At 37.7% G+C, this 67,650-nt stretch overlaps 11 protein-coding genes across 15 annotated transcripts in view; 7 read left to right on the top strand and 4 right to left on the bottom strand.

Moving 5' to 3' along the window:
- LOC109707280 (serine/threonine-protein kinase STY46-like) lies at positions 9,691–21,087 on the top strand. 3 transcript variants are annotated; one of them, XR_002215453.1, is made up of 18 exons: positions 9,691–10,264; positions 10,888–11,002; positions 12,046–12,146; positions 12,277–12,396; positions 12,622–12,720; positions 13,688–13,742; positions 13,850–13,960; positions 15,358–15,408; positions 16,180–16,328; positions 16,421–16,528; positions 18,228–18,301; positions 18,431–18,606; positions 19,066–19,161; positions 19,911–19,991; positions 20,096–20,149; positions 20,294–20,370; positions 20,659–20,793; positions 20,863–21,087. XR_002215453.1 is itself a non-coding variant. In XM_020228437.1 (17 exons), exons 1-17 carry the CDS (start codon positions 10,077–10,079, stop codon positions 20,936–20,938), a joined length of 1,782 nt encoding a protein of 593 aa, XP_020084026.1. In that variant the 5' UTR covers positions 9,693–10,076; the 3' UTR covers positions 20,939–21,087. The 3 variants fall into 3 exon arrangements, 2 of the variants coding, with proteins under 2 accessions (XP_020084027.1, XP_020084026.1); XM_020228437.1 differs by lacking the exon at positions 20,294–20,370 and having other exon boundaries at positions 9,693–10,264; positions 20,870–21,087; XM_020228438.1 differs by lacking the exons at positions 16,180–16,328; positions 16,421–16,528; positions 20,294–20,370 and having other exon boundaries at positions 9,692–10,264; positions 18,414–18,606; positions 20,870–21,087.
- On the top strand, positions 23,437–28,450 carry LOC109707279 (mechanosensitive ion channel protein 6-like). 2 transcript variants are annotated; one of them, XM_020228436.1, is made up of 6 exons: positions 23,437–25,534; positions 26,211–26,334; positions 26,458–26,751; positions 26,840–26,883; positions 26,997–27,042; positions 27,594–27,760. In XM_020228436.1, the coding sequence occupies exons 1-6, from the start codon at positions 23,565–23,567 to the stop codon at positions 27,606–27,608; spliced, it is 2,493 nt and encodes an 830-aa protein (XP_020084025.1). In that variant the 5' UTR covers positions 23,437–23,564; the 3' UTR covers positions 27,609–27,760. The 2 variants fall into 2 exon arrangements, with proteins under 2 accessions (XP_020084025.1, XP_020084024.1); XM_020228435.1 differs by having other exon boundaries at positions 26,840–27,042; positions 27,594–28,450.
- On the top strand, positions 30,870–32,307 carry LOC109707196 (glutathione S-transferase F9-like). Its single transcript, XM_020228317.1, has 3 exons — positions 30,870–31,145; positions 31,267–31,315; positions 31,547–32,307. Exons 1-3 carry the CDS (start codon positions 30,996–30,998, stop codon positions 32,053–32,055), a joined length of 708 nt encoding a protein of 235 aa, XP_020083906.1. The 5' UTR covers positions 30,870–30,995; the 3' UTR covers positions 32,056–32,307.
- LOC109708103 (glutathione S-transferase F8, chloroplastic-like) lies at positions 33,428–35,450 on the top strand. The gene is made up of 3 exons (XM_020229700.1): positions 33,428–33,710; positions 33,923–33,971; positions 34,755–35,450. The coding sequence occupies exons 1-3, from the start codon at positions 33,561–33,563 to the stop codon at positions 35,219–35,221; spliced, it is 666 nt and encodes a 221-aa protein (XP_020085289.1). The 5' UTR covers positions 33,428–33,560; the 3' UTR covers positions 35,222–35,450.
- Positions 35,648–37,175, bottom strand: LOC109708308 (protein IQ-DOMAIN 31-like). Its single transcript, XM_020230002.1, has 2 exons — positions 36,725–37,175; positions 35,648–35,966 (listed from the first exon to the last, which is right to left on the bottom strand). Exons 1-2 carry the CDS (start codon positions 37,154–37,156, stop codon positions 35,781–35,783), a joined length of 618 nt encoding a protein of 205 aa, XP_020085591.1. The 5' UTR covers positions 37,157–37,175; the 3' UTR covers positions 35,648–35,780.
- Positions 41,934–43,715, top strand: LOC109708187. The gene is made up of 2 exons (XM_020229821.1): positions 41,934–42,184; positions 42,702–43,715. Exons 1-2 carry the CDS (start codon positions 42,001–42,003, stop codon positions 43,457–43,459), a joined length of 942 nt encoding a protein of 313 aa, XP_020085410.1. The 5' UTR covers positions 41,934–42,000; the 3' UTR covers positions 43,460–43,715.
- On the bottom strand, positions 47,875–50,021 carry LOC109708031. The gene is made up of 2 exons (XM_020229597.1): positions 49,757–50,021; positions 47,875–48,891 (listed from the first exon to the last, which is right to left on the bottom strand). Exons 1-2 carry the CDS (start codon positions 49,935–49,937, stop codon positions 48,134–48,136), a joined length of 939 nt encoding a protein of 312 aa, XP_020085186.1. The 5' UTR covers positions 49,938–50,021; the 3' UTR covers positions 47,875–48,133.
- Positions 52,263–56,120, top strand: LOC109708069 (thiol-disulfide oxidoreductase LTO1). Its single transcript, XM_020229658.1, has 7 exons — positions 52,263–52,418; positions 52,526–52,784; positions 53,303–53,559; positions 53,638–53,750; positions 54,615–54,762; positions 54,966–55,103; positions 55,747–56,120. The coding sequence occupies exons 1-7, from the start codon at positions 52,356–52,358 to the stop codon at positions 55,822–55,824; spliced, it is 1,056 nt and encodes a 351-aa protein (XP_020085247.1). The 5' UTR covers positions 52,263–52,355; the 3' UTR covers positions 55,825–56,120.
- On the bottom strand, positions 57,031–58,370 carry LOC109708070. Its single transcript, XM_020229659.1, has 2 exons — positions 58,028–58,370; positions 57,031–57,892 (listed from the first exon to the last, which is right to left on the bottom strand). Exons 1-2 carry the CDS (start codon positions 58,212–58,214, stop codon positions 57,132–57,134), a joined length of 948 nt encoding a protein of 315 aa, XP_020085248.1. The 5' UTR covers positions 58,215–58,370; the 3' UTR covers positions 57,031–57,131.
- Positions 63,384–64,891, top strand: LOC109707081 (ganglioside-induced differentiation-associated protein 2). Its single transcript, XM_020228155.1, has 3 exons — positions 63,384–63,719; positions 63,876–64,152; positions 64,345–64,891. The coding sequence occupies exons 1-3, from the start codon at positions 63,548–63,550 to the stop codon at positions 64,562–64,564; spliced, it is 669 nt and encodes a 222-aa protein (XP_020083744.1). The 5' UTR covers positions 63,384–63,547; the 3' UTR covers positions 64,565–64,891.
- LOC109707987 (tRNA pseudouridine synthase A, mitochondrial-like) overlaps positions 66,077–67,650 on the bottom strand; it is a 2,844-nt gene continuing 1,270 nt past the window's right edge. The window contains exons 1-3 of one of the 2 annotated variants that reach the window (XR_002215625.1): positions 67,375–67,650; positions 66,809–67,289; positions 66,077–66,706 (exon numbers count right to left, since the gene is read on the bottom strand). The exon at positions 67,375–67,650 is cut by the window's right edge and continues 1,270 nt beyond it. Coding sequence is in view for 1 of the 2 variants with exons in the window: in XM_020229542.1 (XP_020085131.1) it covers positions 66,977–67,289; positions 67,375–67,650 (589 nt within the window). In the remaining variant the exon portion in view is untranslated. Of the gene's footprint in view, positions 67,290–67,374 lie in introns of both variants that reach the window. The other variant, XM_020229542.1, reaches the window with a different exon arrangement.

The following is a 67,650-nucleotide window of genomic DNA, read 5'->3' as shown; positions in this document are numbered from 1 at the left end:
CGGTCCGCTGTAAGTTAAGTCTCTCTCTCTCTCTCTCTATATATATATATAAAGTTGAAGTGGAATAATATCGATAGCAAACGAGTTTTGTTGTCATTCATTTATTTTCGATGATGAAACTTTCAAATCGACAATTGGCACCGTTGAAATTGATTTACGCCACTCAAAAGTATTTAAAAGTCAAATTTTATATTTTTTCGATATTATTTTTTTGTCTATCAAGTGGGCGTAAAAATAAATAACTGAAAATAAATATTCTTTAAAAAGTGATGATAGGAATTTTGTAATTAAGATCGAGAGTATAGATTTTGTTCTAAATAGTTTAAAGAATTTTTTAATCAAAATTTAATTAATTTGGATAGTTTTGTACCATTAAATAAGAAAACGTCTCGTATCTATCATTAAAATTATAATTTTTAAAAATTTTTGATTATCAGGTCAATGATGTCGAAAAGATTTAAAATTTGGTTTATAGATTAGATCATATTCAACCGTATCGATCGTCGATTTGAAAGCTCGGTCATCGAAAACAAATAGATGGCAACGGAGCCTGTTTACTACCGACTGCATTCCAGCTCAACTATGTATGTGTATGTATTAACGCTAATTCTGTGCAATTGGATATGGACAAAAGGACTCTTATCTCTTGTTGGAATAGTTGATTTGTTTACGATGCCTTTTTTTTTTAATGTAAGTTTTGAGAGCGAAAAAAAAATTTACATAACCACCGTGGCTATAAGGATTAGTACTTCGCTTGGTAACCCTTGTACGGAAATGGAAATTATATTGCGCACGAATATAAGTTCATTCACTCACTGGACCGTGGCTCTTGTCGATTTGCACCGGCATGTTTTTGTTTGAGCCATGTCCTTCCACAATTTCCTCCTGTACTATTCTGTGTAACTTACGTAGTTAGAAAGAGAAAATGGCAAAGATATTATGCGAGGGCTACAAAGGTGTGGAAGCTCTAGCCATCTACCGATTGGGCCGTGGTTAATCGTAGCCCATGGGCTGCTAAAGCATGTTCATAGTGGATTCTGGTTCTCAGTTACAGTGTGGTAAATAGCTTTTACATTGCCTTCCCCTCAACAGTGTCCTTTGCAGCTAGAGTCCGTATATTTGTTTCAAATTTGCTCGAGTGTGGGATTTGCATTAGAAACCCCGCCGAAACGGATAACTGGTCAAGATGAAATTCTCAATCAGCTTCATTTATTAGGATAATGAACAAACAAGATTGGCGACAACTTGGTAACCTAATGAAAGCGAAATTAAGCAAAAAGCATTTGGTAGCAATTATTCAGCAAAAAAAAAGTTGATAGCGTACCTTTGTTGATTTTTTTGAGTAAATTCTTTGATTCTGTTTCAAGAATTCCTTGTATATATATATATATATCATCCTTTAACAAAGACGCGGTCGGAGAGTCAATAAATGATTTAATTTATCAACCAAACTGTACGAGAGAGAGAGTGATGATCTAGCATGCAGCCAAAGTTTGTTTTTTCAAGTGTGCTGTGAAGAATTTTCGAGCGTATTTCACCACAAATCGACTGATGAGCCAAGTCAGCGTCAACGTGGCCACGTGTTATTGGTTAGGTGACATCCCACTCGAGTGAGAGAAAAAAGAGGAGAACGAGAGAAGTAATCTAACGGTCCCAGTATAAGAACGTTAGGAATACGAATATGAACGTTATCTGGTTTGCGATGGTCCCTACTCTATAAAATGGCCCCGGCTCTTCAAGGTGTCGAAAAGCCACTTTCTCTTTATCAGGTTATTATGTTAGGGCTTATTAATTTGCCCCCGCTCATCCTCCTACTTTTTGTTTTTCGCCAAGCAAAAGTTAGTAGACTACATGAATGAGATCATGAATTTTGAATACCGTATCTTCAATTTGTTGCTTTTAGTTCTGCCGAAAAATAGCCGATAGGCTCTAGCGTAAATAATATAATAAAAAGTTCGATGATTGGTATTTGAAATTATTTTATATTTACAGCTAAGTTCATTACTACACAGAAAAATGAACAAAATAGTTATATACTACCTTTCTCTTTTAAAAAAATGTTGAAAAATAATTTATTGTTATTCTCACCTCATTACCTGTTCAGTACTTGGTGCAGCATTGATTATTAGAATTTTTATTATAAACTCGCCTTTTCAGCAATTGAATGACACAATCACAAAAGAAAAAAAAATAAACGAAAAATATAAATAAAATAAGATTCATTAATCAAAATAAGATTACACCTGACTCTTTTACTATGCAAAATATAAATAAAATAAGATTCATTAATCAAAATAAGATTACACCTGACTCTTTTACTATGCACTGGAAATAAGATTACATCCGACTCTTCTTATACATAAAGTAGTTTCAACTCAAATCTCTTTCTGAACCTCTTTTATTCTTCTTTTATCTTCTATAAATATAAAAAACTACCCACGTTTTCTCTCTCACATTTCCAACCTAAATAGTTGGCAAAAGAAAGCTAACTGGCATATTAGCATAAGATAAATATTTAATTGTTTGAGTTAAAACTTCGCGGACAGGTCTGAAATCAAGGTCAAACGTTGGGTGGATATTAAATGCAAATTAGGCCGAATTTTAGGGTGAAAAATCGAAGCTCAACAGGTGAGTTAAAGCCAAACTTCAAAACCCAAATTAACCACTTCAGCTTGAAACTATGATAACATATAATCTCTGCCATAATTTTTGTCAATAATTATTTATCACGTTCCGCCTCAATTAAGTGTCAAACTCATCTTTTTTTTGAGAGAGAGAGAAAAAGGTAATATAATATCCGCTTTATTCATTTAGCAAATAAATTTTACTACATGGATTGAGACAACACGGTCTCGAAAACTATTGAAGGCAATCAAACCAAAAGGACAAAACAAAAGGCAAAGAAGAAAAATCGTAGAAAAATTACTAATTCTGCTCCTCACTCAAAACTCATCGTAAGAGAAGTTTTTCTATGAAAACATATATATAGTCTCTGTCATAATCTTCTCTCTAAAAATTTCTACTGTCCCTAGAGTAAGTGGCAAAGGGCCGAGTTTGGTCGTTGGTACCCGAGTTCCTAAGTTCGAATTTTAATTGATTCATATTTCTAACTAAATTTATTTCTAAATAAAATAAATAAAACGGGTAGCGTGCTATCTATCTCTCCAAAAAATAAAATTGCTAAACTCAAGAACTCTAGTAAGAGAAGACCCAATTGNAAAAAAATCGTAGAAAAATTACTAATTCTACTCCTCACTAAAAATCAAGTCCTTAAGAGCTGTAAAATTCAGTCCATTTTCTGCTCACGTTCCAGATTTTTTTAAGGAAGAAAGAAAGAAGGAACAACTAGCCTAAGCATAGATGGAAGGAAAGTGGGATTTCTCATCATTTATGTAACTGGTTGCCATGCATGCATACATGCAAAACTCAAGCTGCTAATCTTAATGAATAATCATGGAAGTGACGCTCCCATTGTCATCATGCAAAAATAATAAGGTAATTTTGAATAACTTGGTCTGATATGTAAAGAATCCCTTACTGTAACATTACCTACATTCCGATGTGCGCGCTCCCGCCATCCATGGATCACTATGTTTTAATATTTCCATATTTTACTATGCATTATGACTTTTAATTTATCAAGCATATCCTTTAAATTTCTCAGCGTTTGTTGGCATATTCTTCATCGTATCCTCCACCATGTTTTCTAAAAAATTAGTAGCCAACTAATATATTCTCCCAACGTTACTTCTATCTACTCCTAGATATAAGAGCTACTGTTTAAATAACCTTATCCATAGTACCACTTTAATATTATTGTAGGAGCTCAAGAGAAGTCGCATATTCTGAGAATATATATATATATATATATATATATATATATATATATATATATATATATAGAGAGAGAGAGAGAGAGAGAGAGAGAGAGAGAGATTACTACACTATCGATAATACCAAATTTTTTGGTATTATCGAGTTTTCTATCATTAGATTTATCCTTTAATCATTTCTATTCGTTAGATTAATTATACTATTCAACCAACCACCCACTTAACTTTAGGGGACCTTTATCATCTTAACCGCACATCTTTTCATTCAACAGTCGGAAACTTGATAACATCAAGCACTTATATATACTATCGATAGTATAATAGTATAATTCTATATAGTCCGACTACTATATTAATTATATATATAGAGAGAGAGTAGGTTTTGTGTGCAATTAGGAGATCGAAAGGCTCTGTGCTGATAAGCCGTTTTCGATGATGGAACTTTTGAATCGGCGATCGGTTTCGTTAGATTTGATCTAGCATATTTGAAGTATCTAGAAAATAAATTTTGCGATTTTCAATATCATTTACCTAACGATCGAAAGGGGTCAAAATCAATAATTTTTAATTATTGATATATATCGTTTGCAAGTTTAACGGTGTAAAAATATTCAAATCAGATGAAATTTTGATAGAAAAATTTTTATACTATTTACTGCAAGATCAATAATTTCGATCGAAAATTTTAATGTTATATCACTACTTTTTATGAGATTTTTATTTTCTTTTTTTTTTGAGAGAAAGGTAGCGTGCTACCCGCTTTATTTATTTCATTTAGAAATAAACTTAGCTGGAAATGTGATAATGTGAATCAATTAGGATTCGAACTTGGGACCACTAAGCCCTTTGCCATTTGCGCTAGGAAGAGTCGGTGAGTTTGAACCTTTTCGATCGCTAGATAAATAATGTTAAAAAATCACAAAATTTATTTTTTAGATACTTCAAATATGATAAATCAAGTTTAATGGAACCAATTATCGATTTGCAAATTTTATCATCGAAAACGATTCAAAACCTCTGTACTCCTAATAGCATACAAGACCTACGTACTCTATATATCTACACACGCGCATGCACAAGCGCACACGCGCGCGCACACACAGACACACGCGCCAACGCGCGCGCGCGCGCAACCTAGCCCAAGTTTGATGTGTAATAGCACGCATATATGGTCATAATAAAACGTTATGGTGGTCTATATGTCATCCTACATGTATATTCGAACACGACATTTTGCATTTAAATGCTACACATATTAAACTTAATCTAGAAAATAATTGTTGAATGTGGACCCTATTTGATTGTGCATGCACTTGTCTCTTCGTTATGAGCTTTTTTTTTTTTTAGAGAGAGAGAGAGAGAAAGGTAGCAAGCTATCTACTTCATTTATTAGGAAAATGAATTAAACTTACAAGGTGGAGTACAGCGAGAACCTCCTAAAGAGAAAAAAGACAAAGGAGAAGAACAACAAGCGAAAACAAAGTGAGTAAAAGTGGAAAAGCGAAACGGAATAAGAACAATTACAAAAGGGGAGGCAACGGCCAAGCGACCGAAAGGCAGAGGTAGAAGTATTAGAAGTATTACAAAATGAGCCATTTTGATAGCGGTTTGGATAACGATTTAATTAGATTTGGCCTTCATTTCTGAAGGATAATCCTACTTCAACATTTACTCATCTAATGACTTTTTTTTTCCTTTTTTTTTTGAGGAGAAATTTAATTACCATGCTTTATTTTTCATCTATTTTTATTACCGGATAGTTGTGATTAAAACTAAGGGTTAAATATTGGCGGGGGTTAGCATGTGCATGCATTACTATCCGTACGTTATAGTGGTAGGCTTTTTGGCATGTTGTATATATGTTAATTAATACATGTCTAGTAGTACTATAAGCTAGCTTTAGCTTTGGATCGACTTCATTAGTCAAAAATATTTACCAAAGTAATCCTCCTTGTTACTTAAAGTAAATAGTTCATGATGCTACTTAATTTCCTTTATATTTCTGCATGTCTTAAATATTAAATGATGAGATATTCAATATTTAGTACATGTTGTTTTGAAAGCTAAAAAAATACATATATAAATAGCAATATAAATATGGCCACACAAAGAGCTGAGGAAAGCTGCTAACTCATTTGACAGCCTAAAACAAATTAACACTGCAATATAAATAGCCTGCAACAAAAGTTATACAACAGATTGGATAATCGAACAACCTGCGTGCATTCGTACGTACACACCACTTTCTGTAATATAACCACACTCTCCTTATGTTGTTATTCAGAAAAGCATATTCCAGGCTATATTAATTAAGTAGATCTAAGCTATGCTACTAAGATTGAAACAGCATATTCTAAAGTAAATGACTTTTGAATAATCCAATGGAATCCTGCTGGATGAAACTAATTAATTGTATGATTCTTAAGCCCCTTTATCAGGATTGAATGATGTTGTAAATTTGGAATATGTACCTGATTTTTTATCCTTGGTTCTCCTTGAGCTAAGATTAAGGCCCCCTTTGGATACCTTTGAAAATATTGTATAGTTAAATTATGCTATACTGGTAGGAAAATTATCCTATAAAGCGTTTGGGAGAAAAAAAAAAAGTAACATAATTTTTGAAATATAGTTAAACTATACTCCATAAAATGAAGTAAAATTATAATCCACTCTAACTAAAGAAAAAGAATTCCGCCATTCTTGGGCTCCATTATTCCAAAAATGCTTCAAGTTTTAACTTTTAAATTTCAACATAGATTTTAAATTTTTAATTTTATAATTTAATTTATATTCAAATTTTTAATTTTTAATTTTAAAATTAGAATTTTAAGTTTTAAATATCAAAAATTTAAATTTTATAATTTCAAAATCTAAATGTCAAATTTTAAATTTCAAATTTTCTAATTTTATAAATTCAAATTTTAAATTTTAGTTTTCAAACAATAAATTTCAATTTTAAATTTTATAATTTATAATTTCAAATTTTAATTCTCAATTTTCAATTTTCAAATTTAACTTTTAAATTTAAAATGTAAAATTTAAAATTTTATTTTAAATTTTAAATTTCAAATTTTAAATTTCAAATCTCAAATCTCATAGTTCAAATTTCAAATTTCAAATTTAGTTTTTAAATTTTAAATTTTAAATTTTAAATTCTAAATTTTAAATTTTAAATTTTAAATTTCAAATTTTAAATTTTAAATTTTAAATTTTAAATTTTATATTTTAAAATTTTAAATTTTAAAATTTAAAAATTAAATTTAGATTTTTATATTTTAAATTTTAAATTTTAAATTTTTTATTTTAAAATTTTAAATTTTAAAATTTAAAATTTAAAATTTAAAATTTAAAATTTCACATATCAAATTTTAAATTTTAAATTTTTATTGAAATTTTAAATTTTAAATTTTAACTTTTATTTTTAAAATTTAAAGAAATCCTGTGAAATTACATAATGCGCGTCCAAACAGTTTGAAAATTGAATCCGTGGAATTTTTTAGAGTTACAGAATTCCCTATTTCATTTAGACCAAAACCACAGTGGTTTATAAATTTCTATAAACTTCGTAGAGATTTTTTACTGTACATCCAAACAGTCCCTCTGATAAGAAACTAGGACATTCCAGATTCTTAAAGCCTAATGAAGTACTATATTGCCTCTTCTTCCCCAAACTATATATTTGGTAATTAAGTGTTTGTATTTTAAGACCTATAATGTAGTGGCTAAAAATACTTATTTTGTATTTTAGATAGTCCAAAAATTTTAAAGCACTTTTAACCTTTCAACATTTTATGCCTTTTCGGTGGTTGTTGTTATTGCAATTTTATAACATCAAAAAAAATAATTTAAAATAATTTAGAATCTTGAACCTTTTAGAATATAAAATAGATATATTTTTATCTATCACGTTATCAAACTAGGTCTAACTCCCCACTATCTCTCAAACATTCCCCACAAAAAACATTACCAAATATATGTTGAAATTTGTTATATATTTAATTATGTTCTTGTATTTTCGCGCATGCCTGATTATCTTTTTTTAAAAAATATAAGAAAAGCATATGGCATCAATACTTGATAGAGCAGCATAGAAGATTTTTTTTGTTTCATGAAAATTATGAATCAAAAAACAAAGGCCTTTGTTTAGATACATAACATCTTATCTTATATATAATTTTAAATTTATTTTAAAAATATATAGTATTTAGTTAATAAGGAGTATGATTAAATGCCTAAAATGGATATCATATTTAACCTTAAAATTAATTTTTTATAATAAGATAAATTATTTTGTATACAAAATATGCTACCCTATTAAATTATAAATGTCAAGACCTTCTTAACAGAAAATTTAAACTTTTAACTTCCAATCACACAAAAAATCTTCAAATCAAATAAGAAATGATTGGGTATTTTATTCAGGCATCCAAAAAAATGTGTAAAGGCATAAATAAATAAAAACAAATAGACCCAGTTTGGATATAGTAATACCTTGTTAGATATATTTTCTTAATTTATTTAAAAATTTTGTACATTTGGTTGATAAAGAGTGAATTAAATATTTAAAATGAAATATCATATTTAGACTTCAAGTTATTTTTTTCCGAATGAAATAAATTACATTGTAGGTGAAATAAACTATTCTACAAAATTATGAATAGCAAGATCTTTAAAGATGGAGAGAATTAAACTTTTTACTTACTATCATACTAAAAAAATTTTTGTTCATATTAAGATAACTTATTCTGACATCCAAATAACCCATGAAATCTCAAGCTCTATTTGAACGTTGGAATAAGCTATCCAAAAATAATTTATATAATAATAAAAAAATTTCTTCTCTGGTTATAATCAAGAATTTAATTTTTGCTCATTGAATTTTTTTTTTTTTTACGGAAAAAGGTAGCATGCTATCTGCTTCATTCAGTGAAAATATGAACTAGGCAACACGGGTGAAGTAATAAACCGTGGTTGAGTCGGAAAAAAAATATTCCCACGGGGATGGGTTTATAGTTTATAGTTATAGAAAACGAAGTAGCTACCGAACTACTTCGTTTCTCAAATGAATTAGAAAATATACTGAATGAGATATTTATACATTTATTCGCTAGCGCAGTCGGTTGCCTGATATATGCTATACTTTGTATTAGGTCTGATTTTTTACATGCAGTTACTGTTATTAGTCAATATATATCGAATCCAAAAAAATAGCACTTGGAGGTCGTGAAGTGAATTTTGCGGTATTTGAAAGAGATATCAAATAAATGTATCCTCTACTCAAAAAATTTCGGTTATGGTAAAGTGAAGGAATTTGTAGATTCCGACTATACTGGTGATTTGGACAAAAGTATAGGTTTGTTAACGGGTTATGTCTTTCTGCTGGGCGGCAGATCTATTGGTTGGAAGTTTTAGATAGGATCTGAAATAAAAACAAGTGGATAACCCCTCGACAACTGGCTATTTTGAAATGGAGCCTCCATTCCATTTGTTACAAACTGTTGTTCGTTTTTCAACCACGAACCACAACTAGATGAACTATAGTACTAGTCGGGGGACGAAGCTAAAATTGCCAATTTACATTTATCTTTACATATAATTAGTGAGATTTATAAACTTATCGGCGTTAAATTTGTTCAATTCCCTCAAATTTTGAACTTGATTACTAATCTCACCGCACGTAAACAGCTGGAATGTCCAGATTCATTTAACCATATATGCTGAACCCATAAATAATGATATAATAATATAATAATAATATTATTATTATTATTACATACATTAACTCTTTAATAATTTCTAATATCATATTCACCTCTAAGGCACCATTGCTCCTCCATTCCTATAAATAATAAAGTAACGGACAACACTTCGTAAAACCAAGTTGGCTCGCTGCTTCCCTTCTCCTCGTCTCATCCTCCGGCCCACCTCTTTTTTGTTTCCTCTCTCCCCGGGCTCGTATCTCTCTTCTTCTCCTTCTCGTCTCTTCGTTTTCTTCTTCGCGTTCCTACCAAACTCCTCTTCCCTATCTCTCTCGTCTCCCCCGCTCCTCTCTCCACGCGGAGCTCGAAACCCTAGCCTGTCCAATCACGCCTCGATCGCGAGGACGAGGAGATCGAGAAGGCGAGGTAGAGCTCGTGAAGGATCCGAGAGGGCGGTGGAGCGGCTTATTCTCGTTCTCCTCTTCGTTCATTTCGGTTTTTTTTTGCTTTCGCATTGGATTAGGGTTTGATCGGAGGTCCTTGGATGGCGACGGAGGGCGCGGGGAGCTCCGGCGCCCGGGAGGGATCGCCGTCGCGCCACCGCGGGCGGCGGCGGAAGGTGGAGGTCTACAACGAGGTGCTCCGCCGCCTCAAGAGCTCCGGGTGTCCCGAAGCGCTTTCGCCGGCCTTCGACGGCGAGCTCTTGGCGCACTTCGACCGCCTCCCTCCCAGGTCTCGATCTCCTTTTTTTATTCGTTAGTTCTTGCATGATAGTTCTTGTTTTCGGTTTCGAAACGTTCGTCATCTTCTTGTCGTCTCTTCTTAGTTTGATCAGTGGTAGGGAACGGCTCGAAGTCACCGAGATTTTAGACCGTGGGCTTGATCACGAGGCGATAATCTCTTCCTCTAATGTGTTGTTCGTTGTTTTCCGTTTCCTTTTTCGGTGTGAATATCATCCGCGATCGCGAATAACTTCCTCTGCTAGATTTCTTATTCAATAAAGGCTTTCTTGAATCTGTTGGTTTAGGATTCCTTTTTTTTATCGGTTCATAACCTGCCTAATGTTAGCCTATGGATCAAGCCATTCGGTGATTTTTCTTGAAGTTACTGTTTGCCACTTTATGTCTCTATCTAGCTTGTAGCTATGTGTGGTAAAGTGTTCAATTAACAGAACTGGGTAACTTCTATTCGTGGAGCGAGCGACTTTCTTGAAGTGTTGTCTATCTTATTGCTATATTTTAATTTTTTTTCCTTCTGGCTTGTGGCCTGGGTTATATGTAGATCTGTGACGATACAATGATATGATTGTCTTACTGGGTTCCTTGATGAATATCTTGTTTGTGATTCTTGGTTAGATATGCATTGGATGTAAATGTAGAGAGAGCAGAAGATGTCTTGATGCACAAGAGGTTGCTGCAGCAGGCGTGCGATCCTGCCAACAGGCCCGCTTTTGAGGTTCGTCTTGTCCAGGTATGAGCATATGACTATACCAGTGCTAATTTCTAAGATCCTTCCATCTTCTTTACTGTAGTTAATTGGCTTACTATGGGAATTTATGCTTTTCTTGTCTGAGGGGTCTATACGACTTCTTATTTTGTCTGATAATATTCTAATTTACTTCCGACCATAATGCCTTGCTGTCCACGAAAGGACTCTCAAAATTCTTTGGAAGACAATCATGAAAAGTGAAACATGATCACATGCCTCCTTTGTAGAAAACCAACACAGCAAATGATTTTTCTTGAACTTGTTTTCAAGTTTAGAAAGCTGCCGAAAGGTTTACAACAAACATGTGGTTGTTCACAGTTGGCCTATGAGTTATTACTGTTTTGGGTCTGATAAAACCAGAGAAAATATAAGCTTCTTTTGAGTTATGATCTCTTCAGTCTATTGAAAGTAAAACATTTAAACTTCTCGTTAATGGTGAAGGTCTTATCCTCTTATTGCCGCGTCTAATCTTTGGTTACATTTATTTTCTGGTTGCTTGGTGATTCTCTATGTTTTTCCTAAATCTGAGTATGGTATGTGCATGTAAACTCTTTAGATTACTTTTAGGAAGGTAAGACACGTGGAGATGAATTTTCAGCATAATGTAGTAATGTCTAATCGAAAAGTGTGAAGCTTGTCATAATTGGATGTGATTTATGATGCATTCTTTATTTCTCAATTTTATTGTTTAAGTATTTAAATTAACTGCGGTTATTGTTATTGCCTATTTGTATAAGTTTGCTTGGTGTACTTATGAAAGTAAATTTCGTAATAAGTTGTAGTTTATGCTCCCCAATTGCTTCCATGAAATTTCGGAATTGAAACCAAGATTTGGTGCCTTTTGAATCAATCAAGATCTTAGGAGGTAAACAGTCTAATTTTATTAGGCCATTAGGTCAAATGGATTTTGTGAATCTTGAAGAAAGCCATCACATGCATACTTCTTTTTAGTTCTTATAACAGTGCCAAATTCTAGTTTAATATCTTTGAATTTGCTATTTATATCAGAAAGAGTTTCTTTTCAGGTAATGAATATTCACAGTATGGTCAAACATGAGACTTCTCATTCTAATAGGCAGGAGGAGCAAAATGTGAAACATTTTCCATATGCGGGCAATGAACAAAGGTGCTTATGGCTCTTCTTATTGTGGTTTCCTTTTGAAAATAATGTTTCTCATTTTCTGCTTTGCACATTCAATTACGTAGTTTTATCTTGATTTCATGTCTTCTCTTCTCTTATTTGATCCATTCTTCAGCATTTATTTCTATCCGGCCTTCGCTCTATCATCGGATCATAAAGCTTTGGCTCTTGACGTTGATAGCCAACAGGTTCAAGATGGAGATAGAGCTGTTCATTCTTACCGGCACTCTTTCAGGTCATTTTTTCAACTAATACTTTCATGCTAAATAATTCACATTATTTAGATAATTAAATCATTTTTTGCCTTTGAGATTAGAGAAATCCACCTTAGAGTTCTATTTGCTTGTTTTATTTTACTATCAGATTTTAGCTCTACTAGTCTGTGTTTCTTGGCTTCCGAAAATCTTTTGCTTAGTTGAAATTTCATCTGCATAATTAACAACTATTATTACATGGCTAGTGTTTGCGTGAACCATGTAGCGTTTGGTCTGGATGAATTTAGTGGTGGAAGGATGCGGTGTTTATCCTACTTTATAATTTGTGCCTCTAAAACTTGGAGGTAATTTCATTGGATGTCTAGACATTCCACTTTTCTTTATGTACTGAATTCTTAGCCACAAGCAAGACAAGTACATTGTTTGATATACTTTATAATTTGCTAAATTGCATTTCATGTAATTGGCTTTCAGGTAGAAGCTGCTGAAACAACAAAAAAAAAAAGGCTTCAGAATCACAGTTATGCATTGAAAATTTGAAACATTGTTATATTCATGTTTTAAGATTATTCTTCATTTTCCCTATTTGTGGTACATGTGAGTTTGAGACTTATTAGGCCGCTTGAATCTTCTGATGTCGCCAAAACTGCTGAAGAAACTCTAGCAGCCCATCTGTCACTGAAACGGCCATTTACAGCTTTGTAATATAAATGCTTTGTCCGTAATATATTAATGCTTTCTTTCTATATCGTCCGAGAGGCTGGATAATTCTTGTCTATTTTGTTATGATAGTGACTTCTAGGAGTTGTATTCTGCAACCTGATAAGATAATTCTTGTAAGCAACTCGTTCAACATAATGTGCAGTATTGGTCCCTATGAGGGCTCCACCAAAAGAATGGTTTGTAATATGCTTCTTTAGTTTATTATTTTAATTGTTGAGCGTGGGATGCTAGTTTAGACTTAATAGATGATGTGGGAAATTCTTGGTAAGCTCAGGACCACGGATTTATCAAAGAAATGGAGAAGAAATCTAGGAATTCATGAATTGGAGTCATAGAATAATGATTTGGAAATTGGAGGAAGATCAACTTGAGAATTAGTATTTGAGGATTGGTTAGAGTTGTTTCTGATTACACTTTACCATAAAATTTGTATTGAACTACATAAAGCATGAATTAAGTTCCATTTAGATATTAATTTATTTATTATGTATTTAAGCATATATCAACTTATGGAGTGTTTCTCTTTTCTTTTTTTTCCTTAGTATACTTGTCCACGCTCCTAATTTCTGATATTTGATGTTCTTGTAGGCCTATACACGAGATCACTTTTTCAACAGATGATAAGCCAAAGCTTCTTAGTCAGGTGATTGATCTCTTTTTTCAAAATTGAAATCATAATATGGCTCATTGAACAAGTATATTTCACATATTCTCGTGATATTAATTTTGGTATTATTTTTCTCTTCCTAGTTAACTTCCTTGCTTGCTGAAGTTGGTCTCAGCATTCGAGAAGCACATGCGTTTTCCACTAATGACGGTTACTCGTTAGATATTTTTGTGGTTGATGGCTGGCTATCGGAGGTAATTCTGCATCTTCGTTAGCCAGAGAATTGTATCATGAATGTTCTCTTATTCGTGTGGGGTTAGTTTTCTTTTGCACCAGGGCAAGGCTGTCTATGTAGGTGTAGCTTAAGCACTTGGTTGTACTAATGTTTGTTTATTACATGTTCCAAATGAAAGTTAAAGAATTAGAGTAGATGTAGTGTTTTAGTAGTAGTCTAAATCTCACTTTATGCTATCAAAAGGTGATTATGATTTGCTTGGAGACCTGAGAAAGATTATTAAACCCCTGGGAGTTTCACAAAAGGAGGATGGTTAACCTGGGAGAGCTATAGAATGATATTCATTAAACTATCCTTCTTTTACCTGAGTGAGTTCTAAAACTGCATTTTAGAAGCTATCTTTCTCTTCCATATACTAGACTACTTTAAAGAAAAGGAGTTTTTTTTTTTTTTGTATACCATTTGTATTTTGTATGTGTATGGATCCTAACTCAATTCTTTTATACTAGGAAAAAGTCTAATAAGTAGGGATACATCAAATATATCCAAACATAAGTCCTTGACTCCATAATTGCCAATTAATATACTTCTGGGGCATTCACAAATGTATCCCTGCAAATGTTACATGAGATTAGTCTCTTTATTCACTTAAATTTGAAATATGAATATAGATTTACACATCTCTTTTAACTAATGGTAGTTCATTGGCTGGAATTGACCCCTATTTCTCCAAATCACTTCTTCGCCTTTTAAATGCTTGGAGGAAATTGTTTTGACTGTCGTATTCAAGAGGCTAATAAGGGTATCACATCTCCTTTTTTCTCTGCAAACCATTTTACCTTAGCCTTGGCCCCAAATATTGGATGCATTTTCTCTGTTCAATCTCCCAATCAAACATTTTTAAGCGACATTTTGAAAGGTTAGAACTGTCCTTTCATTAATAAAGAATCCACCGTGAATGATTTACCTGCCAGCGGTCAAAAGAGAGTTCTTTTGATTTTAACTTGTGAAGATAAATACACAAATATGAAGTTTAGACCGATGAGTTTCAGATAACTAGTTTTCAGGGATATGTATGAAATTGTTACCTTCAAGTTTTATTGCTCGGAAAGCAAGCTTCAGATCTTATGCATGCTTTGGGAATGGGCTCTTCATTATGTGTTTGGGCTTTCTATACATATTAATTAGCAAATTTCTGCTGATATTAATAAATGAAACATTGGAATTTTGTTCCCTTTGTTCTTTCATTTTTGTAGATGAAGTTCTTGATGCCAATGCTAGATAGTATTGTAGGAACTGTATCTTCTATTTTCTATCATGATTCTCTTTTAAGATTTTCATCAATTCAATTTTGGATTACAGTTCTCTATATCTACTATTTCCAACTAAAAGCTTACTTTTCTCTGAAATTTCCAGGACACTGGCAATCTAAGAAGTGCACTGAAGAAAGAAATTGTCAAAACAAAGGTAATCATCTATTTGCTAGATGCTAATGAAAATTGATGTGCAAATTTATTTCATTATATGTTTGGGTCATTTTAAAAGCCAAGTTGAAACCATTAGGATGTTCCCATTGGAATGTTCATCTTCATTCATTATTTGTGAGGGGTTGTTGTCAATCAAGTACCAAAGCCAGCTATTCTGCTGTATCACTTCTATGTTGTTGGTCAACATCAATGTTGTCTCACAAAACTATCTTCTCTATTAGATATAATTAACTCTTGATTATTTTGGTGGATTACATGATTAAGCAATTCAACATATAGGTCAGTCCATTAGATAAAAGATAGCTACGAGCTTTTTTTTTTTCTTTTTTTTTGTGACTCTAGAACTCTCGATGTTATCCTCTTGTTCTTACAAAAATGATGCTTTTGCAATTATCTGGAAGGTTCCATTCATCAATAACATACTTAATGGCTCGAGTCCATATGGTGGGGGTAGATTAAACCAGCTAGCAATAGAGGTATCTCCCAAGTAATTTACGTCGTGAACTTTAGAATGAATTCCATTGAACGTGCTTATCAGATACTCCATCTTTTACTTATCTTGTTGGATAGGTCTTGTTCCTTCGAATTTTTCTCTCGAGAGCTGGTGATACACCACCTCTCATCTTGGTCAATAGTCTTTTTGTATTCTAACTTTGGCTGCCTGGCCTCCTTTTCCTTTCCTTCAAGCATGGCATAACCTTTCGTTCTGCTCCTGAAATTAGTACAGAACTAAATTTTGTTGTTGGCGCAGTCAAAGTTACCTAAAGAGGAAGTAGAAGCTATGGAGGAATGCCCAACTGATCATGTCCAGATACCTGTAGATGGAGCTGATGTTTGGGAAATTGATGTCAGGCTTCTAAAATTTGAGAGTAAACTGGCATATGGATCTTATGGTAATCTGTAAGTTCTACGAGTTAACAATATAGACTGCTCTTAGATAGAGTGATATTTTTCATTTCAATCATCTGGATCATATACCGTTTCCTTGTCAGTTACCGTGGAACATACTGTAGCCAAGATGTAGCCATTAAGGTTCTGAAACCGGAGCTTGTCAGCATTGATAGGCTGCGTGAGTTTGCACAGGAAGTATATATTATGAGGTTTGTAAAAAGCCGTACCTAGTTTCAGTAAAATCTTTCTATTGTTTATTTTTTTTTTTTTTCCATTCCATATGAAACAGATACATTTTTATTAGTTGGCTGTTGCATTTTTTTTTCCTCCTACTTCCTAGTTTTGATCATTGGATTTGTCTCCTATCATTTTATATGAAGGAACACTTAGACAAGTAGTAGCTGAACAACTTGCACTATCGTCCATGAGGGGATAATCCTGATTTTGCTGTTAGTATCATATGATGATATGTTTTTTATTCCCTTAGTATTTTTACATTGATTTTTTGAGCTATAAACTCCCTTGCGATGTAATGCTTGGAGGGAGTTTAGGAAAGGGGTGTTTGCATCCCCATGTTTTGAGATGATTGAGGTGCAATAAATGGTCTATAAAGCTATCTCCTCTGATAGCTAGAGAATTTACATAGCATTACTTCAGGATGGATGGGTCTCATAACTTGTTCAGAGAGGCAAGGTAGGGCATACTGCATAGACATAGGCTACTGAATACATGCTGTATATTTGGAAGAAGAAAAAAAATGCTCCAACTTAATGTTCAGAACAAAGCTTCCCAAGATCCCCCTAGCAAAGCACCTTTCGAATGGCTTCTTATGCATTCGTCGGACAAGCTAGTACATAAAACTACATGAATAATTTAGAGACCGAAAGGAGCATGTAGTTGGTGAAGATACCCTTGTTTGTATATCATGTCCAGTGGAGGTTACTGTGGTTATTGTTTAATGGCTTATTTGAAAGTTGGAAGCATTTGAAAAGTAAACTGACGTATGGTTGTTTAGCAACCTCAAAATAAGGATTTTGAAAGTGAATACTATTTAGCTCATTGACTTTATGGAAAAGTTTCCCAGTTATGTGACTTGTTAAGAACATTAGTTAGTAGCTTAAAGGCCTTCAATCATGCACTGAATGGTTTATTAGAGTCACTTACGGTTACTATGAGTGATGGTTCTGGCTTACCAGTTCCACCGAAGTGGTGGTTTTTTGCCAAGAGACAGACAACCTCGTTGGATGCCTAGTGGCCATCATTTGGGAGTGTAAGGATGCATAGCTCCTTGCCTTCCAGGTACTTCACAATTAATTGCTGGAACCTTGCATGCTGGCTGTTATATGATGCATTTGATTGACAAGGTTATTTAATGGTCAAATTTTTAAGTGAAGCCTTGTAAGAGTATTCTTTAGGTGGCATTGCTCTCATTTGGTGTTTTACCTTTACCCTTGTGACTGTGAGTTAAACTATCATAATTCTGTTTAGTTTCTCAGGAATGCCAGCATTTGGATTATCTGAAATTTTCAAATATGTTATTCTCATGTTAGGAGGAGAATATTGATTGCATAATATTTTCACACCAATGCATGTGAGAAGAGGATTTGGGAGTCTTGGACAGCCATTATGGAGAAGACCATTATGAAAATAAATATTCTTTTATTATTGGCCAGAACACATGAATAATGTGTGACATTGAAAACAAATGTTGCTTTGATGCCTTATGCTTCTACTACATTCCTATTAGTGTCATTTCACTCTTTTTTTTGTTTCACAAATTGATCTTCCATTTCATTTCTTATTATATTTAACGAAAGAATTTTTTTTATTTAGAGAGGGGTATGCATCCTCTTGTCCCTGAATCTTCTTCTTTACTTTCTTCAATTCTTTCCAATCCAATCTCTGCAGAAAGGTTCGTCACAAGAATGTTGTGCAGTTTATTGGCGCATGCACCAGACCACCTATTTTGTGTATAGTTACAGGTAGTATGCTTAGCTTTTAGAGTTGTTGTGGAGAATGCACTGTAGAATGAACAAATCTCCTACACATTATTCATGTTGTCTTCTTGTTTAGTTGACTGAATATTTGAGTCAGGTTTGTTTCATTGTCAGAATTCATGCGTGGAGGGAGTGTATTTGACTTTCTTCACAACAAGAAAGGTGTTTTCCAGCTCCCAGATGTGCTCAGGATTGCTACTGATGTATCAAAGGGAATGAACTATTTGCACCACTGTAATATTATCCACAGGGACCTGAAGACAGCAAATCTTCTTATGGATGAAAATGAGGTATTTAATTCCGCACATGCTATTTTAAGTAGTATGCCGTCACATTTTTTTGTGCGAGAGGCACATTAAAAGTAAATGAATCTAAATTATTTTACATATTACATAATATTGTTATTATGTGCTTGTCTCCTTTGCTAGCGGTTAGCATTGCATTTGTATTTTCTATCATATTACCCCATTGTTATATTGTTTTCTTCTGCTCGAATATATAAATTGTGTAGAAAATTAATTTTTTAATTCAAATAATTTTTGTTAAGGTTATATATAGCTTAACGCATGCCCCTTCTTTTTCCAACTCTTATAAACCCCTTGATTGGTGCGGTTGGTGTCGCAGCATCACTTGTCAATATCAATTCGTGTAATAATCTAAATTTTTTAAATCATCTTGTCTGTCGTTGTTCTTGTGTGCATGTCTTGCTTATTATCTGTTTGGTCGTCTAATACATCATCTGCCCACAGGTTGTCAAGGTAGCAGATTTTGGAGTGGCCCGGGTTAAAGCTCAGTCTGGAGTAATGACTGCAGAAACAGGAACATACCGATGGATGGCTCCTGAGGTTGGTTCTTCTGATAATTATATCGTTCTAAGCTAGCAGTTTACTGAATATTTAAGTGATGAGAGTGTCTGGTAAATCAGTGCTTGAAATTACAACTCTGACAAAAGAAATGTGTTTCTTATCTCATAATTTAATGTAATTTGATGTACGTTTGTCAATATGTTGTGTTCTTGAACAACTATTTTTTTTTCTTTTGGTTGATGAATAGTAACCTTTTTCAAATTCCTCTTCAGTTGTACTAAGGGTTAGTTTATTACAACAGCAACAGCAAGAACAATAATAATGAGAACATCAACAATAACTTAGCCTTTAAGCCCAACTATTTAGGGTCAGTGATATGGATCGTATTGTCCTATGCAGTTTTGGTTAGTCAAGGTTTTCCATGAAATTTTCATTCCAATTTTTCTTTCCTCCAATAGCACCTTTCGCTTGAATAATGTTACTCCCATGGCAAAACCATCTCAGTAGGTTTTGGCAATCCTATGTATGGCTACCTAATGCTTTTGTTTCTGTTTTTTGGGCTTCGGGCTGACTATTAAAGATATAACACAACAGTACAGACTGGGGAAATTGATTTTTGTTGACTATCAGGTTGTAAGTAAAAGCTTAGTAAGCTGTGCAAATATATTTTGCTTGTTGAGTTATTCAATTGTTTCCACCTTTTGCCTATTTATGGTATTAATGCAATATATGTCATCTTTCTCTCAAGAAAATTTGTTATGATCTGATCATTAAGTTCCAATTTCTAGGTAATTGAACACAAATTTTACGATCACAAGGCTGATGTTTTCAGTTTTGGTATTGTTCTTTGGGAATTGCTGGCAGGAAAGGTAGCATCAGCGGTTTCTTTGCATCAATCTTTTACCCTATGTTTTATGCAGACCATATTTATCAAGTTGATGTTTCATTTTCTTTATTGTCTTTCATTGATCAGCTCCCATACGAAGATCTAACACCACTTCAAGCAGCAGTTGCTGTTGTTCAAAAGGTATATCGCCTTTCTTGTTTGAGTGGTTGTGCTATTAACATTCATATTCCTCATAAATACCAATAACTATTTACCAATTTTTCACGTTTCTTTTGCTATAATATTTTCTACATGTGATTTATACTCCAGATTCATTCCCTCCAGGTCTCATGCATATTTTTCTGTCGCTCGTGTAATTTTTATGGCAACTTGTTGCACTAAATCTCCTCTTTTTTTGGAAGGTAAATTTCATTTGAATGATTATTCAGTTATGTAGAGAGCCACCACTTCAAGGGTATGCATGATTGCTGAAAACCATTTCAGCACAAAAACCTTGGCTAAACGGTTAATTCTAGAAACTAACTTGATTGTAGATGAGTTATATATACGACAAGAAACAGTACATATCCTTTTTCTTTTTTCTGAACCAAGTATTGGGTTATCGTGATCTATATAATGCACATTTTAAAATGGGTTTATCTAATGATTCTTCAACCAGTTCGACAATCTTCATCTGCTTTGTTACTCAGGGTTTGAGACCCACTATTCCAAAGGACACTCATCCTAAGCTTGCTGTTCTGCTCGAGAAATGTTGGCAGCAAGACCCAGCTTTAAGGCCAAATTTCTCAGATATTCTAGAGATACTTAACATCATTGCCAAGGAAGTATGTTCCTCGTCACATAATCCATTCAGCTACTTCAGTTGCTTGAATTTCTTTTTGACATACATTTAGTGAACAGGTTGTGCCCATGGGCCATCAGAAGAAGTCACTTGGTCATCTTTTCTCAGTTCTCAGGCGTGACCGTTGACGCTTGATGCTGTTGGCATGTTTCTTCTCTTTCGCAGTCTCTTAATTTTCCTTTGTAATTATTATGCTTGTTTCAATGGCTTACTATCCATAGCGATGTATTGTATTACTAGCGGGGCAATGTGTTTCCAAGCACGCCCGTTTTCATAACCACCACACCNCCCCGCAACACACACACACACAAAGTTAACATTCTCAGCCCGTTTTCCTTCATAATTAGGCCGATGCTTCAAAAAAAAGAAGAGAAAAATCTGAGAGCACTAGAACTTTTCACCTTTGATACTTATAGCATCAGATTATAGAAGTTGTATAGTGGCTTTGAATTTTTTGAATCCTCTGAAGCATTAAAGTGGTTGCATTTGGAAATACATTCACAGACTAGGCCAAAAACTTCATGCAGTAGAGTGTTTTAATCGTTCCTCTTTGTTAGGCAATAATAAGTTGAACGTTGTTTCCACAAAGCCATGTTTTCCGTTTTATGGATCTTCATTTGAGTCTCATAAATAGAAGAAAGGTTTCATGATGTTGATGATTGGTCATTTGAAGGGTAACAATTAAGTTACATGGTGCACAGACTCGAATAGTAAATTGGCACCGTATTTTGACTCTTTTTTTATCTGTTACTATGGTATATGAATGGAAAAATAGAAAATATCATTCTGTATATGATGTGGCGCAGGATAACACATTGTTAGGTTGTATGCTTGTTCTTTGTTTGTATCATGCCATTCTGCATGCTCGTTGTAAAGCAGTGAGTTGGGCAATGTATTTGGTGTAAAGGTGCTTTATTAGAGACTACATTAAGTTTGTCCTATTTGGATGCTCGAACGTCGTGTTCAGGATCTTATTGCTCACTCAAGTAGATATGATAACGGGTTGTCGACACAATTACAGTGTATATACTATACCTAAATTATTTTCCTTAAAGCGTAATAAATTATTTTGTATATCAAACAAGAAGACAATAAGACAATTCTATAGATGAATTCAGAAAATGGCTTTTCCTAGTAAACTTTCCCTACATAGTCTGTTTTGATTTCCAAATTTTTGGCTACCTTGTTGGAAGTGGAGCACTTCTCCACATTCGTTGGCTGTGAGGGCATGAAGTAGCGGAATGCTGGGTATCCTCTTTGACTTGTGAAAGGCCGCTAGAGAAAAGGTGAAAGAAGAGAAACTGGATAAAAAGAGAGATGGCTACAGACGGTCTGTGGTTCCAGCCCCGTTGTTGTGAATAGACCACTAGGGAGAGGTGGGTTGGACTAGCACAATGTATACAGGGTTTTACTTGGGATGGTGTTGGGTAGCAATGTAGATTGCGATAGAGGGACTAGATGGTATTCGCTTCGATATCATGGTTTACTCGGTGGTAGTGCTAAGGTACTAAATTCATCTCTTTTTTAGGAGGAGGTGCTTTCGGGTTCTTAGTAGTTGGATTGATCTGATTGAGTGAATCTCTATAAATATGAGCGGACGGGTTTATGCGGAGAGTTCTCTTGGGACACTCTTAAGAAATATTTTAGTATATTATATTAAAATAAGAAAATATTATATTAAAAGAAATATTTTACAAGAAATTAGTATCTTAGTATTGAGTTATGGTTTATGTTTCGTTGTTGTTGCGCGGCATACAAAGACTGATTAGAATAATACATAGGGCTTCCGTGGAACTCGTTCTCACCACTCTTACTACTGGTTATTAATTTCTTGTAATTTTGCTATTTATTAAACCAATACTCTGGATCCTTCGCCAGAAAAAAAACCCATGTTAAACGTGATTAACCTCCACCTGGGTGACTGGGTTGATTCCTATCAATTTTTTTAAGAAATAAAAAAATTTCCATCTTTTGGATGGCTGTTCTCGCAGGCGATTCGTTTCGCTTTCCTCCAACAAAGAAAATGCGGCACGATTACGCGGCCCGAGGCGTCGGTTCGTCGCGTCGCGGGCGACGCCATGCAGGCAGCCTTCGTCCTGCCATCCACGTCTCTCTCACGAACACCGCCCTCCCGTAGCCCCTCCATGCACTCTGGACAAGCGTCAACATCTCCGTCCAGAGCGCCCCCCCTTAATTTTACCCCCAAATTACGAGAGGCTACCCTCCGGCATCCGACTCGGTAGCTCGCTCCCTCGGAGCACCCTTCTCGGCCTAAATAGTCGCACGTCTGGACCCCATTCGTGCTGAAATTTCGGGTCATTGGACGTCGCGCCCCGTTAATGATAGGATAGGACGTCCAGCGCTGCTCTGTACGAGGAGCACTTGGCATCTCCACCATAAATTCGGACCAAAATATGCTTCTTCAAGCAAGCGGGGTCAGCTACGCGGTCCGAAGCAGCGGACCAACACCTGCTACAGCGTATGATGTCCTTTTTTTTGTTGACACGTACCCAACAGAGCATATAAACTCTTGCCCTGTTTCCCCCCGTGTCCCCCTCCGTCTCTCCTTTTCCTTTTCTATCCCAGCCCTACTTCCTCTTCCCATACTGGGCAGCACGAGAAGTGTTGTTGTCAAGCGAGATTCGGAATATTCAGGAAAAATCAAAATAAAAAAAAAAAAAAACGAGAAACGCTTCTCCGCCTCTTCCTTTCGTCTGATCCTCCCGGCGGGAGAGAAGAGGAGAGAAGAGAGCGATGGATCCTCTTCGCAAATCTCTCAAGTCGTACGGGTCCCACAAGTACTCGTCCTCCCGCAACCCCTCCTTCGACCTGCAGGAGGAGCAGCCCATCCTCGTCGACCACGACGACCCCGACCGCCGCGAGGTCGTCGTCAAGATCGACGGCAACAGCCACAACCCCTTCGTCGACCCCCCTCCCATCCCCACCTCCACTACCTCCGCCGCCGCCGCCACCAGCACCAACACCACTACTAACACTACCACCACCACCTCCTCCGCCGCCGCCCTCCCTAAGGTATGGAGGGAGGGGAGCTACGAATTCTGGAAGGATGACGGTGATAATGGCGGCAGCGGCGGAGGCGGAGGCGGCAGTAGCGGCTTCAGCTTCAAGAGCCATCCGCCGCAGAGCCTGAATCCGGTGGCGGAGATCAGCGAGGACCCTCCGTCCCGGCTGATCGGCTCCTTCCTCCACAAGCAGAAGGCCTCCGGGGCGGAGATGTCGCTGGACATGGACCTCGAGATGGAGGAGCTCAAGAAGCCCCCCTCCTCCATCTCCGCCTCCAAGGAGCTCCGCGTCTCCTTCCAGGACCCCTCCGCCGACCACCCCCTCTCCCCCTCCTCCCTCTCCCCCTCCTCCTCCTCCTCCGACGATGACGGCCGAGACAAGAACGGAGTACCCCCCGCCGAGGTTCTCCGCTGCACCTCCAACTCCTCCTTCCGCCGCGCCCCCTCCGCGCTGCTCCGCGCCAAGACCCGCTCCAGGCTCATGGACCCCCCGCCGCTGTCGTCCGCAACTAGCAACGACGGCGGCGGGCGATCCGGGCGCGTGCCGGCCAGATCGGGGCAGATGGGCAAATCGGGCGCGATGGGCAAATCGGGAGCGATGGGCAAAGCCGGGGGGCCGCCGGCCTTGGACGAGGACGACGAGGACCCGTTCGTGGACGAGGACATCCCCGACGAGTTCAAGCGCGCGAAGCTGGACCCGCTGACGCTGCTGCAGTGGCTGAGCCTGGTCGTGATCCTGGGCGCCCTGGCGTGCAGCCTGGGCGTGCGGCGGCTGCAGCGGCAGACGGTGTGGGGGCTCCACCTGTGGAAGTGGGAGCTGCTGGTGTTCGTGCTCATCTGCGGGCGCCTCGTCTCCGGGTGGCTGATCCGCGTGGCCGTGTTCTTCGTGGAGCGCAACTTCCTCCTCCGCAAGCGCGTGCTCTACTTCGTCTACGGCGTGCGCAGGGCCGTCCAGAACAGCCTCTGGCTGGGCCTCGTCCTCGTCTCCTGGCACTTGATGTTCGACAGCAAGGTGGAGCGCGAGACGCGCAGCCGCATCCTCCCCTACGTCACCAAGGTCCTCTTCTGCCTCCTCGTCGCCACCCTGCTCCGCCTCCTCAAGACGCTGCTCGTCAAGGTGCTCGCCTCCTCCTTCCACGTCAGCACCTACTTCGACCGCATCCAGGAGGCCCTCTTCAACCAGTACGTCATCGAGACGCTCTCCGGCCCGCCCCTCGTCGAGATCCAGCGCAACCACGACGAGGAGGAGCGCGTCTTCGCCGAGGTGCAGAAGCTCCAGAGCGCCGGCGTCACCATTCCCAGCGATCTCCGCAAGGCCGCGTTCCCCACCAGAAGCGGCAGCGGCAGCGGCAGCGGCAGGGCCAGCGCCAGCGCCATGAGGAAGAGCGGGCAGATCGGGAAGAGCATCAAGCTGTCCCGGGCCGTCTCGCGGAAGGACGCCGCCGGGAGCGGCCCGCAGCAGCCGCAGGAGGATGTCATCACGATCGACCAGCTCCACAAACTCAATCAGAAGAACGTGTCCGCGTGGAATATGAAGCGCCTCATGAAGATCGTTAGGTACGGCACGCTCATGACCCTCGACGAGCAGATCTCGCAGGCCACGGGCGGGGAGGACGAGTCGGCCAAGCAGATCAGGAGCGAGTACGAGGCCAAGCTTGCCGCCAGAAAGATTTTCAACAACGTCGCCAAGCCCGGTGCCAAGTGAGTCCATCCGCATCCCTTTAAAATGTCCCTATCTATCATTCTTCATTCTTCTTCTTCTTATTACTATTATTATTACTCCGCTAGCGTTGTGTATATGTCCTATAACTCTGGTCAACCCAACCAACCGTGCTTTAATTCTCGTCTCTTCTATTTATTTATGTCCTGTGTGCAAGTTGGTTGGTCGAGCCACCAAGTCAGTATATATATAGCAGAGAAATTGCTTTTCATAAAACTTCATGCCTGAAAGAAAAAGTTTGATATTCATGAGGATGTGAAAGTTGTTGGCGAATTGGTTTGCTAACTAAAAAATTCGTCTTGAAGTCGTCAAATTGATTTTCTTCCCTTCTCTACCGAACCTTGGTAAAAACTACTTTACAAGTTGCTTGCATTTGAGAATAACAGGGGTATGGCAAGGTTGACAGTCTTATTGACTAATACGAGCCATTAGCTACCTATGAAGCGCGCCTGTTTATCCTTACAAAACTAGAACAATTTTGTGGGCTGAAATATGTTCGTCGTTTATTCTATTTTTTCAAAAATTACGTTTATTGCTATCGTGGAGTACTACATTTGTTGTCTTCAGCTCTGCACCGCGTATTGTCATTCACCTAGTTCGTGAATGTGATCCAGTTGATTTTTTTGACCAAGTAATGACTCATTTCTGTCGTCATAGGTATATCTACTTGTCGGATTTAATGCGTTTCATGAGGCACGAGGAAGCTGTGAAAACTATGAGCCTTTTTGAGGGAGCACAAGAGAATAACAGGGTCAGCAGGAAGTCCCTCAAGAACTGGGTGGTAATGATATTATTATTGTTTTTTGTTTAGTTTCTTTGTCGTATATTCCTGGCTGATCATTGGCTTAGAAGCATAAGTATATTCCCCTCCCCCCTTGGGATCATCTCTTCCGTTTTGCTGCAGGTCAATGCATTCAGAGAACGCAAAGCCCTTGCCTTGACTCTTAATGATACGAAAACTGCAGTGAATAAGCTGAACCAAATGGCAAACATTGTTGTAGGTGTCATTGCATTTGTCCTGTGGCTTCTCATTCTGGGTATTGCGACAACCCATTTCTTCGTCTTCCTCAGCTCTCAGGTCCTTCTGGCAGTTTTTATGTTTGGGAACACTTTAAAGATGGTTTTTGAATCTATCATTTTCTTATTTGTCGTGCACCCCTTTGATGTTGGAGATCGTTGTGAAGTGGAGGAGGTTCAGGTGATGCATATCCTTGACTTGTCCTGTTCTGTTCCCTAATAATTAATTATCTGACATGAATTGCTGATATGCAATATTCCGATTTCAGATGGTTGTCGAGGAAATGAATATCATGGCAACAATTTTTCTGCGGTACGATAACCTCAAAATTTACTACCCCAATAGTCTTCTTGCTACCAAACCAATCAGCAATTTTTATCGAAGCCCGGATATGGGAGAATCAATTGACTTCTGTGTTCATGTAGCAACACCCGTGGAAAAGCTCGCCATCATGAAGCAAAGAATAATTCAGTAAGTATCAAAACTTTTCCAGCATTTTATATCAATTGGCGCTGTTGTCGATTTGATAAGATGTTAGTCTCCTCTAATTTTTTACAGTAGTAGTGATAGAGTTCGGAGAGCAGAAATTCAGGAAATATGTGGAGCAAATTAAACTAGTAGTAGGTCTAAGCAATATCAACAAATTGGCTATCTAGACTAGTTTATACTTCTAGAATCTTGCTATCTAATAATTTTGGAAGGTGAAACGCCGTTGCAGTAGAATGGTTATCTAGGATCAATTATAATATATTTTCTTTTGTTTCATATTTAGCTAAATCCTATAACAAACCGTAATTGGATGCAGCATCTCCAAAAAATGTGGGACATGGATAACTGTCATGAAAGGATTATTTTATTATTTGTAATAATGTCTTGATTTTGACTTTTTTCAATGAATTATCGCCATCTAGTTAAAATATGAACCATTATAACATGGGATGACCATGAACAGTTATCTACAATTATACCGTCTCTACACATACGTGACTTGAGCACGGTTTTTCACTGTAATGTGGTTGCAGGTTTATGGAGAGTAAGAAGGAACATTGGTACCCTAATCCATCTGTCGTTCTTAGAGATGTGGATGACATGAACAGGTTGAGAGTATCTATATGGATGCGCCACCGAATCAATCACCAAGATATGGGGATGAGGTGGGGGAGGAGAGAGCTCGTGGTTCAGGAGATGATCAGAGTCTTAAAAGAACTCGATATTGAATACCGGATGCTGCCGCTCGATGTCAATGTCCGCAACATGCCTCCCGTCACATCTGCGCGCTTGCCTTCCACATGGTTAACTTTTAACTGATATTATTGAACTTAGCTCACCAATTGATCTAGCAAAAATATAGGGGAAGAGCTCTCTGGCCCGGAGCGAGCCGAAGGGGAACGCGCTCTTCCTGAGGTCCGGATTTTGGCTTTGTTTCTTACTTTTCCCCTTATTCCTGGCTTTCTTTTTTTTTTTTCCTTTTTTTTGGGGGGCAGGGGGACAATTTTGGTACTTGGAAATAGATGTTTCTCTCGTAGTGCTTTTCGGACAATCTTAGTAGCTAAGTGTTATTCCATGCGGTTCGTGCTCTGTGATCTCCGTAGCAAGCGATCTACAGTGGTATACTGACTATTTGGAGTGTTTGCATCAACCTTTCAATAACAAGCGCAAGTGATTTATATATTTTTTGAGAGTAGCAAGTGATTTATATTGGGAAATGATGAAACTTGTTAACTCTAGTTTATCTGAATATGTATCTCGGGAACCGAGTGTTTGGAAAAATGTTCAAGAGACTGAATCCAACAATTAATACCATGCAATTTCGTGGTGATGCTGGAATCATTGAACAATTATATAGCGGGGATCGGATGTCCCGTGGATTCCTTGCGTGCAAATGGCCACCATTTGGAGCATATTGGATACAGTTTCTACGGCAGAGGAAGAGTTCGATTTTGATGGATTAAAATTATAGTAACAGACAAAGAGTATTGAATGTTTATACTCCAAAAAGAAAAAACTTTTTGCAAAAACCTGATTAGTTGGTATTTTCAAATAATTTAGGCAGATAAAGGCAGCAAATAACTTCTTATTCGTGTTAGTGTTGAAATAGATGGATGTAAGAACATAATATTTGATATGCCATGTTGCTAATCTATAATAGCAAATGGATTGAGCGGTTGGTGATAATGATTTTTTCAAACATATTATAACAAATCCTTAATGCACGCTCCTCGTTTGTCTGGCCATGGACTTTGGCTCCGTCATTGCAAATTTCGCGAAGGTACTAATGAATGTGCACGAGCAACAAGCTTTGAGAGAGTCAGTTCCCGGTTGGGGGAGAGAGTTCTCTCTCGCGGATTATGATTCAGGACAAAGAGATACCCGTTTTAAGTTTTGAGTTTTAGTGACCAATCCCCACTCCCATTTGTCTTGGAATTGTCGTACAGGGTACTCAAAATTCTCGTTTAAAATAGTTCGTGCATTTCTGTTTTGATGGTTGGATGCTGGAGTGCTTATTTGGTATATTTTGCGTGCTTAAGATCCAGTGGTTAAAGGATCTGAAACTCTGACAATTCAACTTTGTTTTTTGAGAGATAGATAGCACGCTATTTGATTCGTTTATTTCATTTAGAAATAAACTTAGCTGGAAATATGAATCAACTAGGATTCGAACTTGGGACCTCGGATACCAACCACCAAATCCTTTGCCACTTGCTCTAGAGACGGTCGGTATAATTCAACGTTGTTGATCCACATTAGTTCAACCACACTTTTGCTGGTTGTTCCAAACCAAACATGGCTGAAGCTGATTTTTTGGGCTAAATCGGAATTAATAGAAACAAAACAATTTGCATGGTTTGTCAAACTCTAAAGTATAATGGGAGGATTAGTGATAATCATCAGATATGATATCTGCTTAAATTGTTTATGCTGGTTCCGTTTAATCATCTAGTGTCTATTGCTTTCTTATGCAAACAATGGGATTTACATTCTGAACTGGTTCTTGACGTCTTAGTTGTACATGGATTTGATCATACAGGTTCACCGTACTAAGAATGTAACTTTGATCAAGATCTAATCATTGTTCCCAGACAAAGGAAACTTAAAATTTCTTAACTTGTGGTTCACTTGATGCCATCTTTCTTTCCCTCACATGGCTTTTCCCTCACATGGCTGTCTCCTTTGGTGATCTAGGGGTGCAATCTTGTATGATACATTGAACCTTTTTCTTTCCTGTGTTTTTTACCCTACGGATAGGATGCGCTTAATCTAACAATGCCTTAACAACCATACTTGAATTAACAAAGGCTGCCCCTAGTCAAAATTGACTGGGGGTAAGTTTTTTAGAGCGAAAAATGAAAGAATGCATAGTTTCATCAAACTCTGATGATGATGAGAGGATCGGTTACATCATTTCCAAGCTCCATCCGGATATAGTAACAACATAGACATCTACATTCAGCTTATAAATTATTATGTTTCCACTATCTAGTATCTCTGTTTTGTTTTTGAAGAATTCATTCTCCATCTTTCCATGTGAGCAGCAAGGTAATGGAAATTCTGTCAGCTTTCATAAACATAAGCTAAACTAAACTCTGACAATCCAATATATTATTTCATATGGTTATCGAAGAAGATTGCCTCCGGTGCAAGAACAAGCTGTGTCTATTGCAAGTAAAAAATTCCACTTACTACATTTCATTACCATTGATTCCATCATAATTGTGCTTGAGAGGAAGCTTAATACTTTAATCAAAGATCTAATTCTTGTCCCACTAGCAAAAAGTGATTAATTCTTTTTCACTTCAAATCCATTTGATTCCAGACTTCTTTGCCAACCTATAATGAATCCTTTTTCCGATGTAGCAGGCACAACCTTGTATGATACATTAAACCTTTTCTTTGTTATATTCCTCTAGTCCATGATTTATGTATTATGCTGAAAAATTATATAAAAGACTGACAGCTAGCATAAGGCATATTTGTTACGATATATTTTATCTATATTAGGATATTGTGTATTATTGCCTTATATAGAGTAGTATCATTGCTTTCTATAGAGTAGGATTGTATAGTATGTAATCCTATTTATACTCTTACTATAGTAATCATTGTTACTATAGTAAGACAATTTCTTGTACTATATATATTCGTTAATACAACTCAAGAGGGTATGCACTTTAGCCCTTCTTTCAATATTACATACTAAATCTGGTAGTTACAGTAGTACTGTTAGAAGCAAGAATCCCTATTCTTTGCCCTTTACTTTATCCTCTGTCTTTTCCTGCTTGTGGTGCTAGCCTACGTACATACCAAGAAAAGAAAATTCGTCTGGCCAACCGCACCTTAAATACTGCCGGAATTGTGGCTATACTCCATATCGGTGCAGCTCGTGTGAGATCGAATTAAATTAAAGGGGAACTAAAACTCACAAAATGGCTGGTTTGCAAGTGTTTGGACAGCCGGCCTCCACAGATGTTGCGAGGGTGCTGACTTGCCTCTTTGAAAAGAATCGAAAGTTCGAACTCGTTCGCGCTGATAAATTCAATGGACAACCCAATGTACCTGAATTCATCAAGCTCCAGGCAAGTTACTCGATAAGCATATTTGTTCATGCATACAGGTGTTTACAATCTTTGTTTACTAGGGTGGTGTTTACACTCTGATGAGGATAAATCTTGTGATTCTTCCTTTCAAACCTTGCAGGATATCAGTGGTCAAGTGACATTTAAGGATGGGGATCTCACCCTTACCAGTAAGTGAAGCACGCTGATGCTCCTTGTCGTTTATTTTGGTTAAGTTTTATGATAATTCCCCTGCAGATGCCATGTTTTCCGCTTTGTTTTCCGCATGCCTTAATTTGCAAAACCTGTGTTTCATATGTAAAATCATGATATTTGTTAGGTCGTTTCTTGCATTTTAGCCTCGTTTATTTGCAATACCGGCCAAAAAGTGAAATGCAATCTTGTTACTTTTGTCCTGTTAGATTCGAGGGCCATAATACGTCACGTCGCCACCAAGTACGAAGATGAGGGGAACAAAGCACTTTACGGAAAAGGAGCACTGGATAGGGCATTGATTGAGCAGTGGCTTCAATCAGAAGCTCTCAGCTTTGCACGTCCGAGCTCCGCACTGATCTTTCATTTGGCTTTTGCTGAGCCGTTGGGCATACACCCTGACGAAGCCGTGATAGAACAAAATGAGAAGAAGCTCTCTGCGATACTTGACATTTACAATAAGCGACTTGGAGACAGCAAATACTTAGCTGGGGATAGTTTTACCCTCGCGGATCTTTCGCACCTCCCGAATTCTCATTATCTTGTTACTCTGTCTAAAAGGGGACAGGAACTTTTCACTGAAAGGAAGAATGTGGAGAGGTGGTGGAACGCAATCTCGACTCGCCCCTCATGGAAGGAGGTTGTCCAATTGCAGAATGAGTATCCTGGTCCGATCAGGAAAATAATTAACCGAGCACCGGCAATATATCCGCTCTGATGGCTTTGCTGCTATCTGTCGTTTTTGCTTCTCTGTGTCATGTGGTGTGTTTGTTGTTTCTGTCTGCTTGTTACTCGTCGAGTACTTCCTCTTTGGCATTACAAAAGGTGTGAGGAGTTTCTCTAATAAATAATCGAGAAGCATTTCTATGTATTCTGTGAATCCCAGTTCGTGAAGTTTGTATTCTGTGAAATATAGTTCCTAAAGTTGAATAATAATCCGAAGATGTTTGCTATCTTATCTAAATGAAAATTCAAAGTCTCTTGAAACCTAACTCGACTGACAATTAGGTTATTTAGGTGCTCACAAAAGCCTAGGTAGGGCTATGGATGAGATGAGTTAATTGTACTGTCAAGTTCCAGGCTTGTCTCCGATTGTACAGTGGCTTAACGAACTCGAGCTATAGTTGAGCTCGAGTTTTTATGTTGGTAGTACGTGCTCATCTTAAATTGTTCAAGAAATGACGTGATCGATTGACGCCTATGATCGAAAGGCGCAAGATACTTCGATAATGCTTCCTGTTTTTTCTGAAGTTGTTTGTTGTTTGCAGTTTTATATATATATATATATATATATATATATATATATATATATATATATATATATATATCCATTTTAGTTTCTGCTTTATTCATGTTTTAGTGGATATTAATATATTACGGGGTGTGGCTTAAGAGTGTGCACCGAAGTGTAGTTTGAGCTCTTGATTTTAGGTGGCCAATTAATCATGCAATCAATCATTAGTGAATCAATTATGAGAGGACACCGAGATCTGGTCTCTTTCATTGTTGACTTCCATGGAATGATAGATCAACCAATTGCCGCATTATCATCAAACGTCAACTCGAGGACTCGATTTTCTTTGAGATTTTCACCAGAATTTTGCGGTGTTTTCTATTGTCCTTGAAAAGAGTGTGATGAATCTGAAATGAGAATTGGCAACTGGTAGGAGAGTTTCAATGAAAACGCAGCTATTATGTAATGTTAAAACAGGGAATATCAAGTAGCAAGAGAGATCCTCACAGATTAAAAACAAATTCTCTAATCATCGCAGTTACTAAAGAAGCTTTACTAAAGAAAGCCCTAATATTGGTTATTCAAAACCGACCTAAAGCCAAATCCATCTCTGAATCCCTTTAGCTTTTCTGACATATTTTGTTTAGCTGATATTAAAATACATACTAAGCTCACATACTTGATGGAGAAGCTCCATCTTAAAGAAAGAAAAAGCCAGATCTATCTCCAGTAAAACACCTTCAATACCAATTAAATTAATAAGCTATCCTCTCTCTTTTTCTCCTTTCACTTTCCCTTTATTTTCTTTCCCTTTGCCCTTTAATTTTTCCTCTTGACAAGCAAGGCATTTCATTGTGCTACAAGCTAAGTTTAAAAACCACCTGAACCATCCAACCTCTGTGCACTTGGAACTGGAACTATCAACTGCTAGTGTGTATTAGTTAAGAGAGTAGAGCACTTTGATCTCCGTATCCGTAACCAAATTTTCGATGGCGAGCGTGAAGGTATTCGGGTCACCAACCTCGACGGAAGTCGCGAGAGTGTTGATGTGCCTCTTCGAGAAGGATGTTGAGTTCCAGCTGATCCGAGTAGATACGTACAAGGGCCAGAAGCGCATGCCCGACTACCTCAAACTGCAGGTGATGCTCTTTTCGTAAACTGATCTAGTATATCCTTTGGCCTGGCTTGGTCCATTTTTAATGTATTACAGTTGAAGTTTAAAACTGAAACTTCGGTCGCGGTACGGTGCCGTACGTTGGAAGTAGCCGTTGAGCCAAATAGGTCCTTAATATGCTCTGTTTTTTAATCAGTAGGAATGGTGTGAGATTCTTACCGATGTTGTTCGTTGCAGCCGCATGGTCAAGCGCTAACATTCGAAGATGGGAAACTGACGCTTGTTGGTAAGAATCGTTTCTCGCTGGGATCTTATACTTTTGCCTAATGTTACAAACAATATCTATAAAAACTTTAGAAATAACTTACGTAATAATTAAATATATAGAGTTCGGTTACTATAGTCTTATGAGTATAGACTCTTTTATATGTATAAGTATTCTGTCGTTAGATCTACTTCGTTTATCATTTCTATCTGTTAGATCATATTATTCAACCAACCACCCACTCAACTTTAAAAAATCACTATCATTCTAACCAACGGCCGAAAGCTAATAAGTATAAAAATATCTATACATATTTTTTTAATCTAACGGTCGAAAACTTATAAGTATAAAGATATCTATACTCATAGGAGTATAGTAACTCTACTGTCTCTCTCTCTCTCTCTCTATATATATATATTGCGAAAGTGTGGCTGCACGGACCTTTCATATTACTTTTCTATTAATTTATTTTGTAAAATACCCGTTGTAAAAGTCATTTGTCAAAAACTTGAAGTGATCAATTTATCTATTTTTTTCAATCATTTTATTCCAAGTTTTGTCAATATTTTCTCGTAGTCATTATACGCAAAACTATTTGCTCCTAAATTAGCTTTAGAAAAGGCGAGGGATAATACTTGAAAAGAAAAAAATTATTTCAATCAAATGCTCCTTAGTATAACCATTCGTACATCAATGCACCAGCCTAATTCAATTTAAAATTTGGGGATCTAAGTGAAATTTGAGTTAAAGAAGTTTAGGACTTAACTTCATGATATTGAATTGCTGTTAACTGTTCGATCTCAGACTCGAGAGAGATTTGCCGCCACATTGCGGGGCGCAACCACGAGCGCGGGAACAAGGAGCTGTTCGGCACGTGCACGTTGGAGCGCGCGGCGATAGAGCAGTGGCTGCAGACGGAGGCGCACAGCTTCGGCCCGCCGAGCTCGGAGCTGGTCTTCAACCTGGCGTTCGCGCCGCTCATGGGGCAGGAGAAGGACGAGAAGGCGGTGGTGGCGAGCGAGCGCAAGCTCGGGGAGGTGCTTGACATCTACGAGCGCAGGCTCGCGGAGGACGAGTACCTCGCAGGCCACAAATTCACGCTCGCCGACCTCTCCCACGTCCCCAATGCGCACCGCCTCGGCTCCATCCCTGCGTGCCGCTCTCTTTTCGCGTCGATGGCGAACGTGAACCGGTGGTGGAAGCAGATCACCAACCGGCCCGCATGGCGCAAGGTGGTGGCCATGCAGCAGGAGCCAGCGCCGGTGATCTAGCTAGTTGGTTGATCATCATGGTTTTGCTTGTTTCCTCACTTCGTTTTTCTCTTTCAAACGTCGGAATTTGGGTGTCGACAAATTCTCCTGGAGTTGTTGTCTCGCTATCTCTTTTCATATTTTTTTCCCCCCTTGCATACGTACGTGCATTTTAAGTCTTAATGTACTCGACGGCTTTGTGCCGGTTTCTGACTGCAGTTCGCTATGAATAACATAATTCCCTGATCGATCGACGAGTCAGCACATGTTGGCAGTGTTTCACTTAAAAAGAGTACTTGGTTCAGAACGAAAATGGATAGAAAGATGAGGAGCAGTAATGCAATTTACCCAGCCGGATATATAGAAATTTATGGTGCAATGGAATCAAATAATGAAAATAAAATCAAGGATCGGTGAAGAAATTAAAGAGAGGCAAGGGAGGAACAATTTTCGCCAACAAGTCACAATTTCATTACAGGAAAAGGTTAACATACATAAATGAGACAAAATGCAATCAGATTACAAACTTCAGAGGGCGTCGATCACTGAGAAGGTTGAGGAGAGTATCCTACAGAAATCTTCAGTTTTGTAGGAGCTGGGCCTCCTTGGACTTGCTGAGCAGCTGCCTGGCTCGGACCCGAACCTGCAGGCGCACCAGTGCCTGCATGCAGTGGATCGCGACCTCCGCCTGCCGCCGCACGTACGCCCCCCGCGCCACCGCCTGCAGCCTCACCAGGCTCTTCAGCGCCCGGAACGCCCGCCGCGCCTAATGCCACGCAATTCCACATTGGTCTCATAAACAGCAGTTATTTATTAGTGTCACAAATTAAATGACATCTAAAGCAGAAAAAAGGTTTGGATGCACCCATAGTGCCTAAACTGCATCCATATTGCAACTTAATTGGATTACAGAATTCAGTTTGCTACTTTAGTTTCTGAAGTCTTAATTGCAAAATATAACAATTCATCATTAGCCGCTGAAAATAATTTGACATCTCGTGGCAAACGATCTTTTCCATCATCATATATACAGTGCGCTCGAAACCAGAGAAGTCACTTTAGTTAGAAAAATAAATGCTTTGGGTTCGCCTACGGACATTGTTGTGATCACCCACATGCCAACATGCACGGTACAAGTCAATATTTATGTGATTTAACTTTGACACCCATTATAATAATAAAAGAGTAAAAACGATCGATTACAGAGATTAAATGTTTAAGCGCAAATTATAAAAACTAAGTCAATCAGGTAGAAAAATATATCCCATACATTCTGTATATATAGGTGTAAATTTTACACATCTTCCATCGAAAAATGTATTAATTTTTTTAAAAAAAGTTTAGGATTAAAAAAACGATAATTAATAAGATTAGCATGATAATAATAATTCCTTGGATGAGTAGAGCAAATCAATCTGACACGTAGCGTTGGAGTGTAGAGGGAAGAGGGACTATATAATTATATATCTACAAATTTGACGCAAAAATAATAAATTAAAATGAAGTAGGGTAGAATAAGCGCACGAGATGGGCCCTGAAGTAGGCCTGGATGGTGACCGCCGCCACGTCCTCGCGGCAGAATCCCTCCTTACACAGCAAACTAAACTCATCGTCCGAGCCGCTCCCTTCCTTGAGCGCGGCGCCCTCGGCCGGCTGCGCGAGCTTCGGGTTGTAGACCTTCACCTCCTCGCCCCCGCGCGCGGCGACGGCGATGGACCTGCACGGGGCCTGCGCGAACGAGCGGCGCACCGCGCGGAACCACCGCCCGGGCCGAGCCACCGCGCGCGGGCCCCGGCGGGCGCTCCGCGGCGTGCGGGGCTTCGATTTGGGTTGGTGGTGGGGCCCCACGCAGCAGACGCAGGGGGAGCGGCTCCGCTTGGCCTCGTCCGCTTGGGCGGCGGATCGGTGGCTCGGGCGCAGCGTGCGGATGCAGGAAACGCGGCGCGGCGTGGCCATGTTTCTTGGTGGTGGGTTGTGCGCTCGTTGCTTTTGGGTTTGCGTCGGCCGGGGGGGGGGACTAAATGGGATGGTTATAGCATAATAGCGTAGTAGTGGACCTAGTGGTGGTGGTGGGTGTACATGGTCAGAGGGTGTAGAGAAGGTGGGGAGATGTGGTAAGCATGTAGTGGAATAATAATGTTAAGGAGATGAGCAGGCGATTCTGGAAGCTCTTTGCCTTTTCCGTTTTCCTCTTCATTTGGTTGGATGTTGGAGACTTGAGAAATTAAGGGAAGACGTGGCAGGATGAAAGAGGGAGGTTTAAGAGAAGCACCGCGTCGTTGTGGGCTTAAGTTTTCTGCCTGAACCAAATATGGTTCAAGAGACTCTAATATGGGGCATTCAGTAAGACCAAGTGATTAACCCCTGTAAAGGTCTAAGAGCTTGATCATGCCAGTGTGTTGTGGCATTTTCTTTCCTAAATTGTAATTCAATACCGACTGTTTCTAGCTAGTGTACCAAAGATTCTAAATTTAAAGTCTAACTGTCTCGCATTTTTAACTAACTTTTTTAAAAAATGAACAAAGTGAATAACAACCTCCGGTCCTTTCTCTAAAAAAAAAAAAAATTATGATTTAATAATTATATTTTTATATTAAAGAAGGGGCCGGTCAATTACAAATAAATTGTACTTTAAAGATGATAAATGTACATTAAGCCATCGAATGTGTATTAGAGATTACTTTGCTTAGACGGGCGGCAGCGACATATATCGCTTGAGTTCTCAATGCAAGTTCTGCCATATATATTGGGCGTGCTATCACAACAATGTCGAGAAAATGAAGAAGCAGGAGAGGCCATCCTGCTAGCGTGCATTTTTGAGATAATAGATTCCAATAATAAGCTACTTTACCACATCATCTAAAATTTAGACTTCTCAATCCATGTGCATGTTTGATTCAGTAAAAGCAGCCTAGCTAGTACGTACAAATGCTTTTCTCAATTCTCATTACAAGCATGAGCAAACCGTTTAACTAAGGCTAAATTATTCAAATACTTAGGCTTTAGTTTTATACCACACAGTTGCTTAATAAACTAGCTAGTACGTACACATTGTTGATAGTAGCATCATTTGACATTGCACGTTGCCGGTCACAGTGTATATCCACAAGATGCTGCCACAGAGGACATGCAAACCACTAACTGGATGATTTGTGGACTACCAATTTAAGATAAGGTAGTAGGCCAAATATATATTTTAAAATAGATGGTTCAACTTATTTTTAATTTTTTGCCTATGACCTCTTAATTTTACTTGTTTTGTTAGGTGAATGAGAAATATTCCGTGAAAATTGGTAGCTAGCTCCATAAGCTTCTAGCTATGTGTTAACTTATAAACAAAGCTGCAGTCTTATCAAACAAAAAAAAGTAAGTAGAATCATTAATTAAATTTAACTGAATTAATAGTTACATTTAATAATATATATCCGAGACTCATTTAATAGAACTAAATTTAAATTAAAAGAAGCAATAAGATGGTTACTACTGAGGGAAGTTTGATGCAGTTTTTTACTTTTTAGATATTGAAGAATTGGCACTATTATTTTTTGAATTAAAATTGAGCGTAGACCAGGTTCATAAATGTTGATGTAACTTAAATGAAATGAAGTGTTAAAAGTAGTGCAAATAAAAACCTTTTTCCTGGCTGGGACTGCAACATGCAAATTAAAAGTATACCTGCGTGTACGAGGCGGCCAACTGTTATTTTTTGCACTTGCCATGCAATTATATTGGCAGAAATGATAAACGGTCAACAATCACTGTTCATATCCTCTGTGTGATACCAATAGTTTCTGATGCAAATGACAAAAAATAAAAAACTACATGATTGGTATCCGAGTTTCCAAATTTGAATCCTAATTGATTTATATTTTTAACTAATTTATTTTTAAATAAAATTAACGAAACGGACAGCATACTATCTATATATCTCTTCAAAAAATTATTATGTACAGCTTATTATCTCTCTCTTTAAAAAAATATTATGTACGTGATAGGGGGGCAGGGAGGTTTCATATTAGAAATGGTGACCGTGGGCCTAAGAAGTGGGCCACCCCACTCACAAAATTTGATTTTTCAAACCTAATATTGGTTTACGTTACGCCCAATGATTGGATTACTTACAAGTGACCTCCAAAAAAGTAAATTTTTATCAAAGAAATTTTGAAGTTCAAACTTGGAGGGCCTTTACCCTGGTTAGAGGGGGCCCTTCCAGAAATTCTCAGTGGCAACCGGGGCGAGCCCAGGGCCAAAGAGGGGGTTTGGAAATAGTTTTCAACCAGCAATTGACGCGCTTCGGTTTTCACCTCCCCAGCTGCGTCATTGCCCCAAGCGCAAAGATGCTTTTTTCGGTCACCGGGCCTCTCCTTTTAAAGATAGTTTATAGGGCACCACAAACTTAAGCAGCCGATGTGGGACTATTAGCCTATATATGCATATAATCCGAAATCCCACCGCACATGTAGGTAGATCAACTGTTTGAGGATATTTTAGTTGGTATTCCAGACCCAAGTTCGAATCCTAGTTGATTCATATTTCCAGCTTAGTTTATTTCTAAATAAAATAAACGAGGTGGATAGCGTGTTATTTATCTCTCTCAAAAAAAAAAAAAAAATGTTCGAGAATATTCCGCAATGGCATCAACAACTCTTTTTACTCTCGAGAAGGGAAAGAAGAGAAGGAATTGCCAACTTCATCAAATTAGAATGTTATGTTTGAATCTCGTCACACTTTCAATTTAATTTAATTATTTCCATATTAAGTGAAGTTTATCTAAGCCAATAAAAAATCTCGAGCCAACGTGAGAAAAATATTTAAATATAAAATATCATAAATATTTTATTGTTCAAGTCTATTAATCTTTTAACATAATATTAGAGTCGGTACTAAACCTTTTCCATTCCTAAAAACTCTCGATTAAATTCCTATACATTCGTCAGTAGTCGATGGCACATTACATCTTGTTTTAATAAAAATAGCATGGTTTGCCCGACTTCTACCATGCATATTAATGATTAGAGTAACTGGGATTGATCTTCTTACATATCAGAGCTGATCTTAAGTTTTTGAGTGTTATGGTATTTAAGTTAATCTTAAGTTCCGAATATTCTGCAAGGTCATAGATTCAATTGCCATATTTATCATTTATTTATGCAGCCGTAGTTCTCTTTTAAGTAAACTACTATAGGACTACTGCAATTGTTAGTTAATTAGTACCCCAAATCATGTAATTATCACATTGCACATGTTATATATACTACGAAAGGGGCATACTAATAATAAATTCATCCGTTGCATTATAGCCCACGAGTTTAAGCAACTAAATGGTTCTAATCAATGATCTATATACGTTGAGTTCCTATTCTTTGTTATTCCTTAATATCAGGCTAAAGTACTTAAAACTTTCAAACCAAGACATTCGAATAATCTGGCAAAATTTTTTAACTCTACGTGTCTCCACAACTCAGCTATCCACTTCTTCTTCTTTCTTTGTTTTTTTTTTCGTGCACCGACAACTCTTTTTTTCTTTTTTGGAAAATTTTTTTTCTCTTCTTAGTGCACGTCAAGTTATGCAGGAGCGTCTCTAAGTTGATCGCACGTCGAGTTGAATGGGAAACGATTTTTAAAATTAGTCCGTCACATGGCAGTGGACCAATTAGCAATCTATCCTTAATATTATTTACTTTTTTTTTAATTCAAATGCTTGAAAAGAGGATACTTTTAATTTTCAACAACTAAAACCTAAATGCACGATATGATCAATCTAAGAGTCCTAGTTTTAATCACCTGCATCTCCTGAACCTACTATATTCAGACCAATAATTTGTTCAAATGTGGAGAGTTTACTAACAGAACGGTTGCATGCACCAAATCATTTAATCCACGTATATATAGTGGATCTATCATAACTAAAGTTCAGCTCAAGTAAAGAACCTGTTTTGAGAAATCGAAGTTTGAAATTTAATCTAAGTCACTGATTACTTATTTTATTTGTATTACAATCTAATTTTTTTTCACCATTCACATGCACCAGTACTAATTTTGTTCCTATGCGATTCACTTGCGCTGGATTCCATCTCGTTAATTATTCGATCCTAGTCACCCAATAATTAAATTGTAGAAATTTCCTGATTAGTTTTTTTTTCTTGAGAAAATATAACATGCTATCTCTTTATTCATCAGATAAATGAATTTACTTACAACAGATTGAGCTAGGCAGCTAGGCCTCTTGAAAAGAAAGAAAAGAACGCAAAGAGAAAGGGTGAGTAAACCTACACAAAGTCTATACTAAATAAAAAAGAAAAATCTAGGGTGACCAAAGACCCCTGAGAAAAGAAAATGCTTGGGTCTGATTAAATTTTTATTTTATTTTATGATTGGATTGATAAGATTATATGGAATAAAGGTTCGAAATCAGTGGTGGACTTTTTCCTTTGATCCTACCACCTTCTCTGCTTAATTAATTAATTACTGTATCCTTCCAATGATTCTTCCCCCGCAAAAAAGAAAGAAAACAAGCCCCAATAAAAGAACAATGGGCAAGCACTTTCTAGCGCAATCATCATGATAATAAAATTATAAAGAGAGCGAGAGACATTTAAAATTACATGTCTCATACCGATAGTACAATAAAAAATCACTACCCAAGATGCACATAAGCTCTTCGATCTCAAAGCTATAAATACGAACCCCTACATGCACCACTAGCTATATCCACCCAGCAATATTCATCTCTTCTAGCTTTATTTTCGCTCAGACACCTTTCCTTTTATAGCTTTTGTTCCCAGAGAAGCTACGTAACCATGAAATATTTCCTGCAGGTTCTTTTGGTTGCGCTAATAAGCTGCTTCTTCTGTGGACATGTTAATGCCGGAACAGCAAAGTGCATGAACACCTACTCGTATTGCTATGGAAAATTATTCAATTGCCCGCAGGGTTGTCCTAACCAATGCGAGGTGGACTGCAACACATGCAAGCCTTATTGTCGTAAGTCTCTCTTTTCCCTCCCCCTAATTAATCTACTTTGTTTTCTAAATAAGAAAATAAATTCATTATGTATATGTGAATGCATACTATTCTATGTTTATGGAGTACTCCATCCATGCATGAGCACACAATTTAATGCGGGTTAATCACAAACTTCTCTTCTTCAGTATCACAACTTATTAGGTTAATTAAGAACCTATATGTATATATAGTTCTTAGCTGAACAGTGGTGCATTGTCCAATGAGTGCTGAACACTAAAATTTTAACTTACTACCTAATAATGCAGTTATTATTATTAAGCACTTATAAGCCGGCACTAATCTGTATTTTTAAGTTTTTTATTGTAATATCCGAGTTGGTAGAATATCTAATTAGAAAGAGATACTTACTGTAAATTGCACTATCTATATTTTCGGTAGGATCCGGGCTTTTTTTTTTTTTGTTTTTTTTTTTCCTTCTTATTTATTTATCGAGTTACATGCATGTAAAATCTTGGTTGTGCACGTACATGATCAGCTTGCGATAAGCCGGGAGCGGTGTGCCATGACCCGCGCTTCATCGGTGGAGACGGCATCAAGTTCTACTTCCACGGAAAGAAAAACAAGGACTTCTGCCTCGTCACCGATTCCGACATCCATGTCAACGCGCATTTCATTGGAAAGCAAGGCAAGGGGAGGGACTTCACCTGGGTCCAGTCCATTGGCGTCTTGTTCGGCTCGCAGCAGTTCTACGTTGGCGCAAGAAAGGTCGCGACCTGGCACGGATCCGACGACAACATGCACGTGCAATTCAATGGAGCAGACATCAACATCCCGTCGGGCGACGGCGAGATGTGGACGTCGCCGGAGGGCGACTTGCAGATCAAACGTGTTGGGGAGACGAACTCGATCGTGGCTGAAGTGGTGGGCGTGGTGAAGATCGGAGTGAGAGTGGTGCCCATCACCGAAGAAGAATCGAGAATTCATGGGTACGGCATTACGGAGGACGACTGCTTTGCTCATCTGGAGCTCAGCTTCAAGTTCAGTTCACTGAGCAACTCGGTGAGCGGGGTTCTGGGCCAGACCTACGTGCCGGGTTATCGCAGTCCAGTTAAGATCGGCGTCCCGATGCCGGTCATGGGTGGTGCGGAGAAGTACTCGACCTCGCATCTGTTTGCGACGGACTGTGCCGTCTCGAAGTTCGGGCTCAAGAGGGAGGGTGCTGAGATTGAGGATCCGCCGACGGTTGCTTGTGGAGCTCAAGATGGAATTCAGGGGATTGTCTGCAAGAGGTGAAAGAGACAGAGAGATACAGAGAGGAAGATGACCAGGAAGAGTGATTTTGCTTTGCATTAATATTTCGTGTGCGTGTGTGTGTGTGTGTGTGTGTGTGTGTGTGTGAGTGGTATTTTTATAGTTGTAAACAATCTCTGTTTCCTTTGTTGCTGCTCTCCAGCTTTGTTGCTGCGGGGTTTATCTTTATGTTATGTATTCCTTGCTTCTTTTAATATAATTACTGAAATAAAGAAATTCAATTCCAGTCTTTCTTTCACTTTTTTTTTCTTTTTTTTTTTTAAATGAAAGATGATCCAGTCGCATTGCAATTCAACAATTTGGACATGGGAACTCCCTTTACTTGTTCTGTATAATGTTATTGCATTTATCATATATACATATGCGACAAAGTAATTTGCGAACAATCCAATACATGCATATACACACATAAATGTGTCTACATACATATGCGTGTGTGGTGAAGAAAACCAGTAGACAAATATATTTATCACCTTTGCAAGAATATTACCCCGGACATAAGAATGATCATCAATATATTTTAGCACAAATTAATAAGGTTGTCAAGAATCTACTTATATGATATATTTGGATACTTAGGAATCAATACACAAGATTGTCTATCTGGTCATGTGAAAACTTAAACGAGTTTAACTAGTAGAAACCGACCGTCCCTAGCGCAAGTGGCAAAGGGCTTGGTTGTTGGCACCCGAGATCTCAAGGTCGAATCCTAATTGAGTCACATTTCTAACTAAGTTTATTTCTAAATAAAATAAATAAAACAGATAGCATGCTATCTATCTCTCTCTCGAAATGTTAGATATGACTCGAAATCTACTATCGATTCAGGTTCGGGTTTACGACTCGCCGACAGCTTCGCGGTGCGACCAATTTGGAAAAGAAAATTATGGAGGAAAAATGAATGTCTGTGGTGGGTAGCGGAGGGCTCGGGCCGACAGGTCCGAGCCCGTAGAGGTGTGATCATGGTCGGTTGTAATTTGAAAAACATTGTATTTCCTTTTTCGTTTCATAGTGAAGTTCTCTCCTCTCTCGCCCGTAGTTTTTTCCCTGCAAAGGGTTTTTCACGTAAATCTGTGTTTCTTTATTTTCTACTTGTGGTTTGATTATTTTTGTGTTTGTCATTTCGTTTCCGTTTGTGCGTTTGTCGTAACACGAAAAAAGAAAAAAACAAGTCAAAATCTTTGACAAAGAATATATACTTGTTTAATGCATTAAAAAAAAAAGAACAATTGATTGATAGAATAAAATGGGTACAAAACACAGGTGCAGAATTAATATATTTCAATTAATGCTTCATTTGGGATTGCGAGAAGATTATATTATGTGGGGTGAGAAATAACGATAGAAAAATACCCTATTTATTTCCGTATGTAATATTGCATTCTGCATATTGTGATTAGTCGGTTACGATATATTTTCTACGGTCTCATCGGAGAACGCAGAAGCATATTTCTATATGTTTTTTCTTAACTCCATTTTATCTAACAGCGTTGGATCCACCTCAATACCAAACTAAGTCTAAATACATAAGGGAACATTATTTGAAAGATCTCACATTTATCTGTGGACCACAGAGAGGATATAATTTGTGTTAGATAGTCGGAAAAATAATTTCCCAAGAACCCACATGTACAAGCCCAAATTAATGTTCAACAGGTTTTCCCTTGTCAGAACAACAATAGTGGCATCATTTGATGGATTGTTTCTTTGTCATCCTACATTTGTTGTTCATAGAAACTCTCAGCTTTTTTTTTCTTTTTCTTTTCCAGGCATTGTGATTTCTTTTTTGTATGGAAATTTGGTGAGATATTGAAGAGAAAAGGCAATCCAATCTTGAAAATTAGCTGTTATAGATATTTTGGATCGAAACACGGCCAAGAGATTTGAGGATAGTGAAGAAATTAAGCTCTCAATTCTGATGAAGGATATGTGCTCTTGGGGTAAAACTGAAGCAAAATTGAATCTTCGTGTAGAGAGGCAGCGTTTCCATGCAAAATCTCCGTAGCAGCTCAGTTTCAGGATTGTAGTTTTTTGACTGCTTAAATTTCACCTAGTTTCCGCATATTGAAGCAAAACTCTCGTATAATCCTTTCGAAAATGCTACAAAATTTCTATGACCTTGATTTTTTGGCTAAAACTAAAGACTACATTCTAACACTGGCTACTCCTAGAAAAAATTATAAATGTTGAGAATGAAAAAATAATAATAATAATAATGGTCTTCGGTATAGGAAAATATCTTTGCGACGTCGCTATTTATAAACTTACTATCAAATTTCAGTTAACCTGCAGTTGTTGGACAGTTGTCACTTTACGGAAAGTGCTGTTCAAAATCCATTTATTTTTTTTTTTTTTAGAAATAGATAGCAAGCTACCTGTTTCATTTATTAGGAAAATGAATTAGGCTTACATAATGGAGGCAGCCGAGGTCTCTGGAGGAAAAAAAAGAGAGAAAAAGGAAGCTAAGTCAGCAAAAAATGAAAAAACAGAAGAGGAAAAAACAAGAAAGTCAACCCGAAAAAAAAGGAGGACACCAAACGCTCAGAGTCACGTGGTCCAGGATGTCAGCAGGTGTCTAACACGTTCTAGTGCTCGGGTAGTGTTGGGGGGCTTTGCGCCAAAAAGACTGTCATTCCTCTGAGTCCAAACAACCACCAAATAGCAGACATTAGAGTTAGAGATTCAAGTCTCTTCTGGGCATCTACTAGGCTGACTGATCTTGTCCAAAGTTCTCTCGCCTCCGTCGCTGGCTCTATCAAAAAATCCGGTACTTCAACTTGAATGAGGAGGAAGCGAACAAACACGCAGGAGCTTATTAGGTGATGAGCTTTCCGTACTAGCGGCACAGAGAATGCAAAATTGTTCCGCTAGCCATCCGCGTTTATGTAAACGATCTACAATCAAGATTCTCTTTTACAGGAGTAGCCATAAGAACACTTTAATCTTGACTGGAATTTTGATTTTCCAGATAAATAAATTCATTAAATCTCTTAATCCGCTGTCAGTGAGGAATTGGTAAAGGGATTTGACGGAGAATTGTTGGTTTGCCGTCCAACGCTATTTGATCGTGTCCGGTATGGAACTTGGACTAAAGAGCACGAGCAGATTCTTCAAAAGCGTCAGCTGTCTGCGACGTTCTGCTAAAGAGAGCCCCCGATCGCCACGACAAAAAAAACGCCACCTCCAACCGTTCATATTCCAACATTGAGCTACTCTGGCATCTTTATTTCTTGCGTGGTCAAAGATATTTGGGAATAAGGTGCGTAAGGGGATTTCCCCTATCCAAATGTCTAACCATATCCTGATGTTGTTGCCATCACCGAACTCGTAGCTTACACTGCATTTGAAAATATCGCGACAGTGCAGCACACCTCTCCACCATTGCGAATAGGGTGCAAAAGTTCAACCCTCGTGTAAAGGCCTACGTTTGATGTAATAAAGAGTTCTGATTAACTTATTCCAGAGCAGGCTTCTCTCGGTGAAGAAGCGCCACCACCATTTGGATAGTAGTGCCGTATTCATCGCGCCCAATTCCTTGACTCCTAACCCTCCTTCTTTCTTGCTCTTACAGATAGATTTCCAGTTAACAAGGCAACCACCCCCAGTGATTTTGGTGCCGCCTTTCCAGAAGAAGGCCCTCCGCAGAGCTTCAATTCGTTGCAGTACCCACTGAGGTGCTTTAAAAATAGAAAGGTAGAGTAGAGGCAGACTAGCGAGGACAGAGTTGACAAGGGTGAGTCTACCCCTTTGAGAGAGAAGCTTTGCTTTCCAGCCTTCTATTCTCGAGTTGACACGGTTAATGACGATGGACCACTCTTAATATACCGTGTCATCTTTTGAACTCCTTTTTTTCGGCTCTTAATATACCATGTGTAATTCATTTACTTTTGAACTCCTTTTTTTCGGCTCTTAATATACCATGTGTCATCTTTCTATTTGACTACGTAAGCTGAACTGATTATCGGTTGCCGATTTTTCACTTTCTCTTTCTGTCATTTAAAAACCTACACTTTGCCCCTCTAAAAATGAAAAATATTCACAGGAGGTACGATGTTAATAGTATTGATAAAATAACCAAAATGCCCTCTCATTTTTCCTCTCCTCCCCCAACCCTTCTTTATTTATAGAAGGATATTTTCGGCATAAAAAAAAATATAATAATGAGAAATAGACGGAATCCTAACAGAACACGGACGGCGGGATCCAAAGTGAAAAATCAGATTTTAATAGAAGTTTTTTTTATATAATTTAACCTATTTTTTATCCAATAACTTAATGCAACATGAAAAAAGACAACAACATCACAGAATAATCAAGGAATTTTCCTATGCCCAAATTGCAGAACTATAATATGACCGGAACATCTTTCACAAAAAAAGTTACTGCGACAGAAGTTCTTTTATTTTGAAAAGAATAGGCAATAGATCTATTCATTAATTATATTAAGAGAAATATTATAGAGGAATACATGAGGAAAACAAAATGATAGCAGATACAGAATAAACGAAAACCCCCAAGCAACAAAGCTGGAGAGCAGCAACAAAGGAACCAGAGATTATTTATCACTAAATACCACACACACACGCACATGAAATATTAATGCAAAGCAAAATCACTCTTCCCGGTCATCTTCCTCTCTGTATCTCTCTGTCTCTTTCACCTCTTGCAAACAATCCCCTGAATTCCATCTTGAGCTCCGCAAGCAACCGTCGGCGGATCCTCAATCTCAGCACCCTCCCTCTTGAGCCCGAACTTTGAGACGGCGCAGTCCGTCGCAAACAGATGCGAGGTCGAGTACTTCTCCGCGCCACCCATGACCGGCATCGGGACGCCGATCTTAACTGGACTGCGATAACCCGGCACGTAGGTCTGCCCCAAAACCCCGCTCACCGAGTTGCTCAGTGAACTGAACTTGAAGCTGAGCTCCAGATGAGCAAAGCAGTCGTCCTCCGTAATGCCGTACCCATGAATTCTCGATTCTTCTTCGGTGATGGGCACCACTCTCACTCCGATCTTCACCACGCCCACCACTTCGGCCACAATCGAGTTCGTCTCCCCAACACGTTTGATCTGCAAGTCGCCCTCCGGCGACGTCCACATCTCGCCGTCGCCCGACGGGATGTTGATGTCTGCTCCATTGAATTGCACGTGCATGTTGTCGTCGGATCCGTGCCAGGTCGCGACCTTTCTCGCACCGACGTAGAACTGCTGCGAGCCGAACAAGATGCCGATGGACTGGACCCAGGTGAAGTCCCTCCCCTTGCCTTGCTTTCCAATGAAATGCGCGTTGACGTGGATGTCGGAATCGGTGACGAGGCAGAAGTCCTTGTTTTTCTTTCCGTGGAAGTAGAACTTGATGCCGTCTCCACCGATGAAGCGCGGGTCGTGGCACACCGCTCCCGGCTTATCGCAAGCTGATCGATGAACGTATGTGCACAACCAAGATTTTACATGCATGTAACTCGATAAATAAGAAGGAAAAACAAAAAACAAAAAAGAAGAAGCTCGGATCCTACCAGACATATATATACATAGTGCAATTTACAATAAGTATCTTAATAATTATCATTATGAATTTAATTCTGCTATCTAATCTATCTACTCTTTCGAGTTCCAGCTACTATCATTTCTCTTTCTAGCTAATTATAGTCCACCAATTGAGTAGGAATTTAACAATTACCATTAAATATTTCATAAAAAACTTAAAAATACCGATTAGTACAGGCTTATAAGTGCTTAATCAAAATAACTGCATTATTAGATAGTAAGTTAAAATTTTAGTGTTCAGACACACATTGGACAATAATGCACCACTGTTAATCTAAGAACTATATATATATATATAAAATTGAGTTAGAATACTTTTAGAAGCACTAAACCCTTGGTGCTTCTAAGTTTATAGTCCTTGAATCTACTCCTTGATTATTTATAGCTTTTGGATCAAATACTATTCCACCTACCACCATCATCTCAACCTCACATCTATCCATTCAATAGTTAAAAACTCAAAAGTACCACATTCATGATGCTTTTGAGAGTATTTTAGCTCAACTCTCTCTCTTTCTATATATATATATATATAGGTTCTTAATTAACCTAATAAATTATGATACTGAAGAAGAGAAGTTTGTGATGAACCTGCATTAAATTGTGTGCCCAAGCATGGATGGAGTACTCCATAAACATAGAATAGTATGCATTCACATATACATAATGAATTTATTTTCTTATTTAGAAAACAAAGTAGATTAATTAGGGGGAGGGAAAAGAGAGACTTACGACAATAAGGCTTGCATGTGTTGCAGTCCACCTCGCATTGATTAGGACAACCCTGCGGGCAATTGAATGAAATTCCATAGCAATTCGAGTAGGTGTTCGCGCACGCAGCTGTTCCGGCATTAACACGTCCATAGAAGAAGCAGCTTGTTAGCGCAACCAAAAGAACCAGGAAATATTTCATGGTTACGTAGCTTCTATGGGAACGAATGCTACAAAGGAAAGGTTTCTGAGTGAAAATAAGCTAGAAGAGATGAATATTGCTGGGTGGATATAGCAAGTGGTGCATGTCGGGGTTCGTATTTATAGCTTTGAGATCGAAGAGCTTATGCGCATCTTGGGTAGTGATTTTTCTAACAAAAAGTCAATGTGAGATATATACAATTTTAAATGCCTTTTTGATATATTAATTATTATTATAAGAATGATGGCATGCATGCACGTAATGGAGAATACTACACTTTTCATCCATTTGTTAGCGATTCCTTTCTTTTTATGAGGAATCTTTTGTAGAGGATATATTTTTAAATTGGGAAAACGAGAATATGACAGGAACGAATTAAAGCGGGGATAACTGATTCAGCCCACCGTCTTTAATATATTTATTATTTAATATTTACTTTAGCCGGCCTGTGATATGGCAAATCCAGTAGGCGGTGCATTGCGTGATGTGGTGCACCCATTTCAACTACTATAGTCACAAATTCGAACTACAATGGGTCAAAATATGATTAGATTCACGAGGTGCGCGCAGGTGGTTAGACTCTTCCAGTCCCAGATCTAAGATCATGCTAGCATGTTATGAGACTTTTAATTTTATTTTTTTATTTTAAGATATTTTAAAATTATTTATGCATAAAGATGATGGCTATGCTTGAATAATTATCTTAATCAATACAATTTCTACCAAAATATTGCCTAACAACTCGCCTGAAAATTTATTCCCTGAACCTGGTTCAATTTGTGAGCCGTAAACTACCCAAGCAATCTAAAGAAACCACCATCAAATAACTTTTTCTTATTTGAAATTACGGGTTATTCTCTTTTAAAACAATTAGAATTGAAGAAGCGAATGAAATGAATAGTTGCATTGGTTTAGCGGTCTACTGCTGACGTGGTATTCCAGGTTCAGACAATGCTTTCTCCCTTAGCTATACGTGCAATCAACTTGCGTAGCGATGCGATTATTGGGTTGGATCACCTGACGTGCTGTGAATTAGAGTTTTTCTTAGATAATTTAGAGTGCGATAAAATAATCTGCACTAAAAAAAGGGTTTTCTCAAATTACCAACCAAAAAAAAAAAAAACGAAAAAAAAGAAAACAGAGAAAGAGGAGGGCTTGCTCAAAACTATAGTTTTCTCTGAGATGATAACTGAGTAGTATGCATATTTTTTATGTTTCAAAGTTTAAAGTTAAGCACACGATAAAAGAATAAATGAAAAAAAAGATATTTATTAAATATATCATTAGGCTCGCTAGCTAGTACCTTAAACTCGTACATTAATTTGGGTTTTAATAGAGTAGAACCGAGGAAGTTAGTATTAGTATGCTATTTCACATGTCCATTTGATAGTTTTATTATATGTGATTACATGATTTGGGTCTACTAATTAACAATTGCAGTAGCATGTAGCAGTTTACTCAAAACTGCAGTTTACCAGCTGGCGAATGAAATTTGAGTAAACTGCAGTTTACCAGCGGGCGAATGAAATTGTGGGTTTATGTAGCATCTTTCTTGTAAATTCCAAATTTCTAATAAAAAGCAAATATTTAGGTAAAATTGAACCCTTTAACTTTATTTTGACATGTTTCCAGCCTCTAATCTCTTTGATTTAAGATTTTTTTATTTTTTTTGAGAAATAGATAGCACGCTACCCGCTTCGTTTATTTCATTTAGAAATAAACTTAGCTAGAAATGTGAATCAACTAGAATTCGAACTTGGGTTTCGGGTACCAACCACAAAACCCTTTGCCACTTGATCTAGGGACAGTCGGTTTTAAGATTTTTTTATTCGTTATATTATTGTGGATCTTGTTAACTTTATCAATGATTCTATTAAATTAAAATGGCTTTTGTGCTAGCAAAATGGATTTGCAGGTGCCATTAACTATTAGCAAAATTGCTAGCAAATCTCTAATTTAGATGACTTGATTTATTCAAATCGGAATAATTAGAAGGTGAGCAGATGTCAATAAAGAAATTAAAGGTTTTTAAAAGAAAAAAAAAGAAAAGAAAAGAAGAGTTAGGGACTACCTTCCTCCAGAGTCCAGATTGTAGACACAAAGTTAATTGGGCCAACCTGTTACCAAGAGAGCCTATGAACAAAAAGGGGCCATCAGGCCCAACGTATTTAAAAATAAATAGGCCTAATGGGCCTTATTTAGACTCGAGAACGATTCGCTCCCTTGGGCAGTTGGGCTAGGTGTGGCGGCGCCGGATCCGAACCAAACCCGAACCCACCCCGATTCGTGTCGTCCGAGTCGCGGCTCAGATGGGAATCCATGGACCGTTAAAACAGAGACCCCGGAAGAGAGAGAGAGAGAGAGAGAGAGAGAGAGGCGAAGGGGAAGAAGAGCAAAGGAGCGAAGCAGCAGCTGCTAATGGCGATGGCGAGCATCTCCTCCACCCTCTCCATCCCCCGCTTCCCCCCACCGCGCTTTATGGTTTCGCGCTCCGATTCAATCGCGTTCGATTGCATTTTTCCTAATTTTTCTCACTATTATTACTGTTGTTATCTAATTTACGTGCTGCGGTGGTGGTTGCTGTACAGGAGGGGGCGCGAGTGCACTTCAAGTGCCGCGCGGGGCCTTCTCCCGAGGTGGATGTGGAGGAGCACAAGAAGGGCTCTCCTCTCAGGGGCATTTCCACATCCACTTGGTCGGCGGGTCTCGCATCCTTGGGCTTCCTCGAGACCGGTTATCTTACTTACCTGAAGCTCTCCAATTCTGAGGCGTTTTGCCCCGTCGGCGACGGCGGCGGCGGCGGCAGTTGCGGCGATGTCCTCAACAGCGTCTACTCCGCCGTCTTCGGTACCGCCACCTATTGCCCTAATTTTATATTGATTGTGGTGGATGTGGGCGAAGCTTAGTTCTGATGCTACATGATTTTGGAACTGTGAAAAGTATCACTGAGGTTAATCGAGTTCGATGCTCATTGAGCTGATTAAACCGAGAAAATACCTTGAAATTAGTGAGCAGAAGAATCCGAATTTACTCTAGGTTATAGATAATATTATGTCTTTGAGGTTTGTTATGCCGCTGCGCTTGCTTTGTTATTAGTATAAATTATGAACTCACCGAGTGATATACTCTCGAAGCATGGAGCTGAAAGAAAAAAACTAGGCGCGGAACCGTTACATTTATTTTAAGGCTTCATTCCTTGTTAGTCAAATGCTCATTTTTTTATGAGTAAACTACAAATCAAGTTGGTTAGAAAGAAGCAGCTGATCAACTGTGATGATACAGAATTGTTTCTGTTCACTCTTTCGATCTAATCTAATGCTTAATTTGCTTTCGAGGTTCGTGATATATCATTTTCCACTATACAGGTGTTCCGCTTCCATTGATTGGGATGGTTGCGTACGGTTTAGTTGCATTACTTTCTCTACAACAGAGTCGGAAGAATTTGCTTCCTGGAATTGATGAAACTAATAATCGCTTGATTTTGCTTGGGACGACAACTTCGATGGCAACTGCAAGTGCTTATTTCGTTTACCTTCTGACCACGGAGTTTGCTGGAACATCTTGTTCATACTGTCTCATATCGGCTTTTCTCTCTTTTAGTTTATTTCTTCTCACCGTCAAGGTATGTAGTCTCTTAAAGCAAAGGATCCCTCTTCAGAACCACCAGAAGGTATCTGAATCCAACTTTTATATGTTGTAGGATATTGGTTTGGAAGAAATAAGAAAAATGGTTGGTCTACAGTTAGCAATTGCCGGTGTTATTCTTGTTGCTCTAACAAGCTCATATTCATCAGCTACTCCTCAGTTGTCAGGGTAAGACTTTCGTGTTCTTAATACTAAAGTCACATAAAGTTTGCTGCTCTTTCAGTTTTTTGAACTGTTTAGTTTGATGCTGTAGTACCCTTTAAATGTTATTCCTAAATGAAAATTTTCTTCATGTGTTTCACACAAATTAATTCTTATGCTGTTAAGAAACTTCCATCATGACCAATTAAATTATGTTTCAGGCTTTATGCTGTTAAAAAACTTTTCTTAGCCGGCATAAGATCTTTATCTCATATATAAAGCAACTTTCACTGCGTAATTTGCTTCAGTTGACACAAACTTCAATTGATTGATTTAGTTGGAAGTTATTCAACCTCCATTCTATTTTTTTTTTTTAACACTTCGCTAGGATCAAACAAGAAGCTAGGTGTTCATCAAACAATAAGTTTGGAATTTTTTGGCTGTTGTGATTTGCCAAAATGAGCTTCTAGACCCTAAAAGCGGACTCTCCAATTTGAAGCTTCTATTTTTAGCGACATTGGGTAGTCATTAGTCATTGAGAGATAATAATAATAATAATAATAATAATAATAATAATATTGCTTTTTCCAATAGCTCTTCTCAAGTAACACTTCTGCAAAACCTCCAGGGTTAGCAGGCCCTAAAAGAAAACCTGGAGGTTTCTAATCGTCCTGGAAATTCCACATAGCCTTGTCAATATCAACTTCATCGTACTATTTTGTATACCTTAAAATTCATAGTTTTAGAGTCTATGTAAAGGCATTCGTCGTTCATAGCTGGTTTGCTTGCCTAATTAACTCATATGCAGTAGATTTCTATACTCACATGTTTGTTTATGTTTGTCTTACAAGAAAAACATGCTTAACATTTTGCCCAATCTGATTCATACAGCTCAGGGGAAATTACCTTGGAGCCATACGAGACTGTTATAACCAAAGAATCAACTCCTTTCGCTATCTCCCTTGCAAAGCACCTGAAGACCATAGGCGCTAAGATGTATGGAGCATTCTGGTGTTCTCACTGTAATGAACAGAAGGAGGTGAATTCCTTATATCTGTTGTTGTTGCAGTATATACAGAACAAAATAAAATGCCTTAATATCTATCACTTTGTTTCTTTGGTCTTTATTTTATCTTTAAAACTTTGATTGAATAGATTAGTATCAAATTAACCCTGCAAAAGTACTGATAATATGCAGCACTAGCATGAACCAATATTTATCATCTTTATCTGTTGATACAGATGTTTGGGCGTGAAGCTGTGAAGATGTTGGATTATGTTGAGTGTTTCCCTGATGGAGTTGGTAAAGGAAGAAAAATGGCCTTGGAATGTGCAGCTGTTGGGATTGAAGGCTTCCCAACATGGATCATCAAAGATAAGGTTAGTTTCCAATATTTGCAGGAAGAATTATTTTTGTTCGTCAGTGTTCCGATTAATTCTCCTTGATGTCTAATAATATTGTCCTAACTGATTATGATGTGCTTTCACCTGTAGATATCAGCTATAGGTCTCATATCTCTGCAAATTAATAGATATAAAACAAAATACAGTTCTTATTATTTATAATTTGCTCATATAATAGAGGAGCTTTGGTTAGAGAACTCTCGTGGAGGTATGAAAATAATTGAGGTGAAAGAGTAAGATGACTAATTTTTCATGGTATGTTTTGCATATCGAGGATAAAGTTATTTAAAGATTAAAATGAAATCAATCCAAAATAATCAGGCGATGTATATATGTTTTGTTCTGCCCAATCTATTACTGGATTGAAATTGATTGACAGTGCTCGCTTCTTCTTGGATGTTGTTTATATTCTGGTATTCGTATACTATAGAATGCTTCATTGCCTCAACTTCTTCTCGTGCGAAATTGTTATTGTTTGCGTTCATACTGGCGGAGTGTTCAGGTATAGATCCGGCAAGCATATATTATCTTTATGAGGTCAAAATAACTATGTTGTACTCTATGTTGTACTAAATAGTAACATCAAAATTTCTATTCTTTGGTAATTTTTTTTTTGCAGGTTTTTAGCGGTGAACAGGACCTATCAGCTCTAGCAGAAGCATCTGGCTTTGCTGCTGAGAGTAGCAATCCTTCCTAAGCCCAAAACACTCTGGACAAGGACCATCGAATCAAAACGGAAGCTCTCTTTTCGAGGAGGATGCTTTCCACTTCACAAAATTCGAGTAATTTTATATCGCAAATCATCTCGCTGGAGAATTAATGTGCCCAACCTTGCGGAGAAGGATTATGTATATATTTTTTAATTAGATAATTGTTATAATATAGTTGAAAGTCTTAGGTAAGTTAGATATTGAACTGTGAGGTTCTTTCAAGGTTGTAAAGAAATTTTTGCTGTTTACTAATATATATATTATACTGCATCTTTTTTAAAAAGATCCTGCCATATATGACAATCTTGGAAGTGTTGAAGATGAAGCAAATTTGTGATAGGCCCGAAGTGTAAATGGCCCAAGTTCTACTGGGCCCAAAATGTAGCCATATTACATGGTGGAGTTTGTGATTCAACTAAAATTATTGGGCCCAAAATGTAGCCATAGTACAGGGTGGACGTTTGTGATTCAACTAAAATTATTGGTCCAAATTCTGCTACATCATTTCAGACGCCAAAATCAGGCCCCAACCCGGTTTTTGATAAATTACAGGAATGATCTAACAATTCAAGTATTATTTTCGACATTAAACGGAATTAGAAACACTAACTCAAAAAAACATTTATAGCTAATTAAGAATTGTAGGGCCTTACCCTGGATTAGAGGGGGCCCTTCCAGAAATTCTCAGTGGCAACCGGGGCGAGCCCAGGCCAAAGAGGGGGTTTGGAAATAGTTTTCAACCAGCAATTGACGCGCCTCGGTTTTTACCTCACTAGCTGCGTCATTGCCCCAAGCGCAAAGATGCTTTTCTCCGTCGCTGGGCCTCTCCTTTTAAAGAAAGCTTATGGGCCACGACGTATTTAACTGGTCGATGTGGGACTATTAGCCTATATTATGCATATAATCCTATATCCCACCGCACATGTATGTAGATCGATCAACTGTTCGAGGATATTCCGCAAAGGCATCAAAAACTCTTTTAACTTCCGGAGGAAAAAGAATTCTCATTGCACATAGAATTGTCGGGATTTTTTTAATTTTTTTTTAAAAAAAGTGAAGTTCTTAGATGCTTCTCTCTCTTTTATTTTTCATGTTGCAGGGTTTTAGGGGATCCCTAGAACAATTTCAAGTACTTGATGCATCAGTACATGAAAACAATGATGAAATGGATCTTCCTCAAGTGGAAATTGCCAAATAATAACATGACTGCAACATAATATTGCTCACCATTTACCACATACATGCAGATATAACTCACACAAGCAAATTACACTTTATTGACCCTCTCTGTCTCTCATCTTCTGCAGACAATCCCCACTCCTCCCTCTGTAGCTCCACAAGTAACCGTCCGTGGATCTTCAAGCTCTGCGCCCTCCCTTCTAAACCCAAACTTCGATACCGCACAATCTGTAGCAAACAAATGCGATGACGCGAACTTCTCCGCACCCCCCATGATCGGCATGGTGGCGCCCATTTTCACCCTGCTACGATAACCCGGCACATAGGTCTGTCCCAACACCCCATCTACCAAGTTACTCAATGAGCTAAACTTGAAACTTAGCTCTAAGTGAGCAAAACAATCCTCCTCCTTTATGTCGTATCCATGAACTCTTGATTCTTCTTTAGTTATTGGCACCACTCTCACTCTGATCTTGACCACGCCGACCACTTCAGCCACTATTGAATTCGTCTGCCCTACACGTTTGATCGTCAAACCGGAATCCGGAAAAAACCACATCTCGCCATTTCCTAGTGGAATGTTGACGTCGACTCCATCGAATTGTATGTGCATGTAGTCCTCGGATTGTGTCCAGTTTGCCACGTTTCTCGCGCCGACGTACAACTGGTGCGACCCGAACGAGGCCCCGATCGACTGGACCCAAGTGAAGTCCCTTCCTTTGTTGCCCTTCTTTCCGATGAAATGCGCATTGATGTGTATATCTGGGTTTGTTACAAGGCAAAAGTCCTTTTCTTTCCTTCCATGGAAGTAGAACATGATGCCGTCGCCTCCGATGAAGCGCGGGTCTTGGCACACAGCCCCTGGCTTGTCACAATCTGTGAGGGAATTTATGATGGACTTACATCAATTTGGACTCAATCAATGAATTCGAGCACATATTCACATATTGATTATTACTATTGTAAATAAAGCAGATTTACGAGTGAAACTTCGGTAAGAGAAAAACTTACCACAGTAAGGTTTGCATGCTTTGCAATCAACCTCGCAAAGTTTAGGGCAACCAGGCGGGCATTTTAGAGGGATTCCATAGCAATTTCCAAAGTAAGGATCCATGCATCTAGCTCTTGCACCAGCACTAACATGGTCACAGAAGAAGCAACTTATCAGTGCTACTAAGATTACACAAAAATACTTCATGGTTCTTCTCCCTCTTCTTCTTTTGGGAGTAGATTATACTAGGGACCAAAGAGGAGATAAGTAAAGGGACTCTACATAGGCACAATGTATGTGTTCATATGGCATTTAGAGGAGACTAGTGCATCATGTGTTAGTGATTTGTTTAAACGCAGTGACAATGTGAGACATGCAATTTAAAACGTCTCCTCAGATAACTACTAAGCATAATGACAACGGTTAGGTTTCGGGCAGCCTAACCCTTTTAAAATTTACAAGAAGTCAACCATATAGCAGGATTCCCTTCTCATGGAATGAGTTTTGTATTATACCAAATAACTAATATCAGTTTCTTTGTGAACATCAATTGTGATAATAACAACCAATTATATGAAAACTAGTAATCATTTACACAGAGAGAACCGATGCTGCGATGCAACTTATTCGCATTGTATAGTACAGAGGCAGATAAACGTAACAATCAGCAAGCATGGAGACGCACAATTGAAGAGATTCCTGTGTTTCAATATTTCATATTAGTTAGTAGAATCATTACTTACGACTATTCCATGCTTAGTGAGCATTCATTTTGGAGATTAAAAAATAGCCTTGCCTTGGTCGATCTTGATCCCATTCTTTTACTCTTAATAAAAGTATTTGGTTGATATACATTACAAATATTGTTGAAGATTAAAGGTGACTTGAAATAACTAGTTATTGAGCGTTCTCTTAAGTTTGTGATCCTGAAGGGTCGCATGTTGACTCACTCACTTGCATGGGGAATTTGATTAGATCTCAACGATGATGAACTATCACAGTTTGGAGCAATCTATACATCACATATTCGCATGGTCTTGTATTGACTTGAACATGCCACATGTTTAGGTTTGGTCGAAAAATTTCCAAGTCCTTCTCTATGCAATTCTGGCTAAGAGAGCAGAGAAACGTGGCCAAAGAAAGTCAAATTATTCGTCAAGGTTTTTGAATCATGAATTACCTACATAATCAAAATTAGTCATTGACTGTTTTGTTAGCTGGGCCTCGAGCCTCTCATATACCAGTTTAAGTGGGTATCTCACCATGAGTTTTTTTTAGGAAAAAAACAGCACGCTATCTTCTTTATTTATTAGATAGATGAATTAAGCTTCAAGAGTGAGCTAATAGACCGCGGTGGAAACAAAAAAAAAAAAAAACTTTAAAAGGCGGAAAATATATAGCTAGCTTTTAGGGTGTTGCATATATGGGTTAAAATCCAAGAATATTGATCACATGATCGTAATTTTGGTTGCTTTGGTATTAGGATATATTTAGTTGCTTGCTCATTGATCCTACTAATCATCTATATTTATTTTTTTATAAATATTGTGATTGTTATTGAATACAAATTATAAAAATAATGTTCTCTAATAGCTTAAATTATTGAAGAAAGATGGCTATTTGATAATTGATGTAACTTAACATGATATCAAAGTAAGAAATTATGAGTTTGAGTTACCAAACCAAACAAAATAAGAACTATCGACTCCTCAGGCTATTCAAAGGCCAAACATTGGCCACTAAGGCCCCGTTTGGATACCTCTAAAAACGTAGCATAGACTATGCTACGCTGGTAGGAAAATAATCCTATGAAGCGTTTGGAAGAAAAAAAAATGACGTAATTTTTGGAGTATAGTTATACTATACTCCAAAAAATGAAGTAAACTTACAATCCACTTTAACCAAAGGAAAAAAATTCCACCATTTTGGGCTCCCAAAGATGTATCAATTTTTAAATTTTAAATTTCAAAATAAAATTTTAGATTTCAAATTTTAAAATTTTAAAATTCAAATTTAATTTTGATTTTAAATTTCAAATTTTAAATTTCAAATTTCAAATTTCAAAAACTTCAAATTTTAAATTTTAAATTTCAAATTTCAAAAANTTTCAAATTTGAAATTTCAAATTCCAAATTTCAAATTTCAAATTTAAAACATAAAATCTAATTTACTTTTTAAATTTTAAATTTTAAATTTTAATTTTATATTTTGAATTTTTATTTTTAATTTTTAAAATTTTATTTTTAAATTTTGAATTTTGAATTTTGAATTTTGAGTTTTGAATTTTGAATTTTAAAATTTTAGAAATTTAATTGTTATAAATACTGTGGAATTGTATGATATGTATCCAAATAGCTTAAAAATGAAGCTGTGGAATTTTTTTGTAGTTACAGGATTCCATATTTCATTTAGACCAAAACCATAGAATAAAAATTCCATGGAGTTTTTTAACTATGCATCCAAACAGGGCCTAAGTCTGTCTGTTTCCCGAAAGTAGATTTTGGAATAAGGTGGACTTTAAGATAAAATAGAGTTTTGTAAAAAGTACTTTTCCCCCCTGCTTGTTTCCATAACTATCGAAATGAATTTTCTCCAATGTTATTGTTTGTTTGACAAGAAATAAATGGCGTGAAAATTATAATTTATATGCATAAATAATAAATAAATTTACTAAAATTAATTATAATGTAATAAAAAATTATAATTGTATTCGTATATAATTAAAAAATATAATCTAAAATAATCAATTAATTTTTTTATACATAAATTATAATAGTACAACAATAAATCATCTAGTAAAAAAAATATTAATACTCAACTAATTAATTTTTATTATATTTTAAATATACAATCTAAATGAAAGAAATACTAAAACTTAGCTAATCAATTTTCATTACATTTTAAACATATAAACTAAATAAAAAAATAATTAATATCATAATTAAATATATTTAAATATAGCTAGTATTATTCTTTGTATTATTTTATTATTTTTTTTTAACCTCTTTTCACTGTAATTAATTTTGACATGTGATAACTTGAATTTCAACTATATCTTCGACTGTATCTGTATCTTCGTTACGGCAAACCCAACAGCAAACATGACTGTTCAAAATCGAAAATGGATGCACGCCTCTCCACTTTTATCGAAACGAGACTTAAATTTGTGCGCTTTATAGAGGCCTCGGATTCCTCGAAGGTGCTGTTTTATTTATTTATTTATTTATTTATTTATTTGTTTTGGTCGTGGACTTTGGATTCCTTGTGACAACATAGAGATGATTTCATGGAAAATGATTATTACATAGTGGAGTGCACTTTGGATAACGGAAACTCGAAGGAAGTTTCATATTTATTTGAATCTTCAAAAAGCAACAATGGGTGGGTTAAATGGCTACTGTTGGGTTTTCTTTCTAAGTAGAATATAAGAAGAACTTTTTATCCCATTTTAGGGAGTATAGCATGGAAACTTCCTTGTTTGGAATTGGCTCACATCGAATATTAATATTAAAAAACTCTGTTCTCAAAAAAACCTTATCAAAGTTCTTTGAAATTTTCTCAAGAGAATCCTACATTATCACAAAGATTTTATTACTCTAGATGCAATTGCTATGCCCAAAAATTTAAGCTGGATTTTGCTTTGTATCCACTCTTCTATCTGCTAGCTATACACTGCCAAATAGAATTTAATCAATCACCGTACCTAAATGAGAGAAGCTATTTGTATATTCTAAAATTACACAATTATTAGAATAAAACTTGTTCATAATTTCAAATACAACACCATTTTTTTTTCCTTTTTCCTTTTTTTTTAGGAACAGTGATAATCAATTTTTTGCATCATTCATTAAGTAAATGAATTTAGCTACATGGGGTGAGACAGCCAGGGCCTTAGAAGGGCGAAAAAACGGCAATATCAAGGTAAAGAAGGAAGACATAAAAAAAAAAAAGAAAGAAAAAAGCAAACTCAATATCAAGTCTAACTCAAGCTACTCAAGCTTCAGCCATCACCCAGCTTTACAATGCTCTCGGCCCACTCTTTTGTCAACTCTCCGATACTGTTAGCAAAACGTTCACGGGTAGATTTCTAAAAATAGCGTTGTTCCTATCGCGTCAGATCATCTACCAAGTAGCCGCCACCAGAATAAAGGCCTTCCGACCATCACTCTGCGGCCGTCTCTCTAGCAGCCGCTCCCAGATGATTTTAATATCTTCACAAAAAGGGTAGATGGGGCACTCTCCAAGGTGCAAGATAGAAAGGAACTTGCTAACAACACACCCTACTAGCAAATGGTTTACAGTCTCGAGTTTAGCCCAACACAAATAATAGTTGTTGAATCCAGACCCCCCTCTTGTGAGAAGATTGTCTACGGTGGATAGTCGTTTTTTGAATGCTAGCCATAAGAAGATTTTAACTTTAACAGAAATTTTAAGTCTCCAAATAGCAGATGTTGCAGCATCCATGACTCTTCGGCAACTGATAATTGATTATCATTATTATCATTATTTTAGTGATAATCAATTATTACTTTGACAATGGGGACAAACCAGTGCGATCAAAGAGTTATAATGGCACCGAAAGCTCAGTCAAATAATTGAGTATGGGACGCCCAATTATTTAAAGCTTAACCANAAAAAAAAAAAAAAAAAACCAAGTCTCATTGCAAAGATACAAAAATATCAATGCAAATCCTAGCTCCTAAAATGTAATAATAAGACTTATTACTAAAGTAAGAGAATTGACCATACTTGGTTGCAAACTGAAATAAAATTCGCATAAGCAAAATGAAATAAATAGGAAGCAGATGATCGGATTGGAGTGAGTTCGAAATATCTGATGATCCAGTAATATAACATCCATCCTAGTATGACTCAAATCGCTTATGTGTATTTGAATAAGAAGATGCAATCGTGAAAAGGATTATTTAGAGATTTGTTTTCTTCTTATCTTTGGATTAAACACGACTTTGTGTATTCGATCCAACGGTTCTAAGTAGTTTTGGGACACGTGTGATCTGATAATTATTATCCTTATCTTTCTCCATAATCTATCCAAATTAAAATAAGTAGAAGTTGGAAACGTAAATCCCCTTCCATAGGAGGAGCCGAAGGCCACAAAACACGTGACCACACACCCGACCCGCCCCACCAACAGAATACGTGACGAACCCGAACCCGAACCCCAATTTGCACTCACGAACCCAAGCCCGTTTCGGCCGAGTTCGACCCGATCGAGCGCCCGACACGTGCCAACCTACGGCGCCGCGCCGCGCCAATATCCGCTCCGCTACGCACGGGAAGATTCTTGGGAATATTCCCTTTGGATCCTTTCCTCTTCCCCCATATTTGAACTCCTCTTCGTCACAACTTCGGTTCCCCAATCCTTATCAACACTTAAATTTTAAAACCCCTTTCCGTTTTCTTGCTTTTATATATATATATATAGAGAGAGAGAGAGAGAGGGAGACCACTCCCTCTTCCCCGCTTTCCTCGCAAACCCTGAACCCACTCCAAACCCTTGAAACCCTTTCGCTTTCGCCATGAGCGATAGTAGCGGCGGCGGCGGTGGCGGTGTTGGTAGGGGCAATGTCGTTCCCGTGTCTCAACTCACGGATCAAGAACTTCTCCTAGAGAAGCTCGAGGTGTTCCGGATCCAAGGACGCGACAAGAAGGGCCGCACGATCCTCCGCATCGTCGGCAAATTCTTTCCAGGTGACGACAAGACTCTAATCGACCGATCTTCTTGTTCGTTCGTTCGTTTGTTTGTTTGTTTTTTCCCCTCGGTCTCTTGATCCGAGATCCGATCGAGTACAATTTGATGGTGAATCGGTGAATATCGTGTGTGTGTGTGTGTGTGTGTGTGTGTAGGTCGAGAATTGGGGGGAGCGAGAGGGGAGGAGGCGTTGAAGGGGTACCTGGAGAAGAGAGTGTTCCCGAGGCTCGGGGAGAGGCCGTTCGTGGTGGTGTACGTGCACACGCGCGTGCAGCGCTGGGACAACTTCCCGGGGGTCGCGGCGCTCCGATCCGTGTACGAGGCCGTCCCCGCCGCCGTGCGCGCCGCTCTCCAGGCCGTGTACTTCCTCCACCCGGGGCTCCAAGCTCGCCTCTTCTTCGCCACCTTCGGCCGCTTCCTCTTCAGCGCCGGGTACGAACCATTCATTTCCAGTTTCTTTTTCTTTCTTTTCGTTGAATCCGAAGCTGGGATTTATTAATCTTATCTTGTGAATCGGCACATTATTATTTTATTATTAGGGCTAAAATATAAAACATTCGGATATTTATTTAATCTTATCGTTGATTTTTTATTTTTATAATAATGTTTAACAAATTACCATAGGTTGTATGGGAAGTTGAAGTACGTGAGTCGACTCGAGTTCCTGTGGGAGCACATGCGGAAGCGGGAGGTGGAGATCCCAGAATTCGTGCACGACCACGACGAGGAGCTCGAGCGCCGTCCGTTGATGGACTACGGCCTCGAGAGCGATCACCACCGTATATACGACGCCCCCGTGATGGACTCCGCCGCTTCCATGTACTCGCTCCGCTGCATCTCCTAACGACCCAACCCAACCCAAACAACTCCGTTGCCGTTACCGTTGCCGTGAACTCTTTCCGTTCGCTTGGCTTTTAACGCAGTTGGGAGCTATAATTGTAAATAGTACGAAACTCTGAGTAGAAACAGGTTCTCTTTTTTGGGATGCTTCGAATGGGTTTGTCCTACGTGGACTGTCGCCGAGCCCTATATGGTTATGTTTGTAATTTTGGCATGAAAATTAATAGTGTGAACTGATATTTAGATATGCAGTGTAGCCCTAGCCTGGCTAGGGCTACTATGTTCTCGCGAGTATAGCTTTTATTATACTCATAAATTTTTGACTATTGAATTCAGGAATATACAGTTAGAATGATAGTGATCTTTGATTAGATTAATAGTGATATTCTAGAGTTGAGTGGGTGGTCGGTTGAATAGTATGGTTTAATGGGTGGGAATGATTAAATAAGTAGATTTAACGGTCAAAAATTTATGAGTATTAAGGGTACTGTACTCATAAGAGTATAGTAGCCGGACTTTATGTAGGCCTAACTATTACACCGTCTCAAAATTCATTCAGTATTATTATTAATAATATATTTTATTAAATTTGTTTTTATTAGTACTGTACGAAATTTAAGATGATTCAACCATTAAAGAATTATAAGTATGTTCAGTGCTTTAAAAAACACAATCTTGTTTAAGATAAAAATTTTAAAAAATTAAAATTATAAAAAAAAGAAAAAAGAAAAAATAAAAATCAAACAGCGAAGAGTATTAAAGATGGCAAGGATGGTTGTCCTTACTTTAATAGACAGATTGGGCCACCAGAACTGTTTTTGTACGTTACACAACAAAAATATCTCTCTTTTTTTCTGCAGTATGTAATTATGTATTGAGGCGGCAATTCCTTTTAACGTGTCGTGATTGGGTCGCGTCTAGTCTAGGTATAAAAGACATGTAGGTCAATTCAAACCCGTCACGTTCAAAAATATAAGCTCAACTCACCTGTTAAGCAGGTTAAGCGGAACTGACTCGTATAACCTACTTAATTACGTAAATTATTTATGTAATATAATAATTTAAATTACAAAATTCTAGAAGAAAAGGTTAATAACTATTAAAACCTTAATTAGATATATTGATTAATATGTGCGTATCTAAATTGTAACGTAATTATATAAATCTTTATATATTCTTATTCCATAATATATATATATATATATATATATATATATATAAATATAAATTAAGCAGGCCAACCGTATATGAACTATAGGAAATTCCAGAGAGACTCAAAATAATAAACATCTAGAGAGGGCTAGCTTTTATCGATCCAAATTTGGCTAAAATTGTAAATACTATCCTAGTTATTAAGACAGCAAAAAAAAAAGCCAAACATCACGACGAAACCAGATAAATGGACCACTATTTTAGGGTTTGGAGATTTTTTTTTTCTTTTTTTATTTCAATATGCTTATATTACTGCCCAGATTTTGATTGAAAAGATGAACACATCGACACAGGACCGCCCAGATTAAACTTCGGCAAATGCTATGTCAATCCATAATAACAAGGCTCCTAAGGGCCAGAAAAAGCTGAAACAGAAACTTAGATATTTTTTTTGAGAAAAGAAACAGAAACTTAGATATTGAACCTTCATAAGTGCAGATACTCAGAGATAGGCCAACAACTACCAAAGCAACACCAGAAGAGCATGAGTACAAACACAATTTAGAAGGAGAATATTTCGCATTGATTGTCTGCCTGCAGAAAAGCCAATATCTGCTACAACATATATCCTTTATCCACCAATTTGCTGATGCAAGAAGCACATTTCCAGTACTAAAAACAGTGTGTAACCTTTATTTCCATCTAAAAATTCATGAAGAGAGTAATTTCGCCACAGTTTGTTTAGAATGCTACACATCCCTCTCGCATTCCACCTAAAACAACCAACACATGTTGTTCCCCGTATCAGTAAATGCTCTCCTTCATTTACGATGTCAGGATCCATCTTTCCTCGTCTTCTGCCTAGCCAGCCTCATCAGTCCAGGAAAAGATCAGTAAGCACATAAGCACAATAAGTTTGCTTTTCATAAAATAAAACAAATAGCGCGTGACATGTTCTATACTTATCTTTGTCCAAGTAGAGACTTGAGAGGACCTAGCACCAACAAAAGTGAAACACTCAAAACCAATTGCCTCATTTATTGAAGTCTAAACTCTTAAAAGAAGTCGGTAATTCGAGATATGCGTGTTACTTCACCTAATACAACAAATGAAGAAAAAGCTTTACGCATCCAACAAAATTACTTGAATGAACATAGGGAGCGTGTTAACTGTTTGCTGCCCCCCCTTTTTTTTTTTTTTCTTTATGTTCCCTCGTTTGGACCGAGACAAAGATGTCACACATCTTCAATCTCCATTGAAGCAGTCACTGCCCCAAATTATCTTGTTTTGTTTGTTCTGCACCAAGAGACTCGCTATTAGTGTCCACAAAATGGAAATCCGGGTAATTACGGAGGTTCAGCGAGTGAAGCCACAATGCTACAGCTCCCTCCTTGTGCTCCATTTGTGCAATGTGAGGGTATATATGCTTCATCCTAAACTCTTCAGCCTCTTCAGCATAAGATGCCATTGAAATCTCCTCATGCGAATCGCGCCACTTTTTGTTATATGAACTGAAGAGACATTCATCCAGGTAGAGCCCCACCTCAGGTGCTGTTGGTACATTTATGCTTACCTCCCTGAAAAAACAAATTATAGCATGCCATTAGATATTATCAATTGATGCAGACATCTACAATTTCTCTAGATGAGAAGATAACCTACTTTTTTAAGGCAACCTCCATCAGTGACTCTGGAGCGCAGTTCCTCATCACTGCAACAGCAAGGCCGATCATCTTCCGGATTTGATGGAGCATAAAACTCTGACCAACAACCTCGCACTTGACAAAATCGATTCCGTCAATAGTAACAACACGATCTGCCTCGAAAGAAATAATATATCTCCTGGCAGAAGGATCTTCGGCCTTCGTTCTCGTGGTGAAGTTATGGAAGTTGTGGGTTCCAACATAATGCTTTAGAATTCTATTAAACCTCTCCTTT

This window comes from Ananas comosus, linkage group 3 (genome assembly GCF_001540865.1).
Source record: "Ananas comosus cultivar F153 linkage group 3, ASM154086v1, whole genome shotgun sequence".
Lineage (NCBI taxonomy): Eukaryota > Viridiplantae > Streptophyta > Magnoliopsida > Poales > Bromeliaceae > Ananas > Ananas comosus.
This window is presented reverse-complemented; position numbering and strand designations above follow the sequence as displayed.

Excerpts from the sequence above, each read along its gene's own strand:
- LOC109708031 (XM_020229597.1), bottom strand. The coding sequence starts at position 49,937 with ATGAAATATTTCCTGGTTCTTTTGGTTGCGCTAACAAGCTGCTTCTTC. Across the intron at positions 48,892-49,756 it reads CACATGCAAGCCTTATTGTC|CTTGCGATAAGCCGGGAGCG; the intron begins GTAAGTCTCTCT and ends TTCATCGATCAG.
- LOC109707280 (XM_020228437.1), top strand. The coding sequence starts at position 10,077 with ATGGCGACGGAGGGCGCGGGGAGCTCCGGCGCCCGGGAGGGATCGCCG. Across the intron at positions 12,397-12,621 it reads TCTTACCGGCACTCTTTCAG|TGTTTGCGTGAACCATGTAG; the intron begins GTCATTTTTTCA and ends TTACATGGCTAG. Across the intron at positions 19,992-20,095 it reads GGGAATTGCTGGCAGGAAAG|CTCCCATACGAAGATCTAAC; the intron begins GTAGCATCAGCG and ends TTCATTGATCAG.
- LOC109708103 (XM_020229700.1), top strand. The coding sequence starts at position 33,561 with ATGGCGAGCGTGAAGGTATTCGGGTCACCAACCTCGACGGAAGTCGCG. Across the intron at positions 33,711-33,922 it reads CCGACTACCTCAAACTGCAG|CCGCATGGTCAAGCGCTAAC; the intron begins GTGATGCTCTTT and ends TGTTCGTTGCAG. Across the intron at positions 33,972-34,754 it reads TGGGAAACTGACGCTTGTTG|ACTCGAGAGAGATTTGCCGC; the intron begins GTAAGAATCGTT and ends GTTCGATCTCAG.
- LOC109707279 (XM_020228435.1), top strand. The coding sequence starts at position 23,565 with ATGGATCCTCTTCGCAAATCTCTCAAGTCGTACGGGTCCCACAAGTAC. Across the intron at positions 26,335-26,457 it reads AGTCCCTCAAGAACTGGGTG|GTCAATGCATTCAGAGAACG; the intron begins GTAATGATATTA and ends GTTTTGCTGCAG. Across the intron at positions 26,752-26,839 it reads GTGAAGTGGAGGAGGTTCAG|ATGGTTGTCGAGGAAATGAA; the intron begins GTGATGCATATC and ends TTCCGATTTCAG.
- LOC109708070 (XM_020229659.1), bottom strand. The coding sequence starts at position 58,214 with ATGAAGTATTTTTGTGTAATCTTAGTAGCACTGATAAGTTGCTTCTTC. Across the intron at positions 57,893-58,027 it reads AGCATGCAAACCTTACTGTG|ATTGTGACAAGCCAGGGGCT; the intron begins GTAAGTTTTTCT and ends ATTCCCTCACAG.
- LOC109708187 (XM_020229821.1), top strand. The coding sequence starts at position 42,001 with ATGAAATATTTCCTGCAGGTTCTTTTGGTTGCGCTAATAAGCTGCTTC. Across the intron at positions 42,185-42,701 it reads CACATGCAAGCCTTATTGTC|CTTGCGATAAGCCGGGAGCG; the intron begins GTAAGTCTCTCT and ends GTACATGATCAG.
- LOC109708069 (XM_020229658.1), top strand. The coding sequence starts at position 52,356 with ATGGCGATGGCGAGCATCTCCTCCACCCTCTCCATCCCCCGCTTCCCC. Across the intron at positions 52,785-53,302 it reads CGTCTACTCCGCCGTCTTCG|GTGTTCCGCTTCCATTGATT; the intron begins GTACCGCCACCT and ends TCCACTATACAG. Across the intron at positions 53,560-53,637 it reads TATTTCTTCTCACCGTCAAG|GATATTGGTTTGGAAGAAAT; the intron begins GTATGTAGTCTC and ends TATATGTTGTAG.
- LOC109707081 (XM_020228155.1), top strand. The coding sequence starts at position 63,548 with ATGAGCGATAGTAGCGGCGGCGGCGGTGGCGGTGTTGGTAGGGGCAAT. Across the intron at positions 63,720-63,875 it reads CGTCGGCAAATTCTTTCCAG|GTCGAGAATTGGGGGGAGCG; the intron begins GTGACGACAAGA and ends GTGTGTGTGTAG. Across the intron at positions 64,153-64,344 it reads CGCTTCCTCTTCAGCGCCGG|GTTGTATGGGAAGTTGAAGT; the intron begins GTACGAACCATT and ends AAATTACCATAG.
- LOC109707196 (XM_020228317.1), top strand. The coding sequence starts at position 30,996 with ATGGCTGGTTTGCAAGTGTTTGGACAGCCGGCCTCCACAGATGTTGCG. Across the intron at positions 31,146-31,266 it reads CTGAATTCATCAAGCTCCAG|GATATCAGTGGTCAAGTGAC; the intron begins GCAAGTTACTCG and ends CAAACCTTGCAG. Across the intron at positions 31,316-31,546 it reads TGGGGATCTCACCCTTACCA|ATTCGAGGGCCATAATACGT; the intron begins GTAAGTGAAGCA and ends TTGTCCTGTTAG.
- LOC109708308 (XM_020230002.1), bottom strand. The coding sequence starts at position 37,156 with ATGGCCACGCCGCGCCGCGTTTCCTGCATCCGCACGCTGCGCCCGAGC. Across the intron at positions 35,967-36,724 it reads CCTACTTCAGGGCCCATCTC|GCGCGGCGGGCGTTCCGGGC; the intron begins GTGCGCTTATTC and ends GCGTGGCATTAG.